Below are 72,089 nucleotides of genomic sequence, written 5' to 3'. Positions count from 1 at the left end.
CAGTGCTGCAGGAGGCAGTGGATGGAATGCAAAGGGTGATGTTAGAAGTCTCCAGATGGAGCTCCTGCAGCACCAAACCCCAGCCCTGGGCCTGGAGCCTCTCTCTGCTTTCGGGGTGAACCATCCACCCACTGCCATGCACCCAGCATGGGCTGGTTTATAATAAGAGCCTCTTTCATCTAAACTAATCAAAGCCATCAGTTTACAGGAATCAGTGTCTGGAGAGGAGCCTCCACCCTCTGCGTGAGAGAGAGATGTTGTAGATGCAAACAGGACGGAAGCGCCGCGTAAACCTCGGCACAAACAAAAAACCTGTGAGGAAAACAAGAGGAGCTGTAAACTCCAACCACCCAGAGGGCAGGTGGAACTCTGGCAATGAAAATTTGTGCAGCTCCTTCTGCAGGTTGAGAAGAGTTGAGCTGTTGAGCAAAAGGATTTCACTCCTTGGAGTCAAAATTTTTGAAGTTTGTCTCATGTCCTCACAGCCTGGTGCAGGTGTGAGAGCTGAGCCCCACAACAGGCACTGTGTTCTCCTACTTTCTAAATTTTTTAATATTTAGAACCTTCTCACCCACCGGAAAGGGTGGCAGTGGTGTAAGGAGCAAATGGAACATCACTTAGAGGTAATTCCACAATTGGACAACCAACTTTTCTGATTGGAGGAGGAGAACAAAGACAAATGTGTTGTTTTAGGTCCATCTCTAGCAACAATTGTGGCAGCAAGAATAAAAACAAATGTACAGCAAAGTGGAATAAGGAATAAAAATGTATATAAAGTACTTCCATATTAAAAATGTTCCTTCTAAAGGGAGTGCACTCACACGCTTATGGCCTTCTGCATTATAGAGCTGGATTTTTAATTTTGAATTGAATATGTTTAAAGTATAGGGAATATGTATAATATATAAAAAATATTTACAAAACATGTAAATAATCTCCAGCCCATTCAGGTGATTGAGATGCACATATTTCCCATTAATTATTCCAAGGTGGTGCAAATTTTGCCTTAAGTCATAGTCCCAGCAATGAGACAATTACTTCACATGTTTATAATTGTGAGCAAGTGGTTAAGTATTGAAGGACCTTGTTGGTTAAAAAAAAAAAATCTGTGAAACAATGAATTTTTAATTTTGATAAATTAATCATTCAAATGTCCAGGTTCAGCGATGTCCTTTATTATTGGGACAGGAATCCTTGGTGCCTTGGAAGGTGCAGATGCAAGACCAGGTGTTTACAAATTATACAATAAAACAAATATATTGCACTGAAAGCTCATCTATTATAAATTAAAACAGTAGCTTTAATCCTCAAATTTTATTCACTGCTGGGTAAATAGTTGTGGGCTAGTTCCAAAGATGAGAACAGAACACAATGAAGAAAAGCAAAACAAAATATTACTTTATGTTGTTTGCATTCCCCAGTAGTCAAAAGGTTTAGAATAACAGGAACCTTTCAGTGATTATAGTGATGTCTCCTGACAGATTTTCCTGCACTCTCTGCCTTCCTCTGCTTGGCATTCCCAGACTCCAGGATCCTGCTGAGGCTTCCCTACAGACAGGACAAGCATGGACGAGGTGCAGAGGATATTTTATTAGGCACAGGGGATTTCCTTAGATCACTAACGAGGAATTAGATCTTCCCCTTTCTCAGACGAGAAATATCAAGGGAAAGAAAATTGTCCCCACCCTTTACCAAATGCCTCCCTCACTTCCTAGGAACCTGAAGTGATTTTCCAGAAGTTCTCCTCGCGGCTGCCAAATCTCATTTCTGTTGGGTAAGTATTTACTGCAAGCTCAAGACAGGCTCCTACCAGAGGTTTTTTCCACCCCACCCTTCCACCCTGCATGCACATAACAAGGCAGTTATTCATGGCCTGGGCACAGGATGGGATGGAAACTCCTGGGGCTGGAGATGGGATTCAGACAGGCTGGGCAGTGTGGCAGCCTTGGAAGGAAGTTGGCCAAGAGCTGAGGACAGAAGCATCTGGCAGAAGCTGTTGTGCTGCCTGTTGTTCTGGTGGATTATTTTTAGCCCGGTGTGGTACAGGAGGCATCCTGCTGCCCCAGTTCCCTCCAGGGATGGAGGGGGAGCTCTGCAGGGCACAGCTCCACCTGAGAGCTGGACCTGAAAGCTCTGACCTGAAGGTTGGCCCAAACCCTTGATGTGCTCTCTTCTGGGGGAATAGATCCCATTTCTCTGAGTCCAGATGGATCAGGGGGAATGCTGGACAGCAGTGAAGCTCCACCAGTCCTGCCATCCAAAGGGGTCTGGTTTGAGTCACTTTAAGCACTTCTGTTTCAAACTGTTTGAGACCTGAAAAGGGTACAGAGCAAAAACTTCACCTTTGGATCAAGTTCCATACAGGCATTTACCCAGCAGGGAATAAAATTTGAGGATTAAAGCTACTGGTTTAATTCATAATAGATGAGCTTTCAGTGCAATATATTTGTTTTGTTGTATAATTTATAAACACCTGGTCTTGCATCTTTACCTCCAAGCTGCACACAGTTTAAGAAATCAGAAAATGCCAAGATCTTCAAAAAATAACTCCTGACAAACGTCAGTGTTTGCACACACAGATGAATAAACATCTCTTTGCAACACAACAGTGCCAGAGGAATAATGAAGGAGGTGAGGGCCATCTGCTCTGAATCCTGGTCCCAGAAGGCTGAAAACCCTTTCAGGGATCCCCTTCCATGTTCCCTCACTCCTATAATCCTCTTCTTTGTCACCTCGTGCTTGTTTTCACTGTAAGAGCACAAGCCTGGTTTTGTCTTTGATCTTGGCTGTGGATTCAAGGTGCTGTAAAGGCACAGTAATTATGTCATCAGCAGCCTCTTGCCCCATGTGTGCTTGGGGATATCGTGTACCAACAGCAGCATTCCTCCCTCCACGTGAGGAGATCAGCCTGGAGATTATCTGCCTCTCATTAATGCTCAGAGCTCCTGTGGGACCTTCAGTGCTGCCACTGCCTCTCCTGTCTCTGTCCCACCTTTCTCAGCTGGACAGGGCTCCGAGCTGAGCAGATGTTTCTTCTGAATTCTCCCAATTATCAGGAGGAGCCAGAGGGCCAGACCAAGCTGAAAGGTGTTTCCTACACAAAGTGTGAGATCCTGTACAATACAACAGTGAGGAAGGGCTGATGCTGAAGGGCATCAAAGAGAACCCTTTAGAAACCAAAATAAGCTCTTCAATAATAGCACTGACCAGAGACTGGAGCAGGAATCCCAGCAGGTCTGCAAATCGCTTTCCCAAACAGTGAAATTCCAGCTGGGATTCCAGCAACAGCATTAACCTGAGCAGGTACAAGGAATGTGGCTACACCCATCTGCCCGTTTTCCCTCCCTGCCTCTCACAGCCATGCCCATGATCCACTTCTTCCATTTTGTCACCTTTAGCATTCCCTTGTCTCTCTTTTCTCATCACATTCTCATTCAGCATAGCCATGCCTGGAGCTCTGTGCTTCAGCCTGGGACAGAGAACACTTGAGTGACCAAGAAAGTCTCTGTGGGCAACAAAATCCTTGTTCTCACTCTTTGTTTTTGCAGGATCGATGTGTTTGATTGCTTACGGGTTGATTTCTAATCTGAGTTACAATTTCCATAGTTAAACCATCCCTCCTTTTTGGGACAGAAGAGAAGCCAAGGTTTTTTCCTATTTCCTACAAGACAGGACAGGAGGAAATGGCTTCACACTGACAGAGAGCAGGTTTAGATTGGATATTAGGAGGAAATTCTTCCTTTGAGAGTGGGGAGGGCCTGGCACAGGGTGCCCAGAGAAGCTGTGGCTGCCCCTGGATCCCTGGCAGTGCCCAAGGACCTGGGATAGTGGAAGGTGTCCCTGTCCATGGTGGGACACTGGATATGATCTTTAAGGTCCCTTCCAACCATGATTGACTCCGTGATTATATTTCCCCCAAGTTCCACTCTTGTTCTGATTTTAGCATCATTGCCTCAGTCAATAGAACCCTTGAAAGCAGATGTCCACCACTGAAGAAACCTCTCTGAAACATAGAAATATCATTGTATTTAGCTGTTAGGACAAACACAGGCACCAGGGAGTCTTCCTGATTCCCCATCCTCCACCTCTGCTGGTAGAAAGAATCAGTAAAAAATCCATTCCCCATCAGCAATGCTGAGAGGCTGTGGGAAGAGGGCAGGAAACCCCACAAACCCAACTCCTTTTCATAACAGGCAATAAAGTCATTGCTCTCCTAAATTAGAGTGATCAGTTTGTTAATCAGTGAACTCAAACTGTGAGCTTTGAAGGTCTCCAAGCACATCAGCAGGGCTGTAAAAAACGCACAGAAATGAAAATCCTTCCCCATTATTGACAGTGCTGTGTGAAAAGCAGTGTTTAGCCAGGTACGTGTAGGTAAAGGTGGCTGATCCCTGCTGGGCAGCATGAAGTGACTTTGGGATTGTTCAATCCTTGGGTCCCTCCTGACAGTGAGGCAGACACACAACCCACAGGCAGCTCTCCATTCAGAGCCCAGCTCATTTGTCAGCAAAATTTCATGAGAATCCCACACTTTAAACTCAGCCCCGCTTTGGCATCAATGGGGATTCTATTGTGGTCCATGAGAAAAATAGCATCTCAAACATTTTTCCACTTTATTCCAACTCACTGGTGAGCCAGAGATGCCCACTTTTAAAGAGGAGCAGGACACTTCGTTGACATTTTCCCATTTTTATGCCATCCCTGTGTATCTGCTCTTAGGAACTGAGGCAGGCAGACCCAGAGGCTTGACCTTTTTTATCCATTCACCTCCTCGCTGACCCAGCCTGGGAGAAGCACAGGAAAGCAAGGAGCTTTCCTCGTAGCGAGGAAACCAACAGCAGCACCTGTAGAGGTTCCAAGAAGTCTAAGAAAAGATGTTAGGTGTGTTAATTTATTTTTGATACTTCTGGGTGGAGCCCTCCCACTCATGGCAGGCTGCCACTGCATCACAAGCGCGTTATCCTCTTGCTTCAGAGCCTCCTTCCCTCTCCCCCAGGTTTGGCTCGGTGCTGTTCCCACTACAGATGTCTTTGAAAACGTTCAAGCTGTCGTTGGTAGATGGAAAAGGAGATGCACAGCGTGTGACCCCTTTGTGAAGGAACTGTCTCTGTGCTCTAACACACGCTCAGATCTTGTTATTATTCTCTGTGGTGGTGCGATTTTGTTTCTTTTTTTGGAAATCATCCCTACAGACTCGCTGTGATTAAATGTCTGATGTTTAAAGCTTCCATGAGCCTTTTAAGTCCTGTTTTGCAGTTTGGGCTTTAGGCCTGGGAGGTCTACAGTTCAAATCTCAGCACATTCCTCACTGCTGTTTTTAATTATGATTTGATATGGACATTATTGCTGCAGGGATCTCTCTCACACTTCAGAACACACAGTTTACCAAAAGTCAGGAGACGCCAATCAAACTGGATCCCAGTTCAAAAGAACAAGGCCTGTAGCGGCCTCATTTTGTGCCCAGAGAAGTATTTGGTTGATGTTTAGAAGTGACATACCTAGGGGAGGGAGGAAACATGAAAAGACCAAGGGGCAACTCAAAACCAAACGGCTCCTATGGGGTGAGATATGCCCGGTCCTGGATCACTCAATATCTGCCCCTCCTGGCTCCCTTGGTCACATCACTGTAACACAATAGTGCACCTTCCTTTCTGCAGCTGGGGAAGTGAGGGAAGGGAAAACAGGCTGATTGTTGGGAAAATGAATCCGTTCTGTGGCGAGGAGAATTCATTCTGCCTTTGCATCCTCAGCTCTGAAATGTATTCTGCAGAGATTGAGGTGTGTGCTCCATCTGAGCCTTGTCTCTCCCTGCAGCTGATAAAGGAAACAGAGGAGCAGTGACCATCCCCAAGCTCATGGCTGCTCACACCAACCCCTAACTCTGACTGCTTATGAAAATCAGTTATTTTCCAATAATAATAATCATCATCATCATCCACATCTCCATCCCAGCTCTCCCCTGTCTTTAATTCCTGTTACTGAAACAGCAAAAAAAAGGTGTCTGGTTTTACACCATCTTTTCTGCTTAGCTTTGGGTTTCTTGGGAGTGGGTCTGAGCCATCCCAGCTGAGAAAGAAAGTCCTTTTCAGCAGAGCACGCTGTCGGGATGCTGATGACTTTGGCTGCAAGGCAGCTTTGATCAGGACCTCTACACTGGATAAGTTTAACCACAGACACTTTAGGAAAACTGCTTTTTATTATGTAAACTATACCCAGGGCTGCCCTGAATAAAACAATTTTCAGATGGGCGTCTTTCTATGAAGGGACCATTTCATTTCACTTTGCTTCTTTTCTGGTTTCCTGCATTAAAAAATGGGGAGCCTTGAAAATTGCTTAAAATATTGCATATTCATTTAAAGATCTGCCACTGAGTCATATTTTGCATCAATCAGGCAGCTAAACTTTTATTTGTCAAGCTTTGATTGAATTTTGTAGTTCAAAATAAAAAGAAATGAGATAAATAGGACCAAAACTGTATTTATAGCAGTCTGGGTTGGAATATAGAGTAATGATAAGGAGTGGGTTTAGAAGATGAAAGAATGAGATTGGAACCTGTGTCTAACGCCAATGAAATGAAAAGAAAGTCCTCAGGGTCAGCAGACAAAGAGGGCACTGAAAGGCCATTGGAACTAAAAAAATGTCATTTTTCTCAGTGTTAAGGGTTTTGCCAGGCACTGGGACAAGGATTTTGGAATCATTATACAAGTATAAGTAGTTGGATTTCCAGGTTCTGGATTATTCACTTGGGATTTAGACATGACATTTGCATTCAGTTATCTCCCCTCTGTACTCATTTTATGGGTGTGTCAGGTATCAGAAAAATCAGACACTGCCAGGGACATCATAACATCAATCTGGGCTCTTTCTTTAGGAGGAGCATTTCAAAATCTTGTTTGGAACTTCCAGGCCCAGGAGATGCTTTTCATACCTTGGTCCCCATGCTGAGCCTTCTCCCTGAGGATGGTGGGGGGTTGTGGCACTGAAATTATGACAAATGTCCTGTTTTCCCCTTGAGGGTGGAAAGGTGAGGCTTGGGATCCCAGCTTCTTGAAGTTCCTGCAATGCCTGTGCCATCAAATCCTTTATCACATTGCTGGCTGAAGAAGGCATGGAGACATGATTTAAGTGCATGGCTATTTTATGGCACATCCCTCCACTGCTGTGAGACACACAACTCACTTGAAATCCAGAAATTAAGGAACTGGAAGTGCTCAAGACTGTAATCTGCATAAATGTGGGGATTTTGTTTTCCAGGGAGTCCTCTGGGAATATACAAAAAGACAAAGAGTTTGCAAATGCTGATAAACAGTGACAGATCTGGGAGTAAAACCTTCAATGGCTGAGGCAAACTCAGACACCTCAGACACAAACAGGTTTTCTTACCTGCATTCTTCAGGAATATTAGCAGTGACAGGCCATCATCCTAAAGAGTCTTCACATGTGAGCTATAACACAGGCAGACCCTTAGTCTGAAGTTTTGGATTCAGAACTGCAGCCCAGGAACCTGGAAGGGGCTCATTAGAGTCACAAATGCTCATTAGTCACAAATGCTCATTGGAGCCAGGGTCCTGCTCTGTCTGCAGCACTGACAGGTGGGCACACCTTGTCCCAGGGGGTCTCTGGGATGAGTTAATCTGCCATACACACAAATTTTGCTTTTTCTCCCAAGATTCTACTCCCTCCTCTCCCAAACTCTCCGTTGCAAATGTGCCAGCCTCGTCAGGAAGGAATTTTACTGCTCCTTCCCACCACCAAAACAGCAGGACTGGAACAAAAGAGAGACTTTTCTGACTTCAGTAAATTCCTTCTTCTCCTCTGGTTTCCCATCCTCACACACTGAGTTATTATTAAGATTAAAACACTTGCACACACTATCAAGGTATCTGCATTCAGAATCAAAAGAACACTGTCATACATTGCCAGTTTGCCAGCACCGTGTGCCAGACTTTCCAGGCTTCCAGCCTCAGATATCATCATATCAGCAAAGAGGAAATATCAGACATTGGAGAAGTGCTGTACTCCCAGGAATTCACAGCCTGGTTTCCCAGCCAGCTTTCTGTTTCTATAAACACTGAAGGACTTGCACCCAGCTCCTGAAGCCAGTGACAGGCTGGGCATGTGATGACTTCCCAAAGCCACATGGTTGCAGTTATATTTTCATACAGGCTCTTGAATATTTCCAACAGCTCCAGCCTAAGCATGAGGGTTTGTGGTATCACTAACCCAGACCTTGCTTCTTGCTGTTCTTTCTGTAACTAAAGCTTCTTAGGGATTTTTAGGGTCATTTATTTGTTTTGAAGGAAAATGTAATTTGCAGGTTAAGGGAGAGTGCAGGGGGGGTCAGGTCTCCTGGGTGCGTCCCCCTGAGTTCAGTTACCAGCTCCTCCATGAGCACCAGCGTGATAGGAATTGCACTTAATGACTGGATATAGAGCCCTTTGAGATCTTGGATGAAGCAGCTTATTAAGATGCAAAATATTCTTTTGAAGAAGAGTATTTCCTCATACTTCTGGGCATGAGTAAGAAAAACATGAGAGTAGATGATGTAACCCTGGGCCTGCACTGCTGGCTCCGAACACTCCGGTTGGAGCTGAGTTAGTGAAACTTTTATTTATGCTCCTATTCTGGCCATGCTTGAGGGACAGAGCAGCCCAAAAATGCTGTGTGCAGCCATCCCTCGTGTGCTGCAGCTTTCTGTCCAATCCAGGGCTCAGGGATGGGCTTTGAACTGGCATTTCTACCAGTCAGCCTCTGCTCCTTATTAATTAGCCTGTAAATCCCTCTGAAATCCCTCCGGGCAGAGTGTCTGTGGCAGTACAACACCTTTGCACAAGGCAAGTAAATCTTTTCCAAGCCAGTTGATCCCAGGATGGAGGAATGGGAGCCTGGAGGAGCCTGGATTTGGGTACTCCCAGTGCCCTGGCAGAGGAACAACGAGGCACCAACACTGCCACTGCCAGCAACATGGAGCAGATCATCTGTGCTGGGTATCAACCTGCTGAATTTCCCATTTTATTTGCACAAAATCCATCTAAACCTTCCCCTCGGTCCCCACACCCTGACCCTTGTCCAAGTTCAGCCCATGCAGGCCCAGCTTTCACCATCTCCCAGTGGTTTTTTCCAGTCATAAAAGCTGTTACATGTTCCTAGAAAACTGAAGAAGTGTGATCCTTTCCTACAGATGTCTGAAAAATCCAATTTACAAGTCTGCTGTGGCTTCCATCCAGTGTCCCAGTGCTAACACAGCTCTGGTGCACGAATTAATGCTGCTGAGAAAAAAATTGTATTTCTGAGGGATAAACCATTAGAGGCCTGGGGAAATATTCATTTTGGGGTGAAAGAAACCCAAACAACTAAAGCACGAAATGAAGCAAAACAAAGCGCACAGCTGATTTTTATAACTTCATTTACGTGTTCTTTGTGTATCCTAAAGAAAAAGTTTCCTGGAATTTTTTGTGGGATAAATCCACAATTTCTTTGACTCAGAGCTGTCAGGCTGGCCTGCCCACAGTGGGCATGTGTTTTCCATCCGTGAGCTCTTTTTATGATTAAATGCATCGAGCATGTGTGAGAGCATGGCAACGCACAGCAGCTGAAATTCCGATTATTGAGTGGCTGCTAGATGGGAATTCACTTTCACTCAATGTGTCTGAGGTGAGGACAGAAGGAAAAGGATCCATCCAGAGACATGAGGGATGGCAACCCAGGGGCATCACAACTTGGCAGCAATTCCCAATTTTTCTGCCTCTGGAATGGGGAGAGAGGCCCAGACTGAAGCTCTGATCTGGAGGAAGGGGAGGAAGGAAAGATCCCTGCCCAAGTCAGGCCTTGTCTTTCAGCTCCTGGCAGAAGAAAAGTCAAGGATGGTGCATTTTTTGGTGCTGTGCAGCTCTAGCCCTGCTGTGGAGGGGCAGCAAGGCTGGGGCTGCTCAGAACCTCAGCAAACCCCAGCTCGAGTGTGCCTGGATAAATAAATAAATAAAACATCAGTATAAATAAATAAAACACCAGTGCTAAATTTTGGCATAGCTCTGTGTCATCCTGCCAGGGGGAGGTGACAGATTAATCAGGGAGCACATTATGTCCAGTGTCCCTGTGGTCTCAGGAGATGACAGGTGGACAGAGGGCTATTCTTTGATTTTATTCTGCTTTCAAGCCATGATTGAACAGGCTGGTAGGTGCTGCAGAGGAGAAAATGTAAGAATTCAGGCTGGGAAGACAGACAGAACCTGGCTGAGGGCGTGGGTGTGTTTGGGTCAGAGCAGGAGTGGTGTGGCAATGCTCTGAGGAGGAGCACAGCGAAACTATGTGGAACCAGACAGCAGCTAAAGAGGAGGAAAATGCAACAGGAACTGCAAGAATTGTTATTTTAAAAATTCTTTCTTCCCAGGTCATTTGTTGACCGACTCAATTTTTCCACATTCATCTTGGTTAAAGCATTATAATACCATTCGTGCTTAGGAAAATGTGGATATTTGTAATTAAATGCAATGTAGCCAGTCTGTATTGCACTGTGCCTAAAAATCCTTTGGTGACAGGAAATCTCCAATTCAGCTCAATGAAAATGTTGCCTGAGAAAGGAGTCATTAAAGCCTGGGTAAGGCTCTCATGCACTGTTTCTAGATCCAGCTCCTTTTAAGCCAACCTGGATTTTTTTGACATTTATCATACGAGCTGCTTTGCACCTTTACCACAAAGCAGGGATTAACCTGAAGGATTTTTCTGAGTTCCCCACCGCTGAAAAATAAAAAAGCCAAGCAACCCACCAGTGCCATGGTTTACCTTTGTGTAATTTTATAAATAGGGGCGAGAGGGGAAGAATTACACTTTGCCCCCAGGTTCAGACTGCTTGGTAAGAATCTCAGACACTTTAAGTAGGCGCCACAAATTGTGTAAGCCCTGACCTGCTGGCTCTCTGCCTAGTTCACATGACAGAGATATCTGATGGTTTTGGCAAGGCAGATTGAGGTGGAAAGGTGCCTAGAAACCAACAGAAACAGGGCAGCCATCCTGAGGGGATTGGAAAGGGAACAGATCTCTTAAGGTGCAGTTTGTATCTGGGGAGAAAGAAAGGAGTGGGATTTTTATTAGAATAAATCTGCTTGATTCCTTTCCTACCATACAGATAGGAAGCAGGAGGAGTGCATTTATATTTTGAAGGTAAAGGAGTCCCTTCAGTCCTCAGGAAAGTTTTTTAATGAGTGTAACACTGAGCTTGTGCTTGGCCCAAAGCAAAGCCTCCCCACTTTTACTACAGCTCCTTTCCTTGTGCAGCATCTTGTCTGCAGGGTTTGGGAGTGTGAAAAACAGAAAAACACACATATAACTATTGCTGATCTGGGGTGCCTTTTCAATCAGGGCATTTCCCCCTCTCCTCAAGCTGCTGCAGCAGTAAGGTGGAGGCAGGCAGCTGCCAGATGTGATACTGCCTCAGGGCACAATGTGATATGAAGTCAGGAAAATAAGATGTTGGATGCAGGAAGCATCACTCATAAAATTGCTGCTCCCAAGAATTCCCCCCACCTTTGGTTGAAGTGCCTCTCTGCCCTGACAGTCCAATACTTTCAAAAGTGAGCCTCAAAAAAGATTTGCTTATCTGCATTCAAGCACTGCTAAGAAGAAAGTAGGATCCATGAAGTGCTTTTTATCTTCTGCCACTACAATTCCACCACTCTCATACCCAGGGACAGTGTAGCAAAGAATAGATCAGTGAGGAACAAAATTACTGAAATCTAGAAAAAGTGAAGGATGAAAAGAAGGAAAAAAACCACTAAAACCTTCCTCAGACTCTTTCTTTCAGCTATCAACTGTTCTCAGCCTCTTTCCACAGATACCTTTTTTTCTTCCCTAGGTTTCCTACTAGGAAATTGATTGGGGCTTTAACTGCCATTAGCAAATGAAAGACAGCAAGGTAATTAGGAATCGGGATGTCAGAGAGGGAGAATTATTTGCTGAGTGATTTATTGATGATTAATTTTGTTCTAATGTTCTTGCACACACCAAGCTCACATTACTCACAAGTAGTTCATAACCAGGCAGTTCAAAAAGCAGCTTTGTTCTGATTGTGTTCATAGAAACACATCCTACAACAGCTTTGTTCTGATTGTGTTCATAGAAACACATCCTACAACAGCTTTGTTCTGATTGAGTTCATAGAAACACATCCTACAACTTGCTGCTCTGACTCCTCCACCACAATGGTGCCGTTTTTAAAGCCTCTTCCCTACTGCCATATTTATTTGATTTACGGGTAAAATTTGTCAAATAGTCCCATCAGAAAAGGAGTCCTTAAAGTATTTTAGAGAATCTATAACAAAAAATATTCACCAAAGGGCTCCCCTGTGCTATTAGTATTTGTACTGCTGTGGTGCCTGAGGCCCCAGCTGAGATCAAGGCCCCGGTGGTGGCCAGTGTACAACAAGATAATGAGAGACAGGTTTCCCTCCCTGCCCTGCCACGACCAAGAAAAAAGGGAAATAGACTGAGAAAAGGTGGCTGAAGAAATAGATCTCAGGAAAGAACCCCCTTCTCCTGTTTCTAAGCCAGATCATCGCTAAGATCATTAAATTGGCACCCAAAATATCATTGTCAGGTATTGCTCAGATTGGAGCTTCAGTTAGTGATGCTGGCACAGGTGCAGAGCTCCTAAAACCTGAGTTTGGAACAAAACAGCTTTGCCCTCTCTCAGCTGCAGGTTACTGAAGAAATAAGAAGATCCCAAAGCAAGTTTGGCACTGTAAAGTGAAATTCTTGATGTGCTGGTGCAATGTGAGGCAGGAGCAGAAAGGCCTCTCTGGAGGGAGCAGGAGCTCATGTTACTAACAAGGCATCATTACTGATTTCTTCCACTTCTCAGGTTTGATTTAGAAAATCACTTGTGGACAATGATAATTCATTGACTTAAGTTCTTAAACAGAGAAATCCACAAATTGTGCAGTTGATTCTGCCCGAGACAACGGGGCTGGCTCAGGGTTTATCTCCAAGGATTATAATGTGTAATTGGCAAAATGTCAATTCCTTATTATTGCCTTTCACAAGCCAAAAGAGCTGTGTTAAATTGGGGTTAAGGCTGACCTTACAGAACAGCAATTTAGGGTAATACCAATAGCCTTAAAAACACTGTATCACTAAAGCTAATCTGTTCAAATCCAAGAGGTCAAAATTAAGGTTAAAATTACAGCAAAAGGAAACATGTATTAATGGTATGGAAATTCCATGCAAACATTCCTGGCTCTGCCAACTTCAGAAGAAATTCTCATGTGAAGTGGCTGGTTTTTTAAGTCATCATCAAATGTCATTATCATTTTCCCTCAAGAGAACGTTTGCTGTCACTAAAAAAACTCCTATTCTATTGGGATAATCAGAGAAAAGAGTTTATTTTAATACAACAAAAGCCTCAAAGAACTTTGCATCTTTGATCAGAGTAAATCAAGCACGATTTATTTAGGCAGAGGATATGATTGTTCCTTATAAACATCACAGTTTAGAGACAGGGAAAGGCATTAAAGCATGATGGTAATACAAGAATAAATGGGAATAAATTATCCAGGAGTGAACTTAGCTCTGAGTGAGGAGGATCCTTGCTGGCAGGGCACTGATATACTGAAATAAACTCACAGTCTGAAATATTTGGGAAGGGAAAACAAGCAATATTCTGAAATGTTTGGAAAGGGAAAGCTACAAGTTTAACTATTAAGGTATAGGTTGATAAATTCATTCAATAAATTACTTTAAGGGGTTTCCTGTGACAGTCCTGACCTGAGGTAAAGACCTCTGAGATCTTTCTCCTTGTCCATGACACAAGTGATGCCAACAGCTGGTTCACAGGAGAGGGAAGCAAGAATTCATCTCTGTTAAGAGCTGCCAAGGCCTCATAGCTATTTGAATTAGATTTAAAAAAAAATGTGGGCATTCAACTGTGTACAAATTAATACTTCATCATGACTGAGATCAATAGGAAATGGCAGCCAGTCTGAGAACTGGAATTCGTGGGGCATTCCCAAGGGAATTCTGTGTATTTGCTGTTTTGGCAGCTTCTACCAACTTTCAGTTACTAAGAAAAACATGGGAAAAAATGACTATTAAGACCATAAAATGAATTCAAATATAGCCCTTGTGTGAGATTTCTATGAATTTTAATTTAATGGGGAATGTCTGTAATGTTCTAGTAAATGCTTCTGGACAAGGGAAGTCAGATGTGGAAGGCAGGATTTATTGGAGAATCTATTCCTTCTTTATTTTAAGTTCCACAAGATTAACTGCTTCCCTTGTAAGTTTTTGGAAAGTTAATTCTGCCATCAAAAAGTAAATGCTGCATTCAGAGGGAGAAAGGTTTAGCAAGCACAGGAAAATGAATGAACCTGTGCTCATATGAAACATCCAAGTTCAGTAATTTCAGAGTGAAAAGCATTTTCATGGCAGGGGTTTTGAATTCTCCTGGCATTTATGAAAGGGGAGAGACCCTGAACTTCCCAGGTTGAGACTTGGTCTCAACACAGAGCAAAAATAATCATTTGCCTTCAGACTTGCTGCTTTCAAGAAGGATTTCTTTCCCTGTTTTCACAGCAAGTCCTGTAAAGGAAAGTGAGATGGAAGAAACTCACCAAAAATAAAGAAGAACAAGGAGTGAGTGTTGGCCGCTCTGAGCCCATCCAGGATTCAGGGAGGTTCCCAGCTCCTGCTGAAATCCCTCTGAACATCACAGATCTGCTCAGCCAGGAGAAATCAACTCACCCCTTTAGCATCAAGGCAGACACAGGTGAGGCTTTTGCTCTGCAAAAATTATCTTCTTTTTTTTTTAACCTTTCTTTCCCCTTAAAGGGTTAGGAAACATCCTGAAGAATCTCTGTGATGGGAGCAGATTTAGTAGGAGAAGCTGAGATATTTACACTTCCTTTAGCTCCCTGATTTTTGGTGCACAAATATCTGAGAGTCTGCCTCTGTGTTGTTCCACTCTTGATAAAACAGGGGAAATCACTGAGTGCTGTGAAATATTCCCATCTCTGGGGCAATGGGCTGTCCCACATTTGTCAAGGAATGATTGACTCCTATCTTCAAATTTTCCTTTTTAGAGCCCAAACCATTCCATGACTCCATGATTTTATAAACTTGTTCCTTCCTCAGAATATCTCAGGTAAGATTTCATTCAACTTTCCTGGATGGGATTGATTTTCCTAAAATGCATCAACGTTATTTCCACGCCTGCCATCTTCTGTTAAGTCAAGCAGCTCTTATCAGGATTGTGGAATTGAAGAAATCCACATCAGTTTCTCCTATTCCTTTCTGCTTGTGTGATTAAAAAAATAATAAAATAATATAACTCTTTTATTACAAAGTGCATTTCAAAGGCTTTGGCTTGTTACTCTACAATTAGTGATTTTGTGTTGGCACCCCAGGCCCACAGCCAAATCATAAAAATAAAGGAGAGAGGATGAAATGTGCACTCTTTTTGTGATATCATCATAGGTAAACAAAGAGGCAAAGCAAAGACACCAACGTGGAGCTGCCAGGACTAATTATTGGGTGGGATGTGAGGCACAGAGTGAACAAAGAATGAGAAAAAGCACCCAGAGTTCCATGGCTGCACTTCATAGGTATCCACAGGACACTTCTCCTTAAATTCTGGCACGTTCAGCTTCCAGGGGTTACAAAGTTGTAAGGCTCTGTCAGCCTGTAATCTTGGATATTGAATATTCTTTTATCCTAAAAGCAACTTAAAGCCTCATGGTGCTGGAATATTTGTTAACCAAAAATCCTCTAAGCATGAAGAAAAAAAAATCATTTTCTAAGAATGGGGACTTAAGTTATAATAAATATGAAAGCTCACGCTGGCATGTTTTTATTAACAGGGATTTTTTTTTCCTGGTTATCCACTTGCTCAATACTTGTTTGGGGTCAGTACGTTTCAGCCTTCAACCTTTCTGTAAAATAGATCTGAAATTAATTCATGTGTTCAACAATTAATAGAAATGCAGAGATAAACGTACATAGGAAGAAAAATTGTGAACATCTTTCCCTAGAAAGCAATATATACAAATGGTATTAAATGAGATGCAGTGTTTGGTATGGAAAATACTGCAATAATTTGTGAAATAGGAGTTTATTATTTTTAATTTTAAGCAAATGTTTGTGTAAAAGGGTTGGATTAGATGCGTGATACTGTTAGATGGGATAAATCACAGTTTACACATTGCAAAAGGGATCCTGTGTCAGGAGTTCTCAAACATTTCCACTTGAGGAAATAGATTTTCTCATAGATAATTCTTCCTTGCTTTTGATTATAAAATATCTCATGTGTATCTAGAGTAATTTGCTTGCATGGGATCCAAGTGAGAGCAGGAAACAATTCAGACTATTTTACATTGTCTATTAATTAAAGCAGAAAGAAATTAGGAGGGGTCACAAAAATGTCATCCCTTTGAACCAACCTCAAGATGCAGAGGAAGAGCCCATAAAGGGCAGTAAAAGCTGTGAGACACAGAATAAAACACCTGAGGTCAATGACTGTGAGGTGCAAATGAGGCCCAGGACACACCTTGTGCTGAGTGAACGGGCTGTTTATTAATAAACACAGATTGGTATGTGGAAAACAATATTTTTCCATCCTCATCCTGAGTCAAGTAAGCAGCATTTAAGCCAGGGTTTAATTGGGCCCTTTGTAGGCAGCAAGTCCTTTTGAGAAATTGGGATTTGAAGGAACTCTGAAGAGCTGGAATTTTCCAGTGCTGCAACTTTGCTTCAGGGGGTCTTGGCTTTTATTGAATGGTCCTTGGATAGGAGCAAAATAAAACATGGCCTTGGCAGGGGAAGGGGATAACGTAAGAGGGAAAGACAATGGTGCAGGAGTCCATGGCAAAAAATCAAAGGCAGGAGTTGTTACACTCATCAGATTGAAAGCAGTGAGGAAAAAAGCAGTAGCAGCAGGACGTAGCTGTGAAAACAGAGCCATTGTTTTTGTGCCCTGTCAGACTCAGCACCTCTTACTGGCACTTTCATATCAAAGTTCTTGTCCTGACAACTCATTTACCTCCAGTGCCATAAGAAATGGGATATTGGCACATTGCTGACGTTACCTGATTCATTAACTAATAAAATATCACTAATTGCAGAGACAGAGGAGCAAACCACGCCTGTGGAATATTTATTTTGATGGCTGATAGCAGTGCTGAGCACTGAGAGGGGAGGCTGATCTGATGTGTTTTGCAGACAGAATCACATTAATGAGGCAAACTCTGACTTTTGCACAGTGGAGAGATCAAGACGTAAATATCAGGGTGTAACCCAGCAGAGGAAAATCCTCTAAAGACTTGCTGAAAGATGTGGTATCAAATGAATTGCTTACTTCTTAGAGACTGCTTTGATATTTATTGGTTCAAATTGCTCCACTGACTCACTCTTGCATAAGCTTTCATGCCCCATTTTAATCTTGACATTTCGGGAAGCCAGGCTGAGGCAGGGTAATGACTGGCTTTACAAAGGATCAAAATGAAAAAGAAGAAGCTGGGTTGTAATAATTATAGCCTGTGCAAAAAAAATAAAACAGATATACATTGAGAAAACAGAGTGAGAAACGATCACCCAGTAATGAATGGGGCAGTAATGCCAAGATGTTTAGAAAACAGAGCCCTGACTTTGGGAAATCAGGCAGTGCTGGATTTGTATTTGAAGGTACACAAATAGTTTTAGTGTGTGTCTGGGAGTGTCATTTTCCCCACACAATCTCCTGAGATCTTGGTGATTTATCTGGGAAATAAACTTCACTTGCTCCTTGAATCTGGGGGACATGGGACAACCAGGGAATATAGAAGACACTAAAAGGAGAGAAATCTACTTTAACCGTTCCAAAACATGTTCCAGCACTGTAGCTTCTATTTCTCTTCTATTGGTACATGTAAAATGAGATTTATTGTTCAATACAAGGCCTAACTGTGAGCAGGCCGCGAGCTTCACCAGTGCACTCTGTCCGACAGCACCAGTGGAGAATGGGATAAAATATGGAATAAATGGCAGACATTCAGGAAAAACCTGCCTTATCACATCTTGGAAGAGCCATTTTTGGGGGTAAAACAGGGCAGACTGAGGCCAGGTCGGCTTTCACATTTCTAGGTTCACCTCTGAGATGTTTTATCTTGGCCTATCCCCATTCCCTGGTACTGGATAATGGTGAGAGTTGATGCCCACTGGAGCAAAGAGCATCCAGGCATTTTTAAGACACCAGGACTGAAAGCATTCCTGAAGCAAACCCTTCTAATAAAGGAAAATACCAGCGTGTTAGTAAACAAATGATTCAGAGCAGCCACTGAGGCCCACAAGGGCAGTGATTCAGCACCTCAGGAATCCATGCCAATTTGAATTCTCACCTGAACAGTCCCTGAAGCTGCTGGATGCACTGGAGCAGCCTGCAGCTCCCTCTCTGTCACTGCTCGGTCTCACTGTCTGGACATGCATTTCAGAGCTGAAACAGCGAGGATGGAATCAGAAATAGCTGTGGTTAACCCAGTCATTCAGAGAAAGACCTGAGCTCTGCGTTCAGAGCAAATGTGCCCACTTGGAGCTGTTGGTGCTCCTTATTTTCCAGTTGTTTGTGAGATCTCGGCTTCCTTTAATCACATCACAACCTCAGACCAGCAGCCCTGCAGGGCAGAGATTTCTCTGTGTTTCCTGATGTATATAAATTGTCCAATATTGTCCAAACATGATTGTTGGGAGTTCTCAGAAAAGCCTGAGGAGCCTGATGCACTGGAAGGAAAAGAAGGAAGGCACATGTAGAAAATTCCTTGTATTTGCCTGGAGCAGATGCACAATCCAGTCTAATAAACTGTATTTCAGACAAAATTTCCTTGTAGATGTGTAGTTCATAAGCACAATTTGGATTAATAAATTGTAGTGGAGGTGTTTCAGAGAGTGCCATTTGAAGTTGTTTTTCCATCTGTGTTATTGTTCCATGGTATTCTACAAGGTTGTGTTGAAAACTGAGGTGAAGGATGCTGTTATGATGGTGTGACCTGAGTTTTCCTATACATCTTGGGCTAGATAAAATTTTCACCTAGCTCATAAAATAGGTAATATCATGTTCTTAGCCTTGCCAGGGAAACCTGGGAGCCAATCTGTTGATGCCAGGTCTGTTCTGCACAAACTGAAAAATAGCTCGGAGCAGAATAAATCCAGTTTAGTCATGTTGTTTACTGTTTCTCATTATTTTGGAGTGTAAAATCTGTCAACATATCTAAAAAAAAAACAGAGGTAAAAAGACAATGACCTTTCAAGACTTGACTTTTCAGTTTAAAGTTTATCTAAAATGCTTTTCTTGAAATAAATTAAGTAGTGACCAACTTCCCATATAAAGAACTCCTGTACCTGTTGTATCAGGGAAATGAATATTTCAGCCTTCATATCTGGAGTATTCATCCCTAAGAACAGAGTAGAATTAGGAGTGGTTTTCTGACATTTGATATCCAGAGCAAAGCAAGATGTGAAAATAAATGGAGGTTTTAATGCTTTAATGCTTTTTAATGGTGTTCCATCCCACCTTTTAGCTGAAATTGAGCACCAGGTTCTCTCAGCTGTAGTTTAAGTGGGAATAACTTTAAACTTGTGTGAACAGGATGGAAAGGCACAAAACTACTGATCCCACACTAAATCTGGCTTTGTCTTTCTTTAGATATCCATAATTTTACATCAAAGCCAAACGTGTCCTGAACTTGGGTCAGACAGAAAGAAGGAAAACTGGAGCTGGAGGTGTCAGTTCATAAAGCAAAGTGTGGAGATCTGATCACCAAACCCAGAGCCATAAATGTTCCCTGATTATTGATTCCCCCTCCTTGGAATGAATCCTCCCTGGAAGCGCTTTGAGCGTTAAATACCGTTGATCAACATTTAATATAGATCAGCCTTGATAGAGATCTAGGCTGGGCTTAATTTCTTTTAGCCTGAATACTCCCACCTCCCTGAAAACATGTGATTAAACTGTTCTGATTTCTGTTTTAGATGAAGAACTCTGTCTCCACCGAAAACAAAAGAAGGTTCTGTCGCAAGACAAATTGAATCAAATTCTCCAGGAGTTTTCCAGTTCAATTAAGCTGTGGGATCGTCCCTATCTTAGGTGCAAATCTCTCTGTGCATTACAGGACCACAGACAGGGATGTGGCAAAAGGTAAAACTGGGAGTTATGTCTTTAAGGGCTGGTTGGAGACACTTGTAATCTCGTTTTATTGGTGGTACCCTCCCCAGCATAATGAACTTTGATGAAATTGCTGTGGCGCCTGTGAAGCTGAGCAGGCTTTGCCAGGGAAAGACCTCCCATGAACAAAATCGCCTGGGCAACAACTCCACACTGCAGCCAAGCCAGAAACTCTGGCAAAGTCACCTCTTCCCATCCCTTAACTCCTGCAAGTCTCTTTTTCAAGCCTTGCATATTAAAAAAAAATTTAAAAAAAAATATATTTACCACTTATGTGCATGGCTGAGGGATAGAGCTTAAAAACAAAATTAATAAATTTTGTGAGAGTCCACTGCATGGTTGAAAATGGCTCCAAGTTCAGCCAGCAGAGTTGCAGGGACCATAAAGCTCTGCCACTGAGTTCGCTGTCTAAGGAAATGAATCTGTGGAAGACTTTAAATAGCAATATTTTTAATTCAGCAAAGTTTCCACCCCCTGCCAGACTTGGAGAGATGGGAATAGGAATCTGTAAATTCATCATTGTTGTTTTTAAGGAGTTGGATCCGGGGAGTACAAACATTTAATAATGGATATAATTAAATTCTTTGCTAGTCAGTTTGACTCAGGAGCCAATTGGCACCATCATGTCACTTCATTTACATAAAATATGGAGTAATTCTGGTTCAGAGAACTGTGATTTCACAGAGCTGAGACTGCAGATGAAATAAAGGTGAAAGAGATCGGGTTTAGGAACATCTCTCTGATAACTTGTCTCAGGTTTGGAGTTTAGATATTCAAACTGATATTTTACAGTAAAAATCCAATCCAAGTCAGCTCCAAGCACAACAATTTTCAGTATAACAAATTACTTTGGGCACTTTAATTTCCAGATGATTAAATGAAGATACCTTCAAGTGACCTGATTTTGATAGATGATATTAAATCAAGCCTGAAAATCAGACTCTCCTTGTGGTGGAAAACCTGAGGGATCAACTAACAACGAGAATTCTGCTGTCTTGGTGATGAACTGTCCTAACAACTGCAGTTTCAGAGAATATGAAGTGACCTTTGAAAACTTCACTGAAAGTTGATCCAGATGTTTAATCTGACCAAGCTGGTTCATCTCTACATATAAATAAATTCTCATTTTTGTTGAAAGTGAAAATGCAGCACTTCCTTCTTTGTCTTGGGTTTCTCAAGCAAACATTAAATTATTTTAAGTCAGAAGCACCAAGGAAAGATTTTTTGGGACTGCTTTTTGTTGGGAATTTTCATTTTGAAGCAGGATTCATGCTTTAATAGGCTCCTTCTCAGCAGCACTTGAGGGAGCAGCATCTACCCAGAGACAAATATAAATTGAAGTCAAATCACAGCCAGGTTTACTAGGAATGTTCAGGGCTTCAACCTCCATTAGGGCTCCTCAGGCCATGAAAAATGGGTTGAGTGGAAATCCTGGCTCAGAACACCTTTTCTTCTCCTTCTCTGCCTTCAGACACTCATCCCTTTGCCCTGCAGCTTCCTCAGTTATGTCTCCCAAGAAACTGGAATAAATAAAAAGGCCATTCTTTCCCAGTTTTGCCCCCAATTCAAGTGAATTCCCTGGTCTGGTTCCATGACCAAGTCCCAAAACTCCTGCTCTGGCACAGAGAGGAAGGTGATACCCACAGGATGGGACAGAGGAATGGGGTGGGAGAGGAAGGATGGGAATTGATGCCTAAACTGTTCCTGGTGCTGAACTCTGCACTGCTGCCCCACAGTTCTCTCCAACACCAGCCAGACATGGCCAGAAATACCCCAGGCTTTGGAGGTTTTAGGGTTTCCTGAGGCTGTGCAATCTTGTATTCGTCCACAAATGGAAGGTTTAGTCCCTAAAAGGATTTGGAAGCACTTCAAGAACTCAAATCATCCTTTCCCCACTCAACAGAAGGATCAGCTGTGTCCATGCAGCTGCTCCCACCCACTTGCACACAGGATTGTGTGGAGGGATGAGGGATGCAGGGTCTGGGCCATTCCCGGAGATCCCAAGGAGCCCCAGGCTGGTCAGATCACCCGGAGCTGGGAGGGGTCATTACCCTGATTGTGTGGTCACAGAGCCTGAGATTGTGCCCTTTCCACAAAGAGTTCCTGATTGCTCATGAAAGCTTTGGGATGTTTGTGGCAAAGGATTGGTGACTTAGTTTCTCATTGTCTGCGTGTCAGTGGGGTCAGTTTCTTAATTGCCCTGAGGCAAATTAAATTCCAGCTCTGCCATCCAAATGAGAGTGCAAACACAGGGAGAGCAGCTATTGTGTGCCTCTCACCCATCTCTGCCCAGCTGTCACTGAAGGAACAGCTCCCTGTCTGTTTTACCTGCAGAAACTACGAGTACGTGGTGCCCTTTTAATCTGGAAACAAAAGAGAACAAAGGCAAACAAATGGAGGCCAAATTATCTTGCCTTGAGATCTGAGTTTTCTCCATATTGAACTTCTGGTACCTACTTAATGAGCCCGGGTTGTTGCTCGCTAGTGAGCGAGAACAAAGAAAAGTGACTCATGCTGCCTTGTTATTGTTACATAATCTATACAAGTCATTTATTTTTATGGTTAATTACTGGATTAGTTAAGTATATTGGAAATGTAAAGAGATGTGGAGTTAGGAGAGATTCAGTGTCTGTTAATCTGTGCAGGATGTCTGTGGGTATCCAGAGGGAAATCTGTGTAAAGAACAGCTCTTTTCAGGGCTGATCTCTTGAATTTACACCTCTCTGTGCAGCTGGGCTCCCTTCAGCCTCAGCAGGCACTCAGCTTGGGCAGAGCCTTTTTTATTGTGACAAACCCGCCTTTTTTTTACCTCTGTGAATCATTCCTGCTGAGGGAACCCAGAGCCAAGATGCGGTTCCCCCTCGCATGAGCACAGCGGGCCCCCAAAAATCTGTCTGTATTAATCACCACAGAGCTGGCACAGGATGTGCTGTAAATCTTCCCAACTCAGCTGCTAGAGGTCAGTTTGTGCTTTTTTTTATTAAAATGCAGCAACAGAACTCCTCAGAAGTTGCTGGCTGCACCTCACTATGCAGCAGACACCCAAGCACTCATTTGAAGTCGCAAACATCACAAAGTGACCTAAATTGGGGTTACCTGCTGAGGCATCAGTTTAATATGGAATTACTGCCCTGTTTTTACTGTAATGACCAATTAAGGACCAGCACCTCAGAAACCTCAGGTGGCTGATTTACAGGGAGCAAGCACAGCCCTTGCCAGGCTGCCCTGGTGGAGAGGCCGGCGTGCTGTGCCAGGGTCACCCATCACCATGGTGCTGGCAGGGCTCCCCCGTGTTTGGCTGCCCAGCACCAACCCCTCCTCGGTGCCAGGGGTGAATTGTGAGCAGGGGGGTTGCTAGGAGCCTGGGGAAACACGAGGGCTCCCTGCTTGCCACACAGCTCCACTTCAAAGCCCCAGAGCCCGGGGAAGTGCCCAGCGCTGCTCTAACAACACGAGCTGTGTGGGGCAGGGACTCACAGTCTGTTCTGCTGGGTCTTTTTAAAACAAATTTTTATTTAACCTCTGCTTTGACCCAGCACCTGAGTGTGTTGCCCAGATATGCTCCATTTCAGTTTATTTAACCAGAATGTTTGCTTACTCAGTGACCACTGGAGGGGAACTACTGTTCTTATTAATTCCACAATGGGTATTTGTTGCTTCTTGTTTTCTGACATTTTCTTGATGACCATAATTGCAGAGTTCTTGTTTTCAGATAATAAATGCACGTGTCTATTTGCTCAGGTATTATGTAATTGATGCCCAGCTATTAATTAAAGATCTAGACTCAATGTCTCTGAAGCTGCCTCCGGATATTTGTCCTTATTGTGTCATACCTTGGATGCACAAACAGGGAAACCACGGGCAGCTTTGCATGGCCTCTGCTCCTTCCCTTTAATAAAGGAGCCTGAATTCAGGAGTTGCAAAGAAGGATTATACAGAGCAAGGAATATTTTTCTGATGGGATTTTGATTCTTCCTTCTTTCCCTGGGCTGCCAGCATTTCCCTTCAGAAGCTGAGGCTCAAACATAATGAGCTGTTTGCTCTGCACTGCTCTCCACAGGCCCTGCTCACTAAAATGAGTTTATTTTGCCTTTATTGCTGTTGCTGTTAATAGCAGGGCAGGCTAGAGCTGGCACTGGGAGCAGGATGAAGATTTCATGGGTGAAAAGAGAAATCAGACATTGCAAATTCACTGCAGGGACAAGATGGATTGGTTGCTCTTGTTCCCCAGAGCCCATTTGGGAAAATATGTTATATGATCCTGTGAACAAATTGTTACTTTTCCAGACAAGTCTGTTTTCTGTGTAAACACTTTTACTGTAGCAATGTACAAGAACAACACTTTCAATCCAAAACTCAACAAAAATAGACACCCCAGAACATTTGGAACTTGTTAAACTCCAGAAGGGAAAAAAAATGGAAAGAGAGGCTGCAAATTAAAAAAAAGCTTTCCACTTTTAAATGCTCTGATTTTTGTATTTTTAAGGGTCTAAAACTCCTGCCAGAGAGTTCTGAAGCTGTTCAAAGCAAAGGTACAGCTTGGAGAGGCAGAAATTGTTTTGAGTCCACTTAGTAAGAAGTCATTACCTGTGAAGAGCAAAGTTAACGAGCTTGGGAAGGCAGGATTCGGTTCCTGGCCCTTTCATGGACTTCCTGTTCCCCTCAGGAAAATCCCAGGGCACCTTTGTGACTCAGTTTCCTCGCTGCCAAATGAGAAAACACCTTCTGAGCAGGCAGGGAGGGATGGAGCTGCAGAAGTGCAGGGGTTTATCACCAGCAGGTGCAACTCGTGTTCCTCCCTGCAGCCAAAGAATCTCCAGCTCGGATGGGCTCCTCTCAGAAATTCTGCTTCTCTAGAACTGAAGGTTTGGTGGAGAAGTGATTTCGTTGTGTTATGATGGAAAATCTGCCAGAGATTTTGCTTTGAGACACTTCAAGATTGTATCAGTGCAGTTAAATGTCTCATTTATTTATCAGCTGTACCAGTCAGGACAGTGTTGATTTTATCACAGCCAAGTCCTGCAGCTTTTTAATCCTTGTCCATTGGGCATTCCATAAAGCTGCTAAAACTTCACTTTTAAAATACTCTTCACTTGAAAAGAAAATGTGATTTCTTCCTGTTCTCAACAAAAGGACCATCACTAAAAACTATCAGCCCAGAACAGACCAGAGGTTTGGTCCTCATCCCTTTGAGTGGTCACAGCCCCCCAAGGCAGAGGCATTACCTGAACACAAACTAAAATCACCAACTTTATTTTACACCTGGGAGTGCTGTCAGCAGCTCATGTTGAACCCGTGTTAAAATAGGAATTAATATTTCTGCCTTGTTCCTGAGCTGGAAACGCTGGGTGGTTTTTTTTAATTTTTTTCCCACTCCCTACACAAATTAAACTTTTTGCTTCTGGAGCTCTTAGAGTCCTCATCTCTTTCAGCATTTGGGTTAGTAAGGATTGCAGCCCAGGTTTGGAGGGGCTGCTGCAACCTCACATTTCCATACACAGAAGATACACGCAGCTCCTGATCCAGCATCACAAAATTCTGCCTTAATTTCACCCTGCATAACAAAATGAGCCCCATGAGAACACTGGCATGATCTCTTGGCTCCACGGGCTTGGCTGCCCCAGGCTCAGCTTCTGAAGCTTTCAGAACTTTTATCCCAGTTCAGATAATATTGCCAAAACTCAGGCTGTCGTCTCCATAAAGTAATTGCCTGTCCAAGCCTTTACAGTCTCTACACTGGTTTAATAACGAGTAATTAGTTGAATAAGTCCAATTACTGCCTTTGTACAGATCTGAGATTGGAGCAGGATTGTAGGTCAAGTTTAATTTTAAAATACATTAGAATTTCTATCAGTCTGAACACACCCAGGGCAATGCTATTATGGGCTTTCCCATGAATACATATGAATCATGATTTGGCCTCAGAGCCCAGATCTAGCAGTGCATGTTTAAATCTCTAAAGCCTATCTAGAACTGGAATATTCTCTGCAAATGGGGCCTCCTTTTTTTTTTTTAATTTCTCAGAAAAACCTTCTCTAAAGGCAGAGTCACCTGTGAAGGAGGAAATCACTGCACAGTCCTGCAAGTGGAACAGAGAAACCCTGAGTGTCAGTTTTGTATCAGATGATGCCTCACAGAGGGTCCTGAAACTCCTGAACAGCAAAACCCCCAGAGATCCACACCTCCATTTGCAGGAGCTGTTGGGATTCATGAATTTTAATTTCAATTTCAGTTTTAATTTTAATGGGTGACTGTTGCTGCAGGGCCCTGGCAGCCCTCATCTCAGGCTGTGGCAGTGCAGGGAGACTCTCTCTGAGCAGTTTTCTTGCTGAAAAGCAACATTTGCCTTTAAGATTAACGGGCCAGGAAAACTTCACAGCCCTCTGGACAAAATGTTGTCGAGCCATTAGAGGCACAAAAAGACAACAGTGTTTTGCAAGGCAGCTCATTTGCTGAGTGTCATTAAAAGCTCCTGTACCTCCCTGGTGTGTTGTTCTCATTATTAAAAGATAGACAATATTACACTAATTGGAGGTGAGTGTTTTAAGTGCTGTTTTTATCCTCTATCGCTCCTCTGGGTGATCAGAGCTATCTGTTCTTGTCCCTCCCTGACAAATTTCCTCCAAGGTGGATTTTATATGAATGATTAAATTAATTACTATCTATCCTGGATCACTAGCAGCTGGATTCTGATATTAAACTTAAGTTTTAAATTGTTTATTTTTATTTCATTGGCATTCTTCAGTGAGCTGAAGGGAGGATCCCAGTGAGATTATTGTTCCCTGTATCAGAATCCCGTTCTGAAGATTTTGGGCTAATAATAAAAGGAATTATAATTATAAATCACATTTCTAGCTATGGAAATTCAAAATAATAAACTCTAATAATAAAAATAATAATAAACATAATAATAATAATAAATACTACTAATAATAATAAGTAATAGCTGTTATTTTAATGTAGGCTGTTTAGAGCAGCTGATGGACTCAGGCTACCAAAAATATCACTTTTATGACTTGGGCCCTGCCATCCTCACAGCAGTGACACCCAGAGCTTGCTGACATTTTTTGTGAGCATTTTTCTTGCTGATTTGAAGGCTGTTCCCTGCTAAGTTCAGAGATTGCCCCTCAATTCTTCTGCTGGACAAGGAGAAATGCAGTTTAGGTGAGGTGAACTGACAACCATCACCTCAGTGGGTTATTGTTGTTTATGACGTGCAATTTAAAAGCCAAATTTTCCAACAATTTATGGACGTAATTATGCACCTAATTTGCACAGTTATTTCAGACTGATGTATAATATTGGCTAACTGCAAGTTCAGCTGGGCTAACACAGGCCTGGAACAGCCCCAAATGCTCCCTGGTGTGTTTTTCCAGGGGATGATGCCACATTTAACATAATCTCTTCTAACTACAGTGAGCACTAAGTCAACCCTGCTAATAGTTTCACACCAGCTAAAGCCACATTATTTTTCAAGGTGAGAACACCCATTATTCTCAAGAGAAGAAATCTCCTCTGACTTTGTAGTTCGGCAGTAAAGAGCGCTGGTCAGACAAAAAAATTAACAGGGCTGAGCAACTGAGCTGCTCCTTTTGAAGTGCAGGTCACAGGAGCAGCACAGCTTGGGAATTCTCATTTGGGTTTTCCAGGTGTGTGATGCACAATGTATGAATCCATGGGCTCATCAGTAAGGATTTTGGGACATTCCCTCAGAGCCCACAGCCTCTGAAGGGTGCAAAAGGTTCCCCAGCCTTGGATAGGCTTGGAAATCCTGGAAATCCATCCTTGTCATGCACAGCACGGGGAAAAATAAATGTTGCAATTCCTGTCACCCTGCCCAAAGCCAGGCCAGCCATGGGGACAAAAGTTTGCCCACAAAACTGATGTTATTGAAGGATTTTCAGGAAGCTGCTTCAATAACTCAAGATGAAACCTCCTGAGTGTTTGGCTTTGCCCAGTGCCACACAAAGCCAGAGGTTTCAGAGGGTTCAGAGAGGTCTCTGCTGCTGTAAAAGCCCCAAATCCCCCGATGGCAACAGGAAAATAGAAATAAATAGAAAAGAGCAATTCTAGCAGTGTAGTGACTCATCTTGGTGGTTACTAAGTACTTCCACAGCTCAGCTGAGCTGAATGCTTCATAAAAGAGGCTGAGCTGAAGAGGATCCATATGTAAGTGTGGATTCCAGAGATTTATGGGGAGCCCATGTGGCTGTAAATCACTGACAGGGCTCTTGTCTGACTGCATCATGTAACAGAATGATCACATCCCAGGGCAAGACAGAAATTACTCATTTCATTCCATGGTAAGAGAAATCCTGGATGAAATTGAAGTTTTGGGAGCTTGAGCCGCTCATATGCGTTCACTTTGGCTTCATGGTCTTTAAAATCTCTCAAATAGCTTTGAAGTGAGGTTATTTATTAAAAATAAAACACCAAACTAAGTTGAATTCAGACAGAAATACAAAATAGACATAGAAATATCTGACCTGAATGAACATTTCACAAATATAATTCAAACAACAAATGAACAGCACAAAAACAACATCGTCATGATTATGAAGCTTAAAGCTATTTTCTCCAAGCTTGCCTGCCTTCAAAGATATTTAAAACCTGCTTCTCCCCCAGCATGTATTAGTGTCAATCAAAAATAACTCTGCTCAGGTCAATGGATTTACACAATTGCAAAATTAGTATAAGTGAGAGGACAATCAGAGCTTTTGTATACTACAAAAATCTCTCTTAATAGCAACAGCAATAGAGGAGAAGGAGGTGGGAGGTGCCTTTCCAGGACAGGCTGGGTGGATAAACAAGAAAAACCTGCTGAGCTTGTGAGTGAGGATTTGGAGGAGGAGCTGCAGCATTAATTTAACCATTAATTCACTCCTTTAAAATTTCCCCTTTCCTGTCTTTTCCTTCACGTGGCACATTTAGCAGCAGCTGGGCTGTAGGTTTAAATCAGAGTGCAGAGATGTGCAGATCCATCACACAGGATCTGTAAGAAATACGGAAGTTTAGGATTACATCCTAGAGTGGGAGCAGTGACCTTGGGGTGACAATGTGTGACAAAGGGGTGCCCCTCCAGCCTGGGGCTCTGCCCAGTCCTTCTGCAGCCCCAGGGCCAGCCCTGGGCAGCTGGGAGGGTGGGCTGGGGCATCCATGGGGTGGTTCCAGGGAAAGGTGCCCTCAGGAGACACATTCCCAACAGGAGATCCCTGCCACAGGATCAGCCCTTCACCTGCAGGGACTCCTCTGCCACAGGACATCAGTGACCACACAAGGGGACATCAGGACCTCACCACCTCTGGTGCCTGTCCAGTCCAGCTGTGGCACCCTGGTGCCTTCCCTGACTGGGACAGGCAACCTGAGCCTCTCAGGACATGGAAAACCACAGCCAAAAGGGAAGGAGAAGACTCAGCACTGAAATCCTTTGTGCTGTGGGACTCCACAGACGTGCCAGAATGGACTTGTTCAGATCTTGTAGCAGATCAGATTCCCAGATTACAGGAGCCACTAAAAATTGTCACTAAACATCTTTGTTGGATGCCTTGATGGACTCAAAGACAAAAATAAGTAGAGATGTGCGGAGAAAATGCTCCTATTTCTTGCAGAGGGACTTCCCTGGCCACTGAAGGTCCATGTTTGGAGTTGAGAAATGGTTCACTTCCATAAAGAAAAGAGATTGCCCCAGCATCTATAGATGTTCAAACCTTGCCAGCCAGAGAGGAAAATCCACTTATTCAGGACAAAATATAACTTCCTTAAAACTGCTGGGACTTTGCCAGCAGCTTAAGCCACAAATAATTTACCCAGAGAATATGAAGTCAACAAGCTCTGGAACTGTGGGAACTGCAACTGTTGAATAAATCATTCATGAATCTCATTTAACTAAGGACAATTAGAATATCCCAAAGCAATGGAGGGATCAGAATGTTCCAGATAAACACGGATCAGGCTCTCAGCTGAGAGCAGAGCAAGATTTCACTGAAGCTTTGAGCTCAGTGCTCAGAGCCCTGAAATTCCCAGGGTATCCTTTCCTGCTCAGAACCTTTTTCAGGGCTGGCCTGTGGGGCTCAGAGCCCTGAACCAGGGAATCCTGCACTGCTCAAGGCACCCTTTTTGCTCAAAGCCCTGCTGAATGCTCAGGGGGTGTCCTGAGATGCTCAGAGCCCTTTTTGGGAGAGTCCTGTGATGCTCAGAGGGTGCCCTGCAATTTTCAGAGCCCTGGATCAGTCTTGCACTCTTTAGGGCATCCTCAATGGTATTAAGGCCACGTTCCTCTGTCACTTTGGGCCAGGGAAATACAACAGGCACTTGTGGAGTTTATTCTCTGTTTTGGTCTCTGCTTCAGAGTTATTTAGTGGAGCAGAGACCATTTCTGAAGGATGTAAAACTCCTTTTGAGCTATTGGGAGCAGCAGGAGCTCTCCCAAAGGGGACAGGCCCTGGCACAGAGGAGGCAGCACCACGTCCTGGCAGCCCTGCCCAGCAGGCTCTGTCTGTGCTGGCAGAGGCTCTTTGCCAGCCCAGGACTGCCCTGGAGCCACATTTCTCCAGAGCTTCTCCCTGTGGCTGTGCAGAGCCTCCACGTGCTCGCTCCCAGCTTTGGGGTTTGGCTCCAGGGGAAGGCCAGGCCTGCAGGAGACACCAACCAACCCCAAACCCCACCAGGCCTGCAGGAGACACCAACCAACCCCAAACCCCACCAGGCCTGCAGGAGACACCAACCAACCCCAAACCCCACCAGGCCTGCAGGAGACACCAACCAACCCCAAACCCCACCAGGCCTGCAGGAGACACCAACCAACCCCAAACCCCACCAGGCCTGCAGGAGACACCAACCAACCCCAAACCCCACCAGGTCGGCAGGAGACACAAATCCCACCAGGCCTGCAGGAGACACAAACCCCAAACCCCACCAGGCCTGCAGGAGACACAAACCCCACTAGGCCTGCAGGAGACACCAACCCCAAACCCCACCAGGGCTGCAGGACACACAAATCCCACCAGGGATCCTACCCTGCTCCAGCAGGATTCCCTGCTCCCAGGGCTCCCTCAGCCCACACTCTGTCCCATCCAAACAGAACCAGACCTGTCGTGATTTTGGGTCACCACCCACCTGAAAACCTGCCTGAGTTTCTGCCTGACAATAGGAGCTGGTTGGGATTTTACTTTTCCCATCCAAGAGAAAAATCAAAAAATAGAAAATAGAAAGCTCTGAGGTTTCTTGACGTTTTTATTCCAGTTTCTCTCCCTGTCACAGTTCAGTGGGGTATTTCACCTTCTGTCCTGCTGACAAACAAGAGGTAAATTTGGACACATCATCCCAGCTCTAAGAGGGTTTCTCATTTCATTTCTCAGCCTCCTGAAGCTCTAAGAGGGAATCCCACCTCCAGACAGATCATAAAGTCATTTGTGACACAGGATGTCCCAGTTACTATACAGGAATGTTGAAAGCATTTTATTTTCTCCCCTTTGATTTTTATTGGTTGAGCTCCCAGTGCTCTGTGAGTAATTATACCATTTGCTTTATGTCTTGCTTTTCTAATGACTAATACCAAAATATATGTACAAGCAAATGGAAGCATATTACTGAGTGATTAACAATGGACAATTAGGATTAATTAAGGCAATTATTTTAATAAATAAGAATTAGTTCAATGTATCTATAAACAAAGCCGTGGCTCATATTTAGCAGGGCTGATGCAGGCTAAAGAAACAGAATTGTGACAAACTGGGAGCAGAGGCAAGGAGGAGACAGAGATGATTAAAGAGAAAATAGTTGTGTACATAAAAAATGTAATTAGGCATAAGACAGAATGTGCATATCCAGACTGCTCTATCCCTGGCAAGGGTGTTTCATTTCATCTCTTACCACTAGAAATGGGATTTACACACAGCCATTCCTGGGTCACTATGTCCTTAAACTTCCATCTCTTTCACAAAGAGTCACAAAGGCATAAAAGTGCCCTGAGAAACAACAGGAAAATCATTCTTTTCCATTCCTTTTTAGGACCTCAGTTCTGCTCAGAGCACCAACAGGGTGATCTGTCCTGGAGGTTCTGAGCTAGGAGTGAAATTCTAACTGGTCTAAACAAGATATGCTCTGGCAACACTGAAAGCAAAGAAAATACAATATTTCTTTTAAGCCTTCTGCCCCTATTGATGGCACTCTTTAATGCTCAATTTTTTAGCTGATTTTGGGTGAGTTGAAGTTTGTCTGTTGCAGTATTTCACAGTGGCCCAGATTCCTCAGCCTCCATCACCTCTGGGAAGGACAAAGCCTGGCGTGGCCACACTGAGGATGATCCTGCTCCTGTGGCACCACAAGTGAGAGTTTTCCCCAGGGCTAATCTGCCCAATTAAATGGATATGCTTCATTACTGGGCACTGTTAACCTTTGGCACAATCAGATCAACAGAAAGAACAGAGCTGTAAAATGAAAGCAAACCTCAAGGTTTGATGCCCCACACCAGTGCCAGCAGCTTTTCTCCCTACAACAAAGTGCTTGAGTAGATTGGAGTGCTTAAATTACAATCAAATGTCAGTAAAAGGCTGCTAGAGGGTTTAATAACCAGAGTGGTAGCAAAGGACAATGAAACCCGGAGAGTGGTGCCACAGAACAAGGCTGTGGTGTCTCCAGCCCTATTCAGCAAACAATGGTTTTAAACAGTGTTAAAATTGGTTCTTTTTGGCTGGGGTGGTTTGGGGTATAAAGCTGTCAGAGCCACAGCCAGGCTCTCCCTCCTGCAGCAGAGCCCAGCTCTGGCTCAGCTCTGGGTTTTTGTGGGGAAGAACTCCCAGTCCCAGCAGAGCCTCGTAAAGCAGCTCTGATAAATCAAACTGCATTTCTGTGGGTGCTGAAGGTCAGCACAGTGACAGGAGCACACTCACAGCTGAGAAACCAAAGCCCCCAGCAGAGACTGTCTCAAGTCCATGATTATTCTGTTTGTGTGCTTTGTCTGCTCTTTTTGGCTGTCATTAAACAGGTTTAACACATGGTTTGGGATTTTTCTGAGCTGGTGCCTCAATTTGTTATTATGCAGCTGAGTTTTTGGTGGTTAATCAAGATTTTCTCTGGTCTATTATCCAGAGTTGTGGAGAGGAAGGAATTAAGAAAGAGTCCAGAAAAGTGCATCCCATTGCCCCAAGTCCAAGCTGGAGACCTCTAGATGTCTCACTAACTGGAAAACTGCACAATTTGAAGGGTAAATAATGTGGCACATTAGAAATTAAAACAAGTCTGCTTCAGTCCATTCTCAGACAACACAAAAAAAAGGCACTTTTTTTTTTTTAACATGGAAGTACATCAAAACGATATTTATCTCCCTCTTGGGAGAGATGGAATTGAAAGCATTTTAATTCATAAATATCTGGGTTGTTTCTTTTCTGGAGGCTGCCTGAGAATCCAGAGAGGACAGGGAGCTCCAATTTTAAAACCATGCTGGCAAACCCAGGTAGTGCAGCTCCCTTGCAGCTCCCAGACATGGTTTTTCCCAGGAAATCTCTTTTCCTGGCTGCCTCTGGAGCCCAGCCCTTCCAGCCTGATTGAGCCATCATTTTATCATTGGGCTTTTGCAATCTCTCTTGCCTCACCCTCATGCTGCCAATAAATCAGAATTTCCCTGTGCCATGTGCAGGTTTGGAGGGGTTTTGGAGGTTTGGAGGAAAGAAGGGGAGCTCAGGGTTTGCTGTTTGGGGTCAGTACATTACATTTCACTGTGGAAGCAAACACAGGCAGAGTTCTCTGTTAAGGTTTTCAGGCAGAGCAGCCCAACAGGCAATTTCCTGTCCTAAGTAGTGTTATAATTAGGATTGCCACTGGAATGAAACACTCTGTGCCCATATTATGGTGTTACACCATGTTAGCATTTCATTGTCACACCTGACAGACTTCCACACCCCATTTGGAGAGGGGAACCTCTCCTAATGCTGCTTTTCACAGCCTGGCTTCAAATTCCCTGTAGTATTCCTCAATAAATATTTCCATTCACGTGGCTATCAGTAAAAGGACCAGGGACAGTGGATAAATGATCACAAAATCTTGTAGTTGTTTGTTACCTGTACAAAGGCACACACACACATTTATCAGCATCTTGGCTCCAGCAAAGCAGGAATGTCAAGAGAAAATGTTTGGATTTGGTGATGAAGGGAAACCTCTCAAATCCAGCTGTGCCAGCCCAGGAGTCCTCCTGAGTTCAGTTCATAAAAGTAAATCAGCTGAAGCTGTCCACAGACACACACCAGGTTTGTGGGATCCCAATTTCTGGCAAAAAGACCCTTCTGACACCAGCAGCAGCATCCATGGGCAGTTTCTAACCCCAGCTTCCCATGGCTGGCCTTTAGGCTTGCAGGGCAACCAGGAAAATAATAAAACGAGGAATAAGATGAAGAATAAAGAGCGAGCTGCAGGCCTGGCTGGTGTGAGAGGAGCTGTTTGTGTGTGGATCAGTGCAGGAGCCTCCCCAGTTCATTGGGGGCCAACAGGAAGTGCTGCAGCCCCAAATTCCTGTCATTTCATCTGCAGAGGAGCCTCTGGCGTGTAACCAGATCTCTGCTCTGCTTTAGGGCTCCCTGATCTTTGCCTTCAGACTTCTGGCCAGGATTAATTTACATAGGGCTGGAAACAAGCGTGGCACTGGCTTGGGTTACACGCAAGGAACACCAATAAACTTCCTGGTGGAGCTAATAAAGGAAATTGGGGAGGAAGGAACAGTCTATCAATTATCAATAGGAGAGAAGCTGCAGGAATCCAGTGAATTAAAGTGTGCAAACCAAGTAGTTGGATGTTGGGATTCAAAAGGGGACTCAGAGCTCCCTCTTATTTTGAGCAAAATTCTATGTACAGACTGGGATCAGAAGAGAAAAATAAGCCCAAAGACAGGGAGAATAATGGCAAAATACAGCATATTTTGGAAAGAAAGGAGAAGGGGATGATTTATTCCTAGCTGGGAGAGGTGGAGATGTGCCACTTTTCATAAGATGTGAAGGAAAAAAAAAAAACTTTTGGGGAGAGATTTTCTTGAACCATTTGTTTACATCATTGTTTTAGTGCCACTCCTATTTTTGTCTGATCGCCAATAAATGAAAATTCAAAAGTAATTTTCACTGGAAAATTAATTTTAGTGAGAACAGTACCTCTATATTCAGTGCAGAATCTGACTCAGGGAAGAAACTGGGATGACATGGAAGAAGAGAGAACCCTGCTCTTGTGGGGCTTTTTCCCCATCACCACTCTCAAGTTAATGGGGTTTTTCACTAATATCTAAATCTGCTCCATTTTCAAGGATCCCGTCCTGCATCTCAAACACATTCATACTTTTTGCCTTGGATCTAAGTTTTCTTCCAAATTTTACTTGTTATTGTTTCTACAACCTATTTCTGCACGTTTCTTTATAGTAGTAGTAGAAGTAGTAGTAGTAAATAATAATGATAATAATAATAATGATAATAATAATAATAAATAGATGGGTAAATACTTTCTCCTTTCACATTCAGATTTCACACCAACCCACAAAAGAGATTAAAACAAGATCCAGGAGAGCAAAAACAAATATTTGGTCTTGTAGCACACTTCCATGAGGTCATGGATCAGAAAAAACAGGGCTAGAAAGGCCAAAATGGGACACACCCTAACCCAGGCCTCTGCTAAGTCCCTTTTTGGCAGATGGGCTGTGCAGAGGGATTGCCTTGGCCAACCAGCTCCTCACAATTTGTGCTTTTCAGTAGTCGGAGTCAGGATTGGGAAAGTTGTTTATTATTCAACCATCTCTTCCAAAGCAAGGGAAACTCTGTTTATAAGAAGCTTCAAAAGCCTCTGTCACAGCTATCAAGGCTCTACACTCTGTGCCTTTGCCAAGTCAAATTAGGTTATTTTACTTGATATTAAGTTTGACAAGCCAAGAGCCTGTGAAAACCAGAATCCCAACTGGGCGTGCCTCCCACAGCTCGCTCCATTTTTGAGGGCAAAAATTCCTACAGTAGCCCTATTCTTCACTCTCATATTTCTGTCTGTATTTATCTTGTCTGGAAATTCCCCTCACTGTGTCCTAGACATCTTCTAATATTCAGATTCTCCAAGAATGTGCCCAGCTTTGTTTTGGCAAACCGGTCTCGCCACACGGGGACATCTCTGTGGGCTTTATTTTCTGTTTACCTCCACAGATGATAAATTTATTATCATGCTAATTTGCAGGTCCACTGAGTGTATCAGACTTGTGGGCTCCTCCAGCCTATAAAAATCCCCTTCTGTTACATCATTTCCTGGCGAGGACTGTGCCAAGTTAATTTGTGTATGAACAGACATAGATAATGAGGCAAAGTATTAATAATATGTTGCATTTTTAGAAAGCAGGACCAACTCTTTGGGCACAGAGGGAACACGGAAGATTTCACTCCTTACTGCCTCCTCAGGAAGAGCTTCCACTAATCTGCTTTGACCATGTTGAAAACAGAATCAGGCCTTTGAGACCCACAATGGTCCAAAATCCATGGAAATATTTAATCAAATCATATTTGCACTTTACTGAATAAAGCTGTAAATGTTGGCCTAAATGTTTCCAAAAATCACTGCCGCGGATTTCCCAACATTTAAGAGCCCAGCCCAAGGACAGCTCCATCACTGTCTGGTCTAGCACTCTTATTTCAGTGTGGCAAACAAAACTGAAGAGGTATTTAAATATATTCTTCAATAAATTGAAATATGAATCTGCATTATCATGGAAACATGAAATAATCGAATCATAGAACAGCCTGGGGTGGAAGGGACCTTAGAGATCACCTGGATCCAGTCCCCCTGCCCTGAATCATCCCATGGAGAGAGGATATTTCTCCCTTCTCTGACAATTCTTTGTGCTCCAGGAGGTGTTTCTGGCAATGGGAATGGGAGCTCCAAAGGGGCTGGTGGAGCTGTGAGAGGTTCTGATCTTCCCATGCCCTTTTCTGCCTGCAGCGATCCCCACAAGGCTGGCATGAGGCATCCTGAGGGATCCTGGACTTTTCCAAGCCATCACAGGGTCAGGGATGTGTCTCTGCACTCTGACTCTGGGCTGATGGAGAACACCCCAAAAAAGGGTGATCCCACCTCTGCATTTGGGGCAAATGGCACCAGGCTGGCACTGGGTGTCTGCATCACATCACAAAGCCCCAAACGAGAGCTCTTTCCTTGCCACAGAGGGGGAAATGAAGGAGAAACCCTGCAGGAGAAAACCTGTGCAAAGCAGGAGCCCGCAGTTTTATAAGGGAGCAGTGGGTCAGGGGGTGTAAATTTAACTGTCACACTCAGGTACAATTGAAGGGCACATAAAAAGTCTGGGAATGCCACTTTATTGAGTCCTCAGAAAAGGCAGCGTGCACTCCAGGAGAGGCTCTTGTCTTACATCCTGGGGATAATGTCCCTGGTTTGGGATTCATAAATGGGGTCTGCACAGGAAGAGGGGATTATGCTGGCAATGTGAGAATCCACCACGAGGAATATTTACAAGCTATAAATCCAGCTGTTAATTTCAGGTTATCAAAAGCAATCACTGGCTCTCAGCTCTCAAACAACATCTCATCATCATCATCATCACCATCATCATCATCATCACACCAGTAATCAGCCACTGCAGAATGAACTCAGAGTGAAGCTGAATTTCCTGAAGTGCATTGTGTTCCTTTCCTTCACTAAACATTCAATCCCAGCCTCAATTAACAAGATATTTCTTGCTTAGGCAGGAGAGGGGGCAGGAGGGGGAGAGGTCTTCAAGAAATACATGCACAGCTTTCAGGAAGCAGAAATGTGTTTGTAATTTGCAACAGGAGGGAAAATAAAAGGCTGAAAAGAAAGATTGATTCCAGTTTTCAGACTATTAAATCAATGTCAACTTATCAAATCCTTGTATTTCCTGGAAGGAGAACAAAGGTAACATAAATGAATATGTTTCCAGATTTGTGATCTGTTTACAGTTATATTGTGCACTTATTAGCAGTATGTCTATTCAACCACAATTAGAAAGACTTCCCTTTTTCCTTTGAGTTTCATGTGTAAATTTGTACTCAGAGGAGTGATAAACAAAAATCAATCTCTACAGGAGCTGTTCAGACAAGCACCCTTCAGACTTTACTACCGACAGCTGTGCTGAAATACTTCCCCAACCACAGGACAGCAGTTGCCAGCTGTTCTAACCCTACACACAGAGCTCCTGCTCTGCCTTGCAGACTTGTCCCACAGCTCCATCTCCCAGGCATCAGCTCTGAGCCTTTTGTGTTGCTTTTATATAGAGATGCTTTATTAGAGTGCAATTCTGTCATCTTCAGGTGGAGCCACTGCCCATCCACCCAGAACAAGGGACAAAACCCCATCCCATTGTCAGGGTAGTCCCATATCCCAAATCCACAGAGCAATAAAAAGACTTTTTACAGCATAAAACATCTGCAATTTGGGTTTCAACATGTTCTGAGCTGTGGCAGAGGTACAGAGTCTGATCTTTTTTGGCTTATTTCTCCATCAGTCTTGTTTTCTAATTTTGTACTAATCAGCTTTTATTGTCCCAAGTGACAGGATCTTTATGCATCCTTGGGGATAATGATCTAGGGTGCTCCTGAGCTGTCATTTTGATGAGAGATTGACTGGGTTGAATAAACAGGTCAATCCTAACATAAAGATTATCATGGAAAATCAGCTGTCAGAGGCCCTGCTTAATTTATTCTGACCTCATATCACAGAAAGCAACACGAATCCTTCTGGAAATACCAGGATAGCCCTGGCTCAGAGCCAGCACTGACAAAGATATTTTGATCAATGGCAGGGAAGGTTCCTCTTACAATGAAATTAGGCGTGGTGTGTCTTCAGCAGAGCCCAACAAATCATTGCATGCTGCTTATTCTTCTCAATCCTTCCTCTGAGGAACAGTATCCAGCAGATTGGGTTCAGAGTGCAGCAGGGCTGGGGACAGAGATTCCACCAGATTTCACACCAAAATCTTCATGGCTCTTTTTCCCACGGCTCTCTGCTCCTCTTGTTGTGCTTCCCCTGTGATGTTTGACAATAAGGTCCCGTAAAACACAAGAGTGAAATGAAATGACCACATCTCTCAAACTCTGCATTTTGAAACCATCTTTCACTTTCTAGAAACTCATAATCTGTGGGAAAATGGATGCATTTCCCTTGGGGTTTTTTTGCAGAACTAATATGAATTTCCTAAGTTTCTTAGTTGTTTACTGAAAGAAGACATTAGTGAAACACTCTGACCAGCCTGATTCTCCTCTCTTCACAGGACACAACAAAAACCAGGCAGTTCAGGAGTGCAACACTATTAAAAGAGAAACCTTTTCCAGGAGAACTCCACTTGGGCAATTTTAATTTTTTTTCTCCCAGCCCTGTGTTGTGATGGGTGTCTCTTAGGTGTCAAGAACATCAGATTTAATAAGGAAGCCCTGAGAATAAAATCAGAGAGTGGGCAGATGTAAAATGCTGTGTCTGGGTGCAGGCACCAGCCTCCAAATGTCTGGGAAGGATGAACATTTCTATGGAATAACCTTTTTGTGAGAGATTTCTCTGTGAATGCCTCTACTCCTGGGTTTCTCCTGCTTTCCTCTGGAGCAGCCTGGGTTGCTGTGATAATGGGGGGCTGGATTTTCCATGTGCTGGTGTTATTTCTATGGAATCATGGAGCACCTGCCATGTGAGACACCACCTTGGTGTTGGAGAACACACACACAAAAGGAAGGGGAACTGGGGACAAGTTGCTCAGCTGCTGATAAAGGAATTTTTGGTGAGGAGATGATTCAGGATGCACAAGGATTGCCCTGATTGTGGAGTGGTGCCTGCCCAGGTGCTCCCTGCACACCGTGCCCAGACAGGGACAGGGGAAGAGACATTTCCAGAACGGGATTGGGGCTTGTGCCTCCTCCATCCTGTGCTTCTCCACACATGCTCTGAGGTGGATCCTCATCCACAGGTGATATCTCTGCTTTTTTACCCTTTACAGCTGGAACTGCTGGGCTTTTACTGGTACAGAGCCTTCCCATGACTTGGAGGCTGAAGGAAACTTGGAGTGTCTGGAAATTAAACCAAACCAGGCACCAGGGTTACAGATCCTGGTCCTTTTTTGCTTGTGCTGGGTCCATCCCACCAAACAGGAGATGTCCCAGCTCCAGCAGCCCCCTGTCCCTGCTGTCTCCAGCAGGAATTGCATCCCTGGTGGCTGCACAGAAGAAAGCAAAGCCAGGCAGCCCGTGGGGGTGGAGGGGGAAGGGAAATGAAAGAATATTTCAAATAAACAAATATACATCCCAGGAAAAGCTCTTCCCAAGAATGTGTAGAGAACTGCTTGCAATCAGTTAATCAGCATAATTGTTTCTAATTAGGTACCAGAGGCACCTCACAAACAGAGGATGGGGTCTGGGGAGTGCAGAGAGGAAAAACTTTGCAGTGGTGTATTAATGACAATCATAACTCTCTGCACAGCCAGGGAGGCTTCTGCTCTAATTAGAACCATTCTTGCTGAAATGGGAGGCGACATGATTTGTGAAAAAGACACCCTCAGCATGTAATTTTCTATGTAACAAATGTAGAAAGATGGATGCTCTTTGATCTCGATTCTCCTGTTATTGCTGTTCACACCGGGAAGGGCTCTTTAATGAAACAATCTCGAGGTAATTTACCGCCTTTGAAGTCCTGAAATGTGCTGCCAACAAAATTTCTGGTTTAGTGGAAGCTGCTGCAGCAGTCACTCAGGGTTGCTTAATGGAGCACCAAAACTGGAACATCAAGACATCAAAGGTGAAGGTGCCATGTGATTAATAAACGGAGCTATTCATTTGTTTCTGCCTCAGAGGCAATCTGACAATTTATTGTCACCGGCTAATTTGCACTTTGTGAGTACTTGCTCTTGCTAGTCATGCTGCCTATAGAACAAGATAAGTGATGTTTACACGGAGAGGGGAGGAGAACAGACCCTTTTTAAACCTGGGGAAGAGGAGGGAAAGGAAAGGTGTTTTCCAAAATGACGGTGAAAGCGACCCAGATTGTGGAATTTTACAGAGGGGAAGCTGGGAAGCTGAGGGGGACTCACTGCTGCCCCATTCCCTGCCCTCCCCCTGCTGCCTTTGACCATCCCCTTGTTTACACGCAGTTGCCAGGAAGCAAATCCCAATTAAAAGTGGATTACAAGGCAATGAAACAGCATTGTTATGAGGGAAGAGTTACACCAATCCATTTCTTTTTAATTTGATGGCTAATCCAGGGGGTTCAGATACTGGGGTAGGGAAGGTGGGTCTGGAAAATCTCTGCTGATGTCCATGGTGGCAACAAACTCTGGTTTTTTGAGGGTCTTTCCTCTTGGAAGTGTCCAGTTAGGACCTCCACCCCAGCAGGCCTTCCTTGCCTTGAGAAAGACTGAAGAGAAATCAAGCAACCCCAAAAAAAGAGAGGAAAAGGTGTTTTCCCAGAGAAAGTAAAAGCTTCATTCAGATAATGAAGCCTGATCACCTTTGTGACCAAATGAAAACAAAATATTTGTGCAAGAATTCCGGGAATGTAATGGGGATGTGAAGTCTGATAATGCTGCCTGCAACAAGGAGGAGTTTGGGGGAATCCAAAACACGAAGAGCAGGGAGAAATAGAGGCAGCACCTCCCAGATTGGATCTGCAGATGAATTCTCCCTCCCTGTTTCTGAAAAATCCCCTTGCCATGGCTCTGCCCTGTTAGGGAGGGCAGCTGGGTGCTGATCTCCCTCCCTCTGGGGCAGAGGAGCAAGGGGCATCCTCTGGAGGATGCTCAGCCTCCCTCTCTGGCCTCAGATATTGGAGATTCCAAAACCTCGGGCTACAAGGGGGTCAGACACAAGGAATTTGGTCTGATAGGTGTAAATTGGTAAATAAATTCTATTAAGACACCATCAGAAAATTTATATCCAACTTCAAGTTTCCCGGTTTCCTTCTCCCAAGAATTGGGAATGGGCAGCTCCAAATCCAGTTTTGATGTTTTCAAAATTAAGACAGAAATCTCAGATCGGAAGAGCCCCGGGCGAGTCTGATCACATTGGCTTTTTTCATTTGGGTTTTTTGTGTTTTTTTTTTTATTTTTAATGTTTCTTGGAGATTTGATCCCCTCTTGTGCCACAAGCACAGATTTCCTCACCCTTTCATGGCAGCTTGTCCAGGGAGAGACCACGAGGTGTTTGTAGTGTGTATGGGCTGCACAGTGCTGTGTCCACAGGGATATTTCCTGAGGCTCACACCCCACACCCCATAAACACAAACCAGAACCCTCCAAAACTTCCACCTTGGGCTGCCCCAGCGCCCAGGGATGTCCTGCCACGCCCAGCATGGAGCAGCCAGCCAAACTGGTTCCACTGGCAGGGCGAGGTGGTCCCAACTCACAGCAGAAACTCAAGTGCCAAACCCGTTCAGGGGAAGATCTCTGTGTGCCAGGCTGGGATGTCACAACCACCACGCTCTGTGTGGGCACAGCAAATATTTATAGGCAACCTTTTCATGAACTGGCTGTAAACTGGGTTCACAGGGAAATGTAGGCAGGGCCTTTGGGGCTATTTTTGGGCCTTACAATGAGGCTGGAGATAGGAGCCTCTTTGGCAGCTCCTTGCCTTGCAGTGCTGGGGAGCAGGGAGAAGTTCAGAGCTATGTAAAAACTCAGGAGCAGTAATTTAAAAAATCAACTGGAGAGCTGCTATCAAACCTCTGAAAGGAATTATTTCATGAGCTGTTGAAGCTGGAGGCAGCAACTTGGCTCTTTGTGAACCCCTGACCATTGAAATCTAAATTTTGCTGTGCAAAGAATCAAAACGAACCACAAACCGCTGCACAGCAGAAAAGAGGGGTTGTATTTTTCTTGGGTTTTTTTTTAAAAAAAGGGAAAAGAACTCTCATCTCTTTTCTCTATGGGGGTTAACATGCAGCATCCTGGCTCCTGTCACTAAGAAGCACGATAAGACTTCAAAGAGTACAGTGCAGAGCAGATACAGGCAGGCAACAAGAACTGGGGCTAATAAGAAGCTTGTAAAAAAAAAAAAAAAAAAAAAAAAAAAAAAAAAAAAAAAAAGACCAACTAAAAAACCCCACAAAACAACCCCCCAAACAGAAAAGAAACCTTAATGAGATCTTACATGATACAATCATTGTCCATCTTAAATAACCTCTTTTTATTAGCAGGTTTAAAGGACCCCAGACAGCAGCAAAATATTATCTGAGGTCCATAGCCATGGGCATGGAGCAAGGAAAGTGAATTCGAAGACCTCTCTACATCTGGAGTTTATCAGCTCTTTTCCTGGCTAGTATTACAGTAAACAATTATCTGTAGATCAGGAGACAGCAGGGACTTTAAAGACCCAAATTACAGAGAAAGGGAGAGAGAGAAGGAGAATACAAGAGATAAAAAGGAGCCTATGCATCTTATCGTGCTAATGAAATCAACCTGACAATCACGGCAGGCTGCGGGGGTATTACAGTGTCTGGCATGAAATGAGCACTTCCAGCACAGGCTCCTGTGTCAAGCAGCAAATAGACACGAAAGAGAAGAAAAATGGACCGCTAGGGCAAGGAGAGTGATTTATGGGCAGCACTCAGACGGCTGGGCAGCTTTAAACCCTCCTCGAGTGTGCTGTCAGGAGAACAACATATTCAAATGTTTCCATTAGCATTTCAAGGGGCTGGGAGGGCTCTGCAGCTCGCTGAGCCCCAAAATGCCAATAATGGGGAAATAACGAGGGCAGTGGTGCTGGTTGCTGCTGTGGAACCATCTCCTGTTGGTGCAAGGGCTGCAATAATTCCAGTGCTCCAAATTTGGCTCATTCCCACCATTTCCAGCCTTTCTCTGCTGGATGGTTACAAACAGCAGCTCTTCCAGCAAAGATTTGGTCCCAAATTTTGTTTTCCAAAATTCTGGGAGGTAAAATCACCCTGATCATCAGTGAAACAGCTGCAGTTAGAAATGTGAAGGTGTGCTCTATTCTTATAAGGGATGGATCCATTACTGCTTTGGAAAGTTCCTTTTTCCCCTCTTTATCCACGGACTTTGTGTCTTTCAAATGGAAACAACCAAGCCAAATAATTCTACAACTGGAAAAAGATAGAGGGAAAATGGCCTTTGGAGCTGGGAGTGAAACACTGGAATATTTTGCTTAGCAATCCTTCTGGGGCACTAAAGTTGTATCTGTCCAGTTCTACATTGCACAAAGAAGCTCTGAGACTCAGAAGATTCTGACAGGAGATCCTCATGTTCATGGTCGAACCTCCTCCAACAGAACAGGGCTCATCCTGCTTTGAAACAGAGCTCCAACCACTACAAAAATGCACCTGGAGAAAGTCTTTCCACCACAAAACATCCTAATAGAAATTGTTCTCTGTGACCCACCATGGGGTTAAGGCAGTCAGTGTGTCCTGGGCACAGCTCCTGTGTTACAGCCAAAAATAGAGAATGAAAACCTCATGTGTTTGTGATGAAAAATTCTGCTTCTTTCTATTTGACTGCAAAATCAGTGTCTGGTCAGTGTGAGCAGAGTGGTGAGAAATCTCATGTGAAAAACTGAAAATAGGAAATATGAAAAATATTAAATATAAAGTGAAGCTCTGAGTTTTGCTTGAGATGGAGTCAAAAATCAACCAAACAGGAAGGCTCTGATGAGCTGGGGCAGGGGGCAGGCGGGCCACAGCTTTTTGCTGCAGGCACTGAGGCACTGCAAGAACTTTCCTGAGTAATAAATTCTGTAATCCTTTAATGGGCAGCTCCAGATTTGTACCTGTGAGACCAAATGCAGTTTATACAAAAACCAAGCCAAAGCAGGGAAAGCAGAGGCATTAATGACTTGTTTGTGTGGAGAGGCCAGGCAGGAATCCCTCCCAGGTCCTGCTTCCCCAAATGGGGGCTGGAGAGCCCTGCAGGGAGCAGAGCAATCCTGTACCAATTATGAGGCAAATATTCACTTTGAATCCCAGTTATTTTGTCCTCCCGTCTCTGTTTCCTGAAGAGGTGGGTCCTGATGCCCTTAGGAAGACAGCACAGGCTGATTTCTGCCCACAGTGAATCTCCACATCACACTGAGGGCAGGGCAGTGCCCACAGGTGTCCCTTGGGGCTGGGACAATTTTCTGGAGATGCTGAAGGATCCCAGGCCAGCTGGGCTGTTGGAGCAGCTCTGCCTGTGCTCTCCCATTGATCTCCAGCCTGCAGATGTAACTCTGGGCTTGTTTGTGTCGTGGGAAGATGTCATCTTCATCTCTCTAATAGGTTTTCAAAGGGTAACATTTTGTTTGAAGGGAAAGAGGAAGGAAAAAAGCAAGTGACAACACTAAATTAGGGTTACTCAAGATGTTTCTGTTTGCCCTTCAGATTGGCAGCATGATGTGTTTCAGTTCCCATTCTTCCCAATAAAATCTTTTTTTTTAATATGGCTATTGTTAAAACCAGCTGTTTAAAAACAAATAAGAAGACATTAAGGCTTCTTAAAGAATTCAAATTATCTAAAGGGTTAGATTATATAATTTAGATTTCTGTCCAACCTGTGTAAGTCAAAATCATTTAAAAACACACTGGAGGAAGAATTTATCTTTTGCTGAGGGTCATGAATCTGGATGAAGAGTGATGAAATAATTACTCTCTTTCCTATGTGGGAAAAAAAAGGAGAAAGCAAAGGGGACATGGCAGTGACACAGGAGAGGAGAAAGTAGGTGGAATGGGGAATCCTGGAATACGTTTGCTTTGGAGCAGGTTTGTTTTGCCAGGGCTGGTCCCAGCTGCTTGGTCAAACATGCTGGACCAGCTCCTGTCTCTCTGTGAATCAAGAAGAGTCTAAACTCATCCATTCAATTGGGACTGTGTCTATTTTTAGCCAGGCAGGGCTTTATCCAGGGCAGGTGTGCCATGAAGTTCATTTTCCAGACTTGTTTTTTAAGTGCTGAATTTGCTAGAAGTCATAAATGCTGATAAATGGTGGTAAACAAGGCTTGTTTTGCCCTCCGTGGCAGCCACAAATCATTTTGTACATTAAACAGCACTTTGTGGAGTTGTTTTCTCAGCCAGTCAGGTCTCTGAAACAAAACTCCTGTTGCAAATATTCTCTCTTTCCCCTCTCCCTGTAATAAGGGTTACATCTCTCTTTTTTTTTTCCTGTCAGTGCAGTTTTTTGATTTCCCAGGCAGATAAATTATCTGGTGAATGCCACATCTTCCTTCTGACAGGATGCATCAAACTGGGGTGGGCAGGGGTGTGGGGAAAGGATTGTGTTTTGTCAGTGATCAGACTTAAATAAAACAGCCTAAAAATCCCTTTATGGTGCTCTCTCCAAAGTGCACAGCTGAGATGAGGGAGGAGGGAATTTCTTTCCTTGTCAGTTCTTCAACTGAGGAAGAAAAGGGGAAGATGAGCAGAGCCAGACTGGCAAATCCAGCAACAAATGCCCAGCTGCTGGCATTGCTCCTTTCCAGGAGTAAAATTCTCCCAGCTGGGCACAAAGCCCACTGAAAATTAATTTTTTTGATTTATCATTTTTTAAAATATATTTGTGGCAAACCAGAAGAATCCTCTAAAGAAGAATGAGGCATCATTTCAGCACTCTGAAGGGATGGATGGATGGATGGATGATGGATGGATGGATGGATGGATGGATGGATGGATGGATGGATGGATGGATGATGGATGGATGGATGATGGATGGAATCATGGATGGATGGATGGATGGATGGATGGATGGATGGATGGATGGATGATGGATGGAATCATGGATGGATGGATGGATGGATGGATGGATGGATGGATGGATAGAATCATGGATGGAATCATGGATGGATGGAGACAGAATCATTCCACAGAACCAGTGAGAAAGAAAGAACAGGAGCAGAACTCTCCATTGTTTGGGAAATGTGGATTTTACAGCATGCAAAAACAGGAGAGAGATGAAAAAGAAGAGGGGAATTCACATCAGTAGAGGGCAGGGATGCTTTCAAGCCTCATTAAGTCGTTTGCAGAGCTGAGATTGTTTGGTCAGGACAGCAGGGCCGGGGGTGGCTCCTCAAAGTAAAAGGTTCTTTCTTGTGAAGAAAATTAGCCCTTGGCTGTGGCTCTGACTCACACGAAGCCAAACACAACAACCTGGAGCAGCTGCCCCTCTCTGCCCAGGAAGAGGAGTGGGAGCCCCCAGACTGAGCTGGGATGAGGCAGGGATCAATCCAGGGGGGACGATTTCATCCTTGCCCTGAGCTTTCTGGGGTGCAGGGCTGAGGAAGAGCAGCTCAGGAGAAATCCCCTCTCTTTTCCAATCAGATACCGTATCAAAGCCTTAACACACAGCCAAAGGGATCCTTTTTTAGGGCTAATGATGGTCAAATCTCAACATGTTTTCAGTGTCAGCTCGACTTAAAAGCATCGTGCCAGCAGTCAGAGACTTCAAACATAGGAAAAATTGCCATATTCCTTGAGGTCTCCCATCCTTCCCTTTACTGGATCCTCCTTCTCCAAACACCAAATCTGAGAGCCCTGACCTCAAAAAACACCTCACTAGGCAAGGTTCTTCTCCTGCCAACTGGAGCCAAAACCTAACCCTCCCCAGCCCTAGAGGAAGCTTTCACCTTGCATATTCCAGTTTCATTTGTTTTCAAGGTTATTTTCACTGCTGCTGGAGCTTAGGGGAGTTCTGTTATTTACTTATCTTTGATCCATTGTTTCCCAAGTCAGACATTCTATTTCTTTCTGTTTTCAGCCTAAATTGTTTTACATCTCTTATTTTCTTAGGCAAGTATTTTGGTTTTGTTTTTCCTTTTTGGCCATTGGGTTAGGGGGGAAACTTCAAATATAAAATGTATAATTATTTGGTTGAGGAACATTAGGGAAGATGAGGAATGAAAGAGAGTTTGTATATTCAAAAGTTTTCTTTCTCTCTTTTATAAATTAGATTTTTTACCTTGAGGCCAGTTGCTTAAATCACAAGGATTCCCAATGCCAAAACAAAACAAAAAAAGGGCCTGGTGTAAGGCAAAGCACAGTTAAATGGTCAGAAAAAGAATAATAATTTTCCTGGGTTTTAGTTGCCAGCAGGGGAAAACCTCTTCTTTACATCTCATTTGAACTGCAGGAGCTCCTCAGCTCATGCTAAATGAACAGTTCAGCTTAATTGCTGCTGCTGAGGAGCACTTGAAAGAAGGAAGTTTGGTCAAGTCATTTGTTCCTTTTGCATCTTTATCTTCAGTCTGACATGGGTTTAACCTCTGCTCCTAATCCCCGTGCCAGTCAGGTTCAGCTTTCATCTCAGCAAGGGAAAGTCGCAGTTTGGGGTTATTTTAAGAGGAATAAAATCTCCAAAGGTGAACACTGGGCTATGGCAGGATGGTGGCAAAAGATGAGGGGAAGAGGTTTTTCCTGGAGAACCTCTGGAGGGACAGCAGGAGCCAGGGAGGAAACCTTGGTTTGTTTTCTGAGGAATCCCACCAGGCTTGCAAAGCTTTGTAGAGCTGCTTCTTATTTATTCCTTCCTCTACCTGAAGGCAGAGAACGCTGTCCTGACACTTCAGGGCCTCTGAAGGTAGAAGAGAATTCTTGACTTGAATTCTCTTACCTAAATTTAAACTCTTAAATCAGGAGCCCAGATGCTCCTGGCTTCCCTTTATAGCTAAGAGGGAGACAAACATGCCTCCAGAGGGAATTTCAACATTGACATTGTACCATTCATCTCTTTAATCGTCTTTTTCTGTCCCTGGCTGAGTCCAGACTGCCCAGCTGCACCCACTCCCTTGACATCTTCTTGTCCATCACATTCATCTGGCCCCAGAAGTGAAATCCCACCAGGATCCATAAAGGAAATGCACATTTAGCCTCAAGGTCTCCCTGAGGCCAGAAGCTTTGGAGGATTCCAAAAGGTATCAGATATTTGTGTCAGGAACAAGAATAGCCAGGTATAATAATCAAAGTTTAAAAAAATAAATAAAACTTTTCACAGAGCTATAAACCTAACATTCTTCAGGGTTTATGTGAACTTGTGACTAATAAGGGTTTGGAGTGAGTTTTGTACAGTGGAAATTCTCTGGGATTTGTGTTTTAGCTCACATAGGCACTTCTGAAATCCCACCCCCTGGGTCTGCTGGGCTTCTGATTGATCCAGGATGACATTTGCTGGGAGCATGTGTTTCTAATCATCAAACAATGCACAAATTTGTTTTTAAAAGTAGTGAAAAAAAATATCCTGGATAATTTAGAGGAAAAAAAGACAACAAGCAAATAAGAAAAGAAAACTTTTCCTAATAAATAGCCACAAATAATTTGCTCAGCAGGATTCCTTTCCTTAGTTCTGATGCTCTGCATTGCCTTCCTGTCTGCATAAGGAAAAACCTTGGCCCTTTCTCTCTTTCTGCTTAGCTTGGGTTTTTTCAGATGGCATCAAAAACATCATGGATGCCTTGGAGTCTGGAGTGATGGTGATGGGGATGGCTGGAAGAACTTCCACAGAATACAGCATTCAAAGCTAATTATTTAACAAGGTACTTTGGCCATATTTCTCCAAATCTCCAATTAGGAGCACGGTCTAATTTGGGATGCAGCTCATTAGGAGTGCTTTTAATGACTGCTGTGCTCTGAGGAAGTACAAAGCTCAGTCCTTAATAGCTGTCATTGGGGGAACCTTGGAGCACAGATACTCATCAGGACACCGTGGCCATCCTCCAGCTCCTGATGGAAATGAAGGGAGTTCCTCCAAAGAGGTGTTTTCCATGCAGGATGGATGGAGGGAGCCTGCCCTGCAGCAGGAGGGGCAGGGGCTGAGCCCAGCCAGGATTAAAGGACTCAGAGGCTGTAAAAAGGTGATGCCAAAGAACTGAGCAGCACCTGTACTTAGAGCACACAAAGTGTCTCCTCACCTGCTGTAAATAGATGAGGTCATTGTCAGAAAGGGAGAAGCCTCAGAAGTCTGAGCAGTTCCTCTGTTCCAAGTTTCCCCCTGTCGAATAAAGGTCACCCCCCTCCACACCCTGCACCAGGGGGTGACCCCCAGGAGCTTCTAATCATTGCAAGATAATTGTAAATTTTTACAGAAGCCTTTTGTGGGATTTTCTTTTTTTGGTCGGGTTTTTTTTTTACCACTCCTCCTTGATCTGTGCAGCTGAGTCACGGAGCTGGAAGGGGCTGAGGGAGCTCTCATCACTGAGGGCTCACACTGAGCACCCAGAGCTGCTTTTGTGTCACTGAAACCACCACACAGAAAGCACTGTTCTGTCACTGGGGCTGCATGGCTGTCCCTGGGACTGGAAACGAGCAAATTGCAGCAGCAAGTGGGAGAGAAAACCAACACAGAGGCCCTTTGTGTTCTACAGGCGGCCTTTTTAAATTTACAAAATGTCTTAGAGCTTTCTCTAAAAGCAGCCAGTTAGTCTTTGCTGGCCTTTTATTGGCTTGGCTTTGATCATTTCAATCAAATTTTATAGCTGCCAACACTGAGGAACAGTTGCCATCCACGCCATGCTTCTTTCAAGTCCCAGAAATTATCCCAAAGAAATAATTCACTGCAGGGCTGCGTCTTCAGAGAAGACAAGAGGCCAAATATTAACACAATTGCATCAGTTTGAATGCAATTGTACTTTCCCCAGCCACAGAGGAAGAAGAATTAACATAATTGTGTGGCCTTCTCTGCTCTCTTCTCGCTGTCCCATCCCTCAGAACAGCAGCACCCAGATTTCATTCCTTCACCCCCTGATGTGGCTCCTGCAGATGGAGTTGGTGCCTGAATGGCAGGAAGATCACCTGAGATGTCCTGACTGCCTGTGCACTGAGAGGATTCCAGTCTGCAGAGGTCTCATTGGGACAGATTTCCAGGTGATCCTTTGATTTTACAGGGAGAGAGAAGTGTCACTGCTGCCATTGATGTCATGGAATTTATTTCAGCAGGTGATTCAGTGCTGCTGTGCAGCAGGACAAGACATTTCTGCCTTTCTAACAGAACATTCAGTCCCATCTTTGCCTGTGCTGATGGTGAAAACTGAGGCCTAAAATCCTCTGTGGCTTTGTAGGCAGGTGGGACAAGCATTCATGACTAGACTCTGTTAATTCCAGGCATCCAAATTGCTGCACATCAGGAAGGAGCTTTTTACAAATCCCAGGGATGATTTCAGGCTCCCCAGCATGAGCTCCAAGAGGTTTTAAAGAGCTCTGGATCCCCCCTGGAACAGCAGCACTGACACCCCTGGAAGTTGTTGCTCCACCACAGCACCACCTCTCCCTCAGTCAGCCCAAACTGTGGAAAAGGAGAATTTCTGCTCAGCTCACATTGTGGAAGGGGAGAATTTCTGCTCAGGGAAGCAGAACTTGTACAACAAATTGCACCAGAGGAGCTGGTTTACTCAGAGAACATGGCTGATTGAACAGCAGAGCAACGAATCCCTGATTCCTCCCCCGGCCTGGCCACCCACCCCCTCAGCAGGATCAATCCATTCCCTCCTGGCAGCCACAAGGGGAATAAAGTGGGGAAATATGGTGAGAAGGTGCTGCAGTGAAGAAGATTTGAGGGATTTTTCTCCTCATTACTGCACAATTCCTTTCCCTCCACCTGCATATGGGCAGTGCAGGCCGTTGCTGATAAAGGCCAGCCAGAAATCTGAATATCGTTAGAAGGCCTGGGTTGTTTATTAAAGGTTTTAACCACAGACTTGGCCTTGCTCATGGCTTCCCTCACCCCGTGTTAAAAAGTATCCTATGGAGGCAAAGAATTAAAAGCTCATATGTCCTGTGTTTTGTCCTGGTTTGATTTATGGTGCACTTTGGTTCCATTCTCTGTGTGCAACCTGTTAAATCACCCTGAGGAGGTGTAAGGATAATACCTGATGGTGAAGCATTTGTTTAAAAAACTGCTGAGGGCAGCCCTGCTGGGATTAGAGATTGGCAGGTGGGGAGATGATAGTTTGATCTTCATTATCTCCTTCTAATTAAATAAAACCAAAGGCACTGTGGGCAGCAAGCAGGCACCTTTTAAATGTTACACTGCAATAAACACAGATAGTTCTATAAAATCTCTCTGGTGCTTTCCATTTGCAGTAGGGCTGGGGCTAATATCCCACAAACCACTCTTGGCAGCTTTGAGGCATGTTGAACACACAATTTTTTCAATTTTAAACATGATTTTTCTTGAATTTGTTGCCCTTTCCCAGTTTTCCTGCCTCAATGCACCAAAGATGGGTCATGCAGTGGGACAGGCAATGTTCAGTAATCTGAGCAAGGGAGAGCAGAGAGGCAGCAACCCTGATCACACAAAATAGATGTAAATTAGGCTAAAAGAACTGCTTTGTTTAATATATTAGCCTTTGATGAATGAAGTCAAGGCATGGAGTGAGTCATAAATGTAATGAAAAAGGAACGAGCGTGTTTGGGTTTGAAGTGTGGCAAACTCCAGGCCACATTCTGATAATCCAGCATGGAAGGTGAAGGGGAGAGCCAGAACCAGACTCCTGAAACCTGAACACCCCCAGATGCTGACCTGTCCCACTGACCCAGGGCTTTACAGGGGCTGCAGCAGAAACCCCAGACCCTGAGCTCCATCCCTGTGTGAGGAACCCAAACCTCCTCCCAGACTCTACAGTTCTCCTCCTCTAGCAGAGGAAAGCTATAAATAATCCCATTTACATGGCTGGGACTTTGATTTCATTTTCCTCCTTTCTCCTGCAGCTCTTCAAGAGAGGCACTGGATAATTTGATGATCACTGAGCACTTGTCTTGCTGTGCAGGCCTGGGCAGTTGGGAAGGCAGAGCTTTCATGGTGCAATGTGGGATTTCCCTGAGGAAAGAGGAAGATCTGTCTCCCCTTTGATGGAATATTGTAGGTTTTGTTTGCGCTTCTTATGGGAGGATTGGGAGCTGATTCTTATTTCTCTGAGATTTGATTTCTCTGGTGCTGCCCGTGATACTTTTATCACAAAATATGATCTACCTTTCATAACAGACCTGCTGATTGGATCTGACAGTTGCACAAAGGAGGCTGAATTTCTCCCAGGGATGCGAAAGAAGGACAGGAATTTCTAAAATTAAAATAATAAAAAAATATGACCAAAGGGAGCTTGAAGGTGCCATTTCTATGTATCGAGGGAGCTCAGGGATTATTTTTAAGCCAAATAATGAATTTTGATTGGTGCTGAGAGTGTCTCAATGTGTTGGGTGGACACTTTGTGCCATTTTACATGAACACAAATTATGTGAGAAATGACCCCTGGCTGTGGGGTCCCTCAGTGCCACCAGGCTGGGGCAGCCAGGCTGTCACAGGCAGGGCAGGGACAGCACCTGAGAGCCAAGGCCAGCCAGAGGAGAATCCCTTGGGTGCTCCTGCTGTTACACCAAGGTCCTTGGTGCCACCCAGGGGATCCCCCAGGCCTTCCTGATCCCTCCCTGGTGTCACAGGGAGCTGTCCTTGCCCCCAGCAGGACAGGGCTGTGATCTCATTCCCACAAAAGGATCTCCTGGATGGACTGCTGGCCTGAACCAGCGTGGTGAATCCCACGTTAACTTAAAAAACATTAAAATGATAACTTCATCTCAAGTTACTTTCCTATTCATCTATAGAATTTCTCAATTATGTATGACTAATTTTGCACAAAGTCATTATTTGGAGCAATTTGTCTAAGTATGAGAGGCAACACCTTCAACCTTCCTGGATGGTGGGTGGGGAAAATGTCATAATCAGTTCTGCTTTGGCATGAGTTATTAAGCGGTCACAGGAGTTCAAAGGAGAGAAATAATGAACAGGTAAGTCATTACATGCAAAAATTCTTCTTCTATATTATCAAAATACAAATTAATTACAGATAAGATCAGATGAATTTTCTTTAATGTTAGTTTTTTCCCAGAGATGGTAATGAAAGCATAGAGTATGTGGGAGGAGAGGAGTGGAGATGCATGGAAGGGATGTTTTATTAATGTTGGCTTGATTTCACTGGGAAGACGTTGCCTGTGAAAGCAGTAGAGGAATCAGGAAAGGCTCTGGGACATGCAAATAAAATCATTTTTATTGCACTTAGTGTGCTAACTCATGCATGATCTCATTCAGCCTCTCAAAGCAATCATAAAACTATCTCCATGCAACAATTACTCCATCAGCCCATGCAATCAGCAGGTAGGGCAGCTGGCAGCCCTTGCCACAGGAGCCTCCTGAATTCATTCCCTGTGCTCCTGATGCCCTGACAAGGCTTCCAGCCTTCATTTTGGAGGGCACAACCATCCCTAAAGTGACCATGGGACTCCCCAGAGCCAAAAAACAAAAGGTCTCCCCTCTCCTCCCCCCTTTCCATGCAACACTAATATTCACATGACAACAAACATTTTCAAAATAATAGTCCTATATACTTAAGGCTAATCAGAGCGGGCGCCATCCAACTTGCAAAGGTAGCAATTTTCCTTCATTAAAGGCAAATCAGGAGAGAGAACTTCAGGATTCCTTAGGGCTAATTACAAGGTGTTAATAATAACAATATAATGGCAGCAATTTTCTAGCTTTGCCCAAACCTATAATCTGCCCTGAGTGCCTTATAGGATTGTCTCTGAGTTTATATAAAGCCAAGTGTTAGGCCAGAAATGCTTGAAGTAATTGAATTTTTTACATCATGTCTCTTTCCAGCCTGTTTGCAGCCATGCTGTAATTGCTGCTGCTGGAGAAGTCTCCTCGTTGGGAGAGAGAACAAGTAGCAGCACGACAGCTCAGAGCAAACCCTCTCCCATCTTCCCAGGGCACATTTTGTACACCAGAACAGAGATCCCAGCTCAGAGATGCCCAGCTCCAGCCCAGAGGGGTCCCAGCCCCACTGCTCCAGCAGAAGGGAGGGAGAGAACTGATTACAGAAGAGCTGGAGACAAACAACAAACAGACAAACGTACAAATTATTTTCACATCCACCTCCTAATTGCTTGCTAAAAACCCTCTAGGACTGCAGGATCAAATGGGACACGTTGCTGGAACAGGGATGAGTCACTTGTCAAAAATTTCCAGCCTCAACAGCAAATCAGCAGCGCTGGCACAGCGAGGCGTCCTCGAAATCCAGCCTGGAATTGTCAGGGTGGATCCAGCATGGACAGAGCTCACCCCTGTGGGGAGGGGTTCGGGATCTGCTCATATTCCTGAAATCCCAAGGTGAGAAGGCGACACAGCTCAGCACAAGCAGAAATCTAGGCTGGAAATAATTCCCTTGCTGAATTTCAGATGGTGCCACCACAGGTCTGCCTGCAGTTCTCAGCCTCGTGGTGATCACTTACCTTGACAATGTAAGATCACAGCACACTGTAATTTGGAGAAAATTGGCTGTAGTCATAAACTGGAGACATCAGAGGCTCTGTTCTAAAGGGGAAAAAATAATAGTAATGTATTGGTCTTATTTTTTTACCAGAGGAAAAGTGTTTACCTACAGCCTGTCAAATTTTAGCCTGCAGCAAAATGATTTATGGACAAATTTGAAGCTTCTTCATAGTTGACAAGTTAATTCTCCCTGGAAAAAAAAAGAGAAAAAAAAGAGGAATTATGACAACACTGAAGAATGTTAACATGGTACCTACTCTAATTGAATAAAAGACACCTTGCAGAGCTGCAGTGCAAGCCCTTATTCATTTCAAAGCTACTTACAGGCTGAGAAACTTCAAAAAATTTGGTATTACAAATAGTGGAGTCAAATTTCTGCGAGTTGAGAAGCTTATCCACTTCAGGCCTTCCAAAGTTAACTGTGAAATCTCAGACAAACAGTTTTGTCTAGAAAATTTCTGGGACTTCTCAGATGGCAAATGCTGTTGGGTTTTCAGGTGAAAACTGAAAGAAATGAGAAAAATTGAGCAGCCAGAGTCACCCAACATACTGGGGGGTTTGCCCCATAAAAGTGGGGAGGGAGACATGAGGAAAAATAAGGGGGGTGAGTAGGAAATAAGTTAATTTTTCCTCTTCCCAGTCTCCCCTCTATTTGGAAAGGGGGAAAACAGTGGTAAGGAATGAAGTGCAGGGCTGGAGTCGAGTCAGATGGGTTCAAGTGGTGGCTCTTTGTGTATCTTAGAAGATAACCCTGAGAGAAACGAGCAGCTCCTCTTTCCTGTGCCGTGTCTGCCTCCCCTTTTCAAAAGCCCCACCAGCACTTATTCAAAAGTACTGCAGACTTTGATGTCTGGAGATGAAAAGCAGTTTTGAGGTAAGAAATCACAGTTTAGTCCTAATCGGGAAGAATCAGTGGCTACTAATGATAAGTAATTTAATTTCATGCGAGCAATTTTTGTCTCTTTATGGATTTGTTTTACGAGGCACTTATAAGGTCAAACGGTGCTAAGTGAGTAAATGGAGAGTATTTCTTGTGGATAAAGTGAGTAAAATTACCTTTTCCCCTCCTTACCACCACGACCTTCTCCCAGTTTACAATTATTTTGTGCATTTTCCCCGCTTTAGTCAGATGCAAACCCAGCCCTAAGAAAATTGCACACTTCACACTGGTTCACTAAAGTAAATTTATTCTGATTTACCTCCTACACTTGTCAAAAGCTGTGCCAAGGTGGATACACAAACCATTTGCTTGGATTGGTTCACATTAATCATATTAATGTATTTGCTTTATTGGCTTTGGGGGGGTTCCAAGTGGAAATGATTGAAGTGGGGTCCAAAACCAGCTTTGTTTCAGTGCCAGTTCTGGTGCTAATGTGAGTCCCACTGGGCTTCTCCTGTCCCTGTCAATGGCCCTGAACTTCCACATCAGGAGCTTGAAGAGGCAGCTCATCACCAGTTTATTTCTGAAAAAATGTTGTGCTTAATAATTCAATTATTGAAATGTGAAAGGAAAGCAAAACATGGCCTTGAGTCTGCAAAAAAAAGGGGGGCTCATCAGTCAGGGGAGCTTGGGGGATCCATGCAGGATGAAAAACAAGTTATCCACAGAAAATAGATAGGAAATAGATAGGAAATAGATAAGAAATGTACAGGAAATATAGAGGAAATGTATAGGAAATAGATGGGAAATAGATGGGAAATATATAGGAGATAGGAAATATATATAAAATATACAGGAAATAGGAAATATATAAAATGTACAGGAAATAGAAAATATATAGGAAATGTATGGAAAATATATAGGAAATGTATAGGGAATATATGGGAAATGTACAGGAAATGTATGGGAGATATATAAGAAATATATATATTTCTTTCATTTCACAGGAAATGCTGTGCAATGAAGCAGCAAATTCAGCTGATCCCAGGGGAAGGAGAGATGGCATGAAAGGCTGCAGAAGTCCATCCCACAAACATCAGCTTTCTCAGCATCTGCAGAGGGAAATGCTTCCCCTTCAAGGGCTGAACTCCAGCTCTGCCCAAGTGCTAAAGCTAAACGGACACAGGACATGCAAAAGAAACAAAGCAGAAGTTACTGTGACAAATGCATCCTTTATTCTGCTGCTCCAGCCATTTGAAAAGCCATGTTTGGACTTTCTGAGCTTTCCCAGGTTTGTTTCTGGAGCAGCAGGACCCAGCAGGCCAGGCTTACACAGGCTGTGCTTTGGGATGGAGCAGAACTCCTAAAAACCCCTCAGCTTAGGGATGCAGGTCGGGACTTGCAGCAAACACAGCTTTAATCAGGGTGAAGCACTGGAGGTGCAATTCAGAGGCAGAGTCAGGGCACAGATCTCTTGCTGGAGCTCTGCTGAGGGTGGGAAAAACAAACAAGGCATCCAGACATCCCTTTGCACACACCAGACACGTTCAGTGATGTTGCTACCAAGCTTTGCTGTAATTTTGGTTTTGCTGTTCCATCTCCAAGTGCTTTGCAGAGAATTTTCCCCCATGCAGGGATGTTACCCAGCCTGGATTTCCCCCACACCAGCAGCAGCATCCAGAACTGCTGCTCTGGGCCCAGACCAGCACTGAGCTGCTTGTACTTCTTTTCCTTATAAAACTCCTTTTTTTTTAAATGGCCTTATTGAGTACAAAGGTTGAGAGATAGCACCAATTGTGTGCTTCAAAAAGTGCTCATATCCTGGGAAACAAATAAAAACAAACCACACATGGATGATTTTCACAGAAAAGGGTTTCAGCGACCTCTGTATCCAAGGCTCTGTCTCCATGCTCTGGTTCCTGGGACCTTACTGTGGAAATTATTTCAGAGAAAAGCTTTTGGAACTGTGCAAGATAACAGAACACCCACATGTGCAAAATGATGGCAGTTTTAAAAAGGTGAATTCAGTGTCCTTGCCCTGCCATTCCTTCCTTTGTGTCTCCCTGCTTTCTGCACCCCCATTTCCTATTCTTTTCTCACGGAGGTGACCGAGATTAAAGCTTTACTGGGGATGATTATTCAGGAAAGTCCCACTTTCTAAATCTGCTTCTAATTAAAAAGGGGTGGGAGGGGAGGAAGGGAAAAAACCCCTCCTTACTGTACACACAGGCAGCCTAATCCATCCTGCTGACTTTCCTAGGCATGAGCTCCTAGCACAGAATTAATAAACTATTTTCTGAGATTTATGTTTCGTAACCCTCCCTCACCCCGGAGATTTTTTCGGATGTGAGCCGTGGATGTCACTTCAAGGAAAGATGGGCATCTGACTTTAGCCTGGACATCAGTTTATTTATGAGGGAGGGGGGCAGGAGTTCAAGCCTTGTGTTCATAGCAGGGCTAAGCAAACAGCTCCAGCCCAGCCTAAGCCATTCCAAACACACGGAGGAGCTGGAAACCCAACTCCCCTCCATGGCTGGGGTTCACGTTCAGGTTGGGATTTCACTCCATTCCCAAATGTCACTTTATCCCTGCTTTTCAGGAGCTTATTTTCAAGGATTTATGAAATGTGAGATGACAAACCTGGTGCAATAATGTTGTGGGGATTTTGCCCTCAGCTCACCCTAGGAAATGCTCTGCACGAATGGTGTGGAGGTGCCTTCCCAGAGCAGGCTTATTTCCCCCAGGAAAAAGGAAAATTTGAGCTGTGTGTCATTAAGATGAAAAATTCAAAAGGGGTGGGAGGGGACTGAGAAGGGCATTAATCAGAATTGGTTAAAAAAAGAAAATAAAATGCAAGATTTCCCTTGTCTGGGGGGGGAAAAATAAAGATGCAAAAATGTACTCAGATGAAGACAGAGAAGCCCTACCAGGATTTGCCTATAGGCTGCAACCAGACTTGTGCTGCCTGCACACAATTTGCCTTTGCCACAGACAAAAAAGCCCCCATTGCTTCCTTTTTCTCTCTATTCTCATTATTGCTGCTTTTTACTAATAATACAGAGCACCTGAGCAGTGTGTCCATATTCTCCCAGCCCCAGAAAGAGGATATACTCATGGATTTTCTGTGGGAAATTCAGATCAGGGGTAAATCAAAGGCTTCACTCATCCCTATGTAATTTATTTTTAACTGGTGTGATTTGCTGAAGCCTTTAGACAAGAGATATCACATGAGAATTAAGCAGTTTTTCCCTCAAAATTCCCAGCTGGCTCTCCACAGCATTACCTGTGCATTTTTTAATTTCTGCTTCCTGTGTTACCAAAGCAGAGACCTCCCTAAAATTGTTCCAGGCCAGGCTGGACAGGGCTTGGAGCCATCTCATGGTTCCATGGCAGGAGTGGAACTGGATGAGCTTTAAAATCCCTCCCAACCCAAACCACTCCATGGTTACATGATTCCTTACAGGCAGCAGCATTTGGGAGACACAGCAGAGCTTTCAGGAATGCCAATATCTCAAACCTGGGCCAACAAAATTTCTTTTAAATCCATCGTAGTCATGTATCCAATGTCTCTTTTCAAATTGTTTTTCCATCACTCATCTTTGAGTCTCAGGTGTTCAGCAGCCACTGGGATGCCCCTGCTCTGTGCCACCTGAAATTCCTGCAGGGAAAGAGGGAATCTCTACAGCCAGGAGGGAAAACTTTTATTCCTGGAATTCCTTATGGAGCTGCATGCCCAAAACACTGGATGGGCAACAATTAAAACTGAAAATCTACTGTGAATTGTCAACAGAGTCAACACATGGGAGCACAGGGTGCAAACATCAGGCCTGAGGGCTTTGTGCCCACATGGCAGGAAGTAAAAAGAAAAATAAGTTAGGGGGGAAAAGAAGAAAAAAAGGAAGGAAAACAAAAGGAGAAGGGGGGGAAAAGATCAATAATTGGTCAGTAAGAATTACAGCAGCATCTTGGTTTCACACACAGTTTATCCATCTGATGCTTTGCAAACATTCTCTCCTAACACAGCTACAGGAAAATCAAAAATAAAAATATGTGGCCGAAATCTCTTTGCTCCTACTCAAATGCCAAGGTAGTAGTAAGGTAGTAGTAATATGGTACAAACTCTGAGGTCAGAGGGGGAAGAGCTCAGTGCAGAGGCAGCAGAGCTGGTGGTTGCACCCCACAACGTTGGACACATTCATACAAAAACAACCATGGGGATGTTTTCATGCCCCGTGTGTTTGCATAAATATCTGCCTGTATTTATAACCCACCTCTCCCAAAGACACAAAGCTATCTCTGCTGATTTATGCCACGGATCTGGAATCTCTGCAAGGTCAAAGCAGCGGAGCTGAGGTCTGTGGAGCTGCTCCAGATTTACGTGAGTCTAATAAAGATCAAAATCTCCCCTGGGTATTACCCTTCCTATTCACCAGAGTATTTTTATGTTTCTGTTATCTCCTGCCTTCCTACATTCCTGAAGAGTTTTCCTCCTAACATACTTGGACTACAAGATTTGCTCTAATCACCTAATCTTGGCCCTTTTTTAAGAGGAGGGAGAGCTGATAGCTGGGTTCCATTACAAAAATGACAGCGTTTCAAGACTGGTGCTATCTAAAAACCCCAATCACATTCTCAGCCACTGCTGAGCATCTCATTATAGTCATGAAATCCTGCAGAAGTTCCACTTCACTCAAATATTTCACTGGAAAACTAAAAAGGTAAATTATTCAGAGTTAGGGAGGAAACCAGTTCTGTCTGGAGCTGCACTTCCAGAAGTAGCATCCTTCTCTGTGTGTGAGAGATGAACTTGGCATTATCCTTCAAAACATGAGGAAAACCCAAAAATCCTAATGGTCAGTTCTTTATGCATTAAAAATACATCATAGTGAGGGATTTTGGTTTGGTGATTTTTCTTTGTTTTTATTGCAGGTGATGCAGGGATCATCTCGTTGATTCTCCAAGTCCCCTGTTAACAAACGTGATTTGGGAACTTTCTGCAATAATTTTTCCACCAAATCTGAAAGATATTAAGCAAAACACATTGGTCCCTAAAGGAGAAGTGGAACAAAAATCAAGATTTTAGATGTTCCCATTGGAAAATAGAATTCTCTTGATATCCAAGCCATAGATGTGACATCGTCAAGGCCCTCAGGGGATTGGTTCCAGTGACAAGTTGAGATTCCAAGGGTTCCCAGAGCCTGGGCACTCATCCACTCACTCACTCATTGCACCACTTAATTCCATCTGCAGAAACACTTATTGGTGCTCTAAATGTTACTGGAAGCCTTTAACACACCCGATTTTTATAGTTCATGGAAAGGTTTTAGAGGCAAAAAAAAATGACAAATTAGCTTCCATACTTTGTTTAAGAATATTCTGTTCTGCCTCAGCACGGCATGATTTTTTTTATTCCACTTTTACATTCTGCCAATCTGTCCGTATCTAAGTGAAATAATTGTGAAAAAGGTCATTCCAGACATAGCCCCTTTCAGCACCAATTTTAAGCCGTAGTTTAACCTGAGATATTTTCTGCAGTCAGAGTGTTTATGCTTCCAGCCCCTGAGTGCCAGCTGGCTCTGGGTGGAAAAACGACCCAAGAAGAAGGAACATAAAAGTTGCAAAATCGTTTTTGAAGAGTCTTCCCCCCACCTGAATCCTGATGAAAGATGTTTTGTGAGTACTGAATGAGCTTTTTACACACCTGACCTCAGAGATTCGGCGCAAGTACAGGAGGGGAAGGGGAAGCAGATTGATTCGGGTTGAAGCACTGCCAGAGGGGAACAAAGTTCCTTGCAGGCTGATGTTCCCAGAGACACAATGGAATAAACATGTTATCTCCCTTTTGGCTGTAATCTCTGATTAGAACGTTTAATCAATTAGCATTGCTGTTGTCAAAACTTGCTCCCGACAAAGGATGAGAAAAGCTGCCCCAGGGGGATCCCGATCCCAAAACTCGCAGGAGGAGGTGGGAGACTCGTCCCTGCAAGAAACCTCCTGTTGTTCTCCCCTGGCTGCTGTGTCCCGAGCTGGGAACGCTGATCCTGCCTTTTCCAGCCCAGGAGCACTCACAGGATGTCAAATAACCCAAGAAGAAGAAAAGCTGAAAGCCAAGGATTGCGAGTGTCAGATTTCCCTAAAGAAAGTGTCTTTTTCTTCCCCCCACCTCAAAAAGCAGAGCACTTGTGATCTTTGGATCTTTGGATCTTTGCTGCTGTTTAAAAATAAAACCCAAAGCACAACGTGTTTGGAGGCCAGCTGTGAAAAACTTGCTGTGTGTTTTCCTTGCTCCACGAGTCACCTGGGGTTTAGTCGCTCAGAGCTGGTCATTATTGGAATTCCTACAAAAATGACAAGAATTCTTTTCCTTTTTTTCTCCCCGGTGAGGTTTATTATCTCTCTCATTAGCACAACCTTTGTGTTATGGAGTTCTCCGAGGCCTTGGACAAGAACAGGATCTCATTGTGCTAAGTACTGTACAAACATATAATGGCTAAAATAAACAGGCAGGAGAGCTGAGACAAAGAGGAGAAAGAAGAAAATAAAATCTCTCCCATTTCACACACAGCAACCCCAGCCCCAGAGAGGTCACAGGACTTTCTTACACCAAAGGACAATGTTGGGCCTTAAAAATTCACCCATATTTCCTGAGGGAGAGTTCACAAAAGGGAAATTTCCTTCCCACCTACCTATCTGAGAGCTGAAATCCCTGATTGTTTCCTCAAGGGGTTTGTCCTCCTTGTCCCTGTCCTTCCCAACCTCTCCTCAGAGGCTTCTCCTTGCAGCGCTGAGCCCTGTGCAGAGCTCACCCACTCTCTGCCCAGTGCAGGAAAAGCCCCAGAAGAGAAATATTGACATTGATTTCTCTGTCAATTTAAACAGAAATCTGTACATTGATTTCTCTGTGCCACGGGCATAACTTGGCTGTGGGGTAATCTTGGGACCAGGCCAGATGGGTGCATTAGCCATGGATATTTCTTCACAAAATCCAATGTAAGTCATGGTAAACAAATGTATTTGGATGGGGATTATTCCTTTGGGGGCAGAGAGGCTTTTGGTTGGTTTTTTTTCTGATTATTTTATATGAGGCTGCTCCACAGGAAACAAATCACCAATTTGGGACGAGGAGAAAGTATCTTCTTGCCTTCAAGCTGCCAAGGAGCAGGCGGAACCCTGCAGCCCCCAGAGGAAAGGGAAGACAAACCCGGGGATTGTTCTCATGTCAGAGCTGCAGAGCAGCAAGATTTAATGTGTTGGGGTTTTTAATGAGTTGCAGAAAGAAGTGGACAGTGAGGTGATGAAATTTCCTGAAGTGCTGACAGCCCAAGACGTTCTGACTTAGTTATGGGAAATGCTGGGATATGCATGTTAATTGGGATGACTGTTTGGGGCTGGATTCAAGCGTGCAGCGTTCTTGGAAAGAGCTGTATTGGTTTCATGTGCACCTTTTTGATGTGGTGTTCATTCCTGAGCCACCACTCCGGCTCCCCAACACTGCAAAAGACAAACAGCCACGGGGAGTGTGGCAAGAGCAAAGCTGGAGAGGCCCAGGCTGGATCAGGAGGGGTCTGAAGGGATCTCTGACACTTGGAGGAGGTCCTAGGGAAAAAAACAGGGGGGAAAACACCAGGAGAAAGCAGGAAAAACCCACCAGGAGCTGGAGCAATGAGCTCTGAATCCCTCAGCAGGAGGAGCTGACAGCTGTCCCATTCTTTGCATAAAGCACCCAAATTTCACACTCAGACTCAGAGCTAAAGTTATTTCCTACCATCACATCACTCAGCTCAGCAACTCTTACGTACCAAAACAAAAAATTAATTAAAACTGGCTGTATATCTGTCAGTAGGATGGGATGAAATAGTGACAAAACCTTCTGGGCACTGCAGAGCCGTGGCACAAGCAGAGCTGCAGCCTGGGCAGGAGCAGCAGGGCCAGCCTGGGATGGTCTGAAATAAAAATCAGCTGCACAGTAGCACTCCCCAGACAGCCTGGAGAAGTGACAGCCACGCAAAATGAAGCAGAACATGATGGATTCGTGCAGGCTGGGGAGCACAGTGCAGTCATTCAGCTGCCCAGAGCTCGCCACAACAACAGTTTGGGAAATGGCTGGCTGGGTTCTGGGGTGAGGAATTGAAAAGGATGAAACCATAACCAAAAGGCTGTGAAAAATGGTGGAATTCACACTGGGAATGCAGACTAGGAAAATATTTGGTGTGGTTAGTGTTTATTTACTGTTTTGTTTGTCAGGGGGTTTTATTCATTCACAGTGCTCTGATTCCAGCTTGTAAAGATCCAAATAGGCAAAGCAGCTCCTTGAATTAATGTTGTTTTACCATTTCCAAATCAAACATTAAGATCTCTCAGAATAAGCTGATTGTGCCAGAGAAAGTTTTGTCAGATTTAGGAACCCAGAGCAGTTTCCTGAACTGAATCATACCCCAATTTTTGCAGATTTCTGAGAGAGAGGCAACACTCTTCTCCCAAAAATCAATTTAATATGTATAAATCCGAATTTACTGCCATGCAGCAAAGTTTGATGTACCAAGAAATAAACTAAATTAGAACATTTGTGCTGTCAGAGCTGAGAGTGGATTATTAAAAGAGCCATATTCAAACCCCAGTGCCATGTGTTACTCATTCCTCTAATGGTGCAGAGACTGTTGTGTTAGAAGAGGGTGTAATAAGGACACGTCGTCCTAGACATTGTGTTTCCTAACATTTTGTTAACTGGACACATTTTTGTGGGTTAATAATCTTGCTTGTTTTCTGATGCTTACACTCAATTGCAAAAGCAGCTGAGAGGAAAAAAAAAAACTGCAAAGAAAGACTGGAGGAAAAGCCAAGAAACCCTTCAGTGGAAGTGTAGGTGTTTGGACATGAGAGCCTCTTGGCAACTTCAGATGTTGGGGTTTTGTTTTTCTAGGTGTTTAAAGAAAAGCAATTACCTCTGTGATGACACTTAATATGCCAAGATTCAGCCTTGAGCAATTTTTTATGGCTGTGTTCTGAGCTGCAGAGAGTACAGAGCACACTGGGTGCTCTGAAAGATGTTTCATTGCAGCCGTTCTGACAGGAAAACTGTGGTTACGCTGGCATCTGAAAATTCCTGAAAAAAAGACAAATAAGAAAGAAAAAAAACAGTGGTTTCAGGGGGTGGAAATGCTGCATCACTGGCTGCAGAGGGATAATAAATGGGCTGAGATTCTTGGCCTGTTTGAAGCTTATCTTTGAATTTTGAGGCAGATTTTTCCCCCTTGTGTTCGTTTCTTTGAACAGGAATGAGGGGATGGAAGGAGCGAGAGCAGGAGATGTGAGAGAGGCAGAAATTTTGAGGTTTTAGGGGTTTTGCAGAGCCTGGGCAGCAGCTCTGAGGACGGCAGGGGTTTATTCCTGCTCCTATGCTCATTGGGATCCACACCCCACTCCCAGAACTGCAGTGGGATCTCCTGGAGAGGGCTGGACCCCAAATCCACCCTGGAAAATACAAATATCTTGTGCTTCCTTGATCCAGAGGGCTCTGGGATGGGTTCCCTTATCCAGCAGCAGCTGGGACAGGGCTTTGGGCAAAGCAGGAATGACCCAGCCACAAACCCCAGGTCCCAGGGATGTTTTGAGCAGGGATTTTGTGTGGCTGTCAAATTTACCCAAAACTCAGCATTAAACAGAAAACCATCTAGAGCTGTCTGCTTCAGAACATATATATGACATCAGGAGAGGTTTTTAATTGAGGAATTAAGTAACATAAAATAGAACTTCAAGGTGGTCTAGGAAGAAGCAAATAAATCCCTGAATCATGGGAGATATTGGGGAGTTTTCCTGGCATTTACCCCTTTCTTTGCACACCACAGAAGGGGAATCATTGTGCAAAACCAGGGCTGGAATGGAAATTCCTCCTCCATCCAGCCTGAACCCCCTGTGAGCTCCCAGCACATCCTGATCAATATTTCCCTGCTGTTCCAGTAACTGCACACTGCCATTCCCCGAGCCCACAGGTTACAACACCCAATCATGTTTTCAGATATACTCCTGTTGTTTATTTTAAGGCTGTGTCTAAATGTAGCCTTCTAATTGCTTCATGGAAAAACAAGTTTACTTTATGGTTTGAGGGTGTAAGGCTGGGGATCGTATTACTCTGTACTTGTCTTACAGTGACTATTTAAATGGTTGTGATAAGCTACCGAACCTGCCGAGCTGCAATTAAGACGTTTCCAGAAGTTGTGCCCTGTCAGTCAGCACAAGGTGCAACAGATTTCTGTGAAAACGCTGCGCTGAGATATTGGGAAATTTCCAAAAAATGAAATATTTGTTTTAAAAAATCCCCCTTTTTTCCCCCAAAATATCAGGGTTGGGTTTGGTTGTTTTGTGGGTATTTTCAAATTTTTTCTCTTTTAATGGATTTTTCATTTTTAATATTTTTTTTCTTTTTTAATGTATTTTGGTCTCAATTTTGAATAAAAGTATGTTTGGAAATGCGATTGAATGTTTGACCCTTTAAAAATAAAAAGTTAAAGAAGTTAAAAGTTAAAGAAGCCAAAAATAAAGTTTTAAAGAAGTGCAGAGCTTGTTGATTTGTGAGTTTGAATCCATGTCTACGACTATAATAAAGAAATAGAAATAGAAATAGAAATAGAAATAGAAAGTGAGAAAAATATATAAATTTATAAAAATGAATATAAATTGATAAAAATAAATATAAAATAAAAAATAAATATAAAATTAAATACATATATATAATTATTAAAAATCCTAATTTCTAAGCAAAATAGAGTCAGTGAGGTGAACGGATATAGGGGCACTGACTGATTGTGTTTTAAAAAAAAATGCAAAATGCAAAAGGAAAATTAATTTTCAGTTTTTGCCGAATGGGAAGGAGCAGCTCTCGATGCCAGCCTGCCCCGCTCGGCTCTCCCAGATGAAGATGTTTATTCCAGCTCGTCGGGAAGATTCTCTTGGCGTTGCCTCCAAAGCCATTACGCAGGTGATTAACCCATTTATTTTCAGCTGCGTGCCTTGTCAAACGCGGCAGAGCAAACGCCAGGGGATGAAAGCAGAGTTCCCATTTCGGGGCCGGCCCTTTCTCTCCCCTTTGGGGCAATTTTGCTGCAATTGCAGCGAGGAATTTGCCACATCTGCTGCGGGCTCCGAGCGCCGACTGAGCCCAGCTCCAGTGGAAATGGAGATTCGGCTGGATATTGCATTTCCTCGGACTTGAAAATGCAAATTGCAGCCGGCTTGGACAGAGCCAGCCTTGGATGTGGGAGCTGCGAACCCAAAGTTATTCCATCAGATGGGAGTCGGGGATCCGCGCTCAGTTTCTGTTCCAGCCGCTGGTTGTGGCGCTCAGGGGAGACAATAATCTGTTTATTCTCCTGTCGTTGTGTTAATCAGCTTTTAATTTAAGGCTGTGTCAGGAGTGACTGGAGATCTCTGTTGCTGTAAATACCTGAGCACAGAGAGATGTGCACGCAGTCTCAAAAATGTGCCTGGGATCAGATCTCGGGGGTTCCTCTGCTGCTGCTTGATGGAGATATAATTGGGAGAATAAAAAGAGAGATTGTTTGGAGGTAACCAAAGAAACCCTGGCACTACCCGTGTTTTAAATCATCAGCTACCTTGAACACGGGTAATAAAACACAGTGTAACACATATTTTCAGAGTGCAGCAAATTGTTTTAAAGTCATCGCTCCCAACAAACAAAACTCTGGGTACCCAGAGTGGATTTTAGGGCTGAAAAAGTTGTTATCAGCTTCCAGTGTTCCTCTTTAAACACAGGTATGTTTTTCCCATTTAACCGCAGATTGGATTGTTTTCAGCTGTCAGAAACTTCAGTGGAAAACAACAACCCAAAAACTAAAAACATTTTCTCTTGCGCCATTACGAACACCTGCACTCAATAAAACAGAATTTCAATCATCACTTTTTTTTCTTTTTCCTTTTTTTTTCCTTGCACCAAGACATTCATTTCACTTGAACTGTGGAAGTGAAAAACTCACTGTCATTTGCATTTATACTTTTTTCATTCCTGGCACCACCAAATCTGGGAGGTGGTGGTTGGGATTTTAATTATATCATTCTTTTAATTGGAAAACTTAATATCCCTCTGTTTATACTTTTGTACATTTTGATTTTTTTTTAAAGTGCTGGTTTTTTGTTTTATAAAATTTGGCCTGAACAAGCCCCTAGAAGAGACAGTTCATAAAATTACTCAGTATTTATGCTTCTCCTTAAAGACTGAACAGAGCAGGGATAATACAGATAAAGGAGAGTCTGACTCTCTCAAATCCAACACTGGATGTTTCTCCTGTTGGAAAGCTTTGACTGAAAAATCATAAATAAATAAAAGAGGACACAGGAGTTGTTCTGATGGACACGGAAAGGTGGTGGTTGGAGGATGCTGCTGTTCCCTCACGTCTGTGGGGTCTGTGCCCGTGCCACCCCTCTGCCCCTATGGAGGACGTCCTGCAGAGCCAGGGAAGGGATGAAGGGAAACTCTTGGAGGGGGAAAAGGTGGAATTGGCTCTTGGAAAGGACTTTTTGTTCCCTCCCCATGCTGTCAGAGCAGTCTGTGAGTGAAAGCCACAGCAGACAGCAGGGAGCTGCTTCCCCCGGGAGCAGGCACTGGTGGGATGGGAGCTCCCAACCTCTCCCCTCTCACCCGGGCACGGCTCCAGCGTCTGCCGAGCCCAGCCCAGGGCAGCGGGCGGGGTTCAGAGCCGCTCCGGGGGCACCGGAGGTGAGAGGGGAGCCGGCCTGGCCTTGGGTGCCGGGGGAGCTGCAGGAGCTGCTCCTGCCCTGTGCCACCCTCCTGGTGCCCCGCAGGGCTCTGGGGGAGATGGAGGTGCTGCTCCTGGCCCCGTGCCACCCCTCTGCTGCCGTGCCCGGCTCTGGGGGAGCTGCAGGTGCTGCTCCTCACCCCGTGCCACCCTCCTGGTGCCCTGGCCATGGATGCTGGGAGCTGGAGGTGCTGCAGGAGCTTCTCCTGCCCTGTGCCACCCCTCCTGGTGCCCTGCCCGGTTCTGGGGGAGATAGAGGTGCTGCTTCTCACCCCGTGCCCCTCTCCACTGCCTGCCGGGCTCTGGGGGATCTGCAGGAGCTGCTCCTGCCCTGTGCCACCCTCCTGGTGCCCTGGCCAGCTCTGGGGCAGGTGCCAGGCTGAGGGAGCAGCCCAGCCCAGGCCCAGGCTGTGCCACAGCCCCAGAGCATCCCCGGCACCTCCCGCGCCGAGGGAAGGGCAGGGAGGATGAGCAGAGGATGCTTGAGACGAACATCACCCACCGGGGCTCCCAGAGCTCACCCCAAATGCTTTTCCTCCCAAATGCAAGGCTGGGAAGGAGCCCTTTGGCTCGCTCGGACCCTCCTCCATCCCCGCAGGGATGTCCCAGCCCGGTGGGAATGCGGGGGTGACTCCAGGACAGCGATACCCCGGGATTTGCTCGATGCTGTTTGCAGAAGCTGCTTTTCTTGGCATCCAGCGACTGGAAAGACAGAGCACTTTGCATTGCACTTTGCAGAACACAAATACACACACGGAGAAATGGGATTTCGCATGCTGGCTTTGCTGCCAGGAAAGAAAAGCAAATGGATAATCACAAACAATAATGTTACACTTGTAAGAAACAGTTGCTAGGGAGAAAAGCTGCTTGTGTTTCCCAGAAGGCTTCAGCAAACTTTCATATTTATTGAGTATAATCTGCCTTTTGCATGATCCTCTTTGCATTCTACCACACCAATGACTCCTCTAATCGTGCCATTAGCAGCTCCCTCCAAGGGCTCCTGCCACTTTCTCCTTTATTAGTAACAGGTAGATGTTCATGGCAAAGAATTTTCCCTCTTTTCCCATAATCGTATGGGAATATATGGATATATATATATATATATATATATATATATATATATATATATATACTTAATACTTAATATATGTATATTACTTATATATATGTGTGTGTGTGTGTGTGTGTGTGTGTAAAATACTTAATATATCTATTAAGTATATATATTAAGTATATATATATTAAGTATATATATATTAAGTATATATATTAAGTGTGTATATATATATATAAAGTATATATATTTAATCTTCACCTATCTGAAACATTACCAAAATTCAAAACTTGGCTGAACCAACTAAGAACTTCTACTCGTGAATTATGGATTTACACACAGAAAAGAGTGAATTATTCAAAGCCCAAATGGAAGAGCAGAAGGAACAAAGGGTGCTTTATCTCCGTGCCCCTGTCTGCGCTGTGTTTTGTGGGTTTAGATGGTACTGGCCATGCCCCAGTGGGTTCAGTGGGAATTTTGGATGGTGCCAAGGCTTTGTTGCCATATGAGAGCCCGGGCTGGTTAGGCCGTGTGTAATTGGAGTTAGGTCAGCGCGATTTGGCTCTGCTGGCCCTGCCCCAGCAGCGGTGGAGAAGCAGAGCCGCTGTTGGCACTGCACACCGGGGCTGACCCACCCTCCTGATTGCTTCAGCTGGAGATCCACACTGTTCACGTCATTTTAAGATGATTTTCTTGGCTCTGGTTGCGCTGCAAGGAGCAGCAGCCGCCTCCCCAGCCCTGTCCTGCTCCCCCTGTGCAGAGCGGGCTCTGCAATCCGAACTCAGGTCCCAGCCTTGCCCGGGCTCTTATCTGCTGTGGGCCAAATGAAAATTCATTCCTGGGAGCCTCCTGCACGCCGGAGCTCTGCTTGCTGTCCCAGCGCCTGTGTTGTGGCTGAGAACCATCTGGAGTAAATCAAATGGAATAAAACCTCTATTAACTGAACCTTAAATATCCCGAGCTCGCCGTTATCACGGCCAAGCACCCTGACATTGCAAAAAGCCTCTTTGCTCGGTACAAATCTCTGTCTCCCGCGTTTCCTCAGCGTTGTCGCTGCCCTCGGGAAGGGACACTGAGGTAATTCCATCCTGAATTATTCCGCAGCAAAACTGGGGATGTTGACCAAAGTTAAACCACTAGCAGGATCGGGGTCCGGCTACAAACCAAACTCTTAAATCCCAAAAGCGTCGCTGGGCATCGTGGTCTTGTTAGCAGCACTTTCAAAAAAACGAAAACAAGCGGTAAAAAAAAAATTTAAATTTATTTGTCTATAGAATAACCGAGATTTTTGCAGATGAGGAGCAGTGGGGAGCTACTGTCCAAGGAGAATTTCAGTGGAATGAATCGGGGTTGGGCAGTCAGAGGAAAATGCGGATTTTTAATAAAAGTCAATCTTGTACATGGCACAAAATGCCTTCTAACAGATCACAGAAAAACCTTCCCTGAAGTGCTTCTTCCCCAAAATCTCTGCAAGCAGCCCCCTCAGAGTTGCAGACTTTAAATTTTTTATATATCTTAGAGTCTACAAATGAAGTTGCTTAAAATGCATTTTGTAAGTGTATAAGCAAAGGTAATCCTTATATTAGAATGAGGTTTATTTTCCAGGGAAAATTAAGGAAACAAGGCAGTGTTGGATATTTCTAACCACCTTACACGTGTAGAAAGATGGAAAGTTTTATTAACAAGGATGGAGGAGTTGGAGATTCTTCTCCTCTCTGATTTCTGAGAGTCTGTGCTAAATAAATCTGTTTAAAAAGCCACATGGATTTAATTTCATCATTTTCTAAACGAGCATCTTTCCACCATCTGTTACATTCTAAAGTATGATTTATTCTGCTTGTTTTAGCTCTCCGTGCAAACACATTTATACACACAAATAAAAATCGGTGCCCTGCTTAAAACGACCTGGAAGCCACGCAATGGCCAGAGGAATTAGGAGCATCCGAATAAATTCCCCACCCTGC

Source organism: Ammospiza caudacuta, chromosome 16 (genome assembly GCF_027887145.1).
Source record: "Ammospiza caudacuta isolate bAmmCau1 chromosome 16, bAmmCau1.pri, whole genome shotgun sequence".
Lineage (NCBI taxonomy): Eukaryota > Metazoa > Chordata > Aves > Passeriformes > Passerellidae > Ammospiza > Ammospiza caudacuta.
Note: the sequence above shows the minus strand (reverse complement) of the source record.